The 60948-nt window shown below is 36.6% G+C and overlaps 1 protein-coding gene and 1 non-coding gene across 3 annotated transcripts; both read left to right on the top strand.

Moving 5' to 3' along the window:
- The first annotated feature begins 9188 nt into the window (after nucleotides 1–9188).
- Nucleotides 9189–11529, top strand: LOC113930986 (melanoma-associated antigen B10-like). 2 transcript variants are annotated; one of them, XM_027608682.1, is made up of 2 exons: nucleotides 9189–9294; nucleotides 9975–11529. In XM_027608682.1, exon 2 carries the CDS (start codon nucleotides 10036–10038, stop codon nucleotides 11077–11079), a length of 1044 nt encoding a protein of 347 aa, XP_027464483.1. In that variant the 5' UTR covers nucleotides 9189–9294; nucleotides 9975–10035; the 3' UTR covers nucleotides 11080–11529. The 2 variants fall into 2 exon arrangements, with proteins under 2 accessions (XP_027464483.1, XP_027464482.1); XM_027608681.1 differs by having other exon boundaries at nucleotides 9202–9307.
- A 47688-nt stretch (nucleotides 11530–59217) lies between these two features.
- Nucleotides 59218–59321, top strand: LOC113931687. Its single transcript, XR_003522838.1, has one exon. It is a non-coding gene; the product is annotated as a small nucleolar RNA U13 (small nucleolar RNA).
- Nucleotides 59322–60948: the final 1627 nt, after the last annotated feature.

Below are 60948 nucleotides of genomic sequence, written 5' to 3'. Positions count from 1 at the left end.
TCACAGCAATGGACAGATCATCTAAGCAGAAGATCAACAGGGAAACAAGGGCTTTGAATGACACACTGGAGCAGATGGACTTCACAAATATATACAGAACATTCCATCCTAAAGCAACTATAATACACATTCTTCTCGACCGCACATGGGACTTTCTCCAGAATAGATCACATACTGGGTCACAAAACTGCTACCAAAAGATTGGGATTATTCCCTGCATATTTTCAGACCACAAAGCTTTGAAACTTGAACTCAATAACAAGAGGAAATTTGGAAGGAATTCAAACACTTGGAGGTTAAAGAGCATCCTACTAAACAATGAATGGGCCACGGGCACCTGAGTGGCTCAGTCATTAAGTGTGTGCCTTCGGCTCAGGTCATGGTCCCAGGGAACTGGGATCAAGCCCCACATCAGGCATGCTGCTTGGCGGGAAGCCCGCTTCTTCCTCTCCCACTCCCCCTGCTTGTGTTCCCTCTCTCACTGTGCCTCTCTCTCTGTCAAATAAATAAATAAAATCTTTAAAAAAAATAATGAATGAGCCAATCAGGAAATTAAGGAAGAATTTTAAAAAAATCATGGAAACTAATGAAAATGAAAACACAACCGTCCTTTGGGATAAAGCAAAGGCGGTCCTAAGAGGGAAGTACACTGCAATACAAGTCTCTCTCAAAAAATTAGAAAAATCGCAAATACACAAGCTAACCTTACACCTAAAGGAGCTGGAGAAAACAGTAAATAAAGCCTAAGCCAAGAAGGAGAAGAGAACCAATAAAGGTTAGAGTAGAAAATCAACAAAATAGGAACCAGAAGAACACTAAAACAGATCAACAAAACCAGGAGCTCTTTCTTTGAAAGAATTAATAAGATCGATAAACCCCTAGCCAGACTTATCAAAAAGAAAAAGGACAAAAATTAATATAATCATGAATGAAAGAGGAGAGATCACAACCAGCACCAAGGAAATACAAAAAATTTTAAGAACATATTATGAGCAACTATATGCCAACAAATTAGGGAATCTGGAAGCAATGGATGCATTCCTAGAGACGTATAAACTACCAAAACTGAAACAGGAAGAAATAGAAAACCTGAACAGACCCATAACCAGTGAGGAAACTGAAGCAGTAATCAAAAACCTCCCCAAAACTAGAGTCCAGGTCCAGATGGCTTCCCAGGGGAATTCTACCAAATATTTAAAGAAGAAATAATACCCATTCTACTGAAGCTGTTTCAAAAAATAGAAATGGAAGGAAAACTTCCAAACTCATTTTATGAGGCCAGCATTACCCTGATCCCAAAACCAGGCAAGGACCCCATCAAAAAGGAGAACTACAGACCCAACATCCCTGATGAACATGGATGTCAAAATACTCACCAAGGTACTAGCCGATAGGATCCAACAGTACATTAAAAGGATTATTCACCACAACAAAGTGGGATTTATTCCAGGGATGCAAGCGTGGTTCAACATTCATGAATCAATCAATGTGACAGATCACATTAATAAAAGAAAAGAAAAGAACCATATGATCCTCTTAATTGATGCAGAAAAAGCATTTGACAAAATACAGCATCCTTTCTTAATTAAAACTCTCCACAGTGTAGGGATAGTGGGAACATACCTCAATATCATAAAAGCCATATACAAAAAGCCCACAGGGAATATCATTCTCAATGGGGAGAAACTGAGAGCTTTTCCCCTAAGGTCAGGAACATGACAGGGATGTCCACTATCACCACTGCTATTCAGCATAGTATTCAAATTGGCAAAGAAGAGAAACTCTCACTCTTTGCAGATGACATGATCCTTTATGTGGAAAACCCAAGACTCCACCCCAAAATCGCTCGAACTCATACAGCAATTCAGGAATGCGGTAGGATACAAAATCAATGCACAGAAATCAGTTGCATTTCTATACACTAACAATGAGACTGAAGAAAGACAAATTAAGGAACTGATCTCATTTACAATGCACCCAAAACCATAAGGTACCTAGGAATAAACCTAACCAAAGAGGTAAAGGATCTGTACTCTAAAAACTACAGAACACTCATGAAAGAAATTGAGGAAGACACAAAGAAATGGAAAAACATTTCATGCTCATTCCATGCATGGATTCAAAGAATAAATATTGTTAAAATGTTTATGCTTCCTAGAGTAATCTACACTTTCAGTGCAATCCCTATCAAAATACCATCGACATTTTTCACAGACCTGGAACAAATAATCTTAAAATTTGTATGGAACCAAAAAGATCCCCGAATAGCCAGAGGAATGTTGAAAAAGAAAACCAAAACTGGTGGCATCACAATGTGGGACTTCAAGCTCTATTACAAAGCTGTGAACATCAAGACAGTATGGTACTGGCAGAAAAACAGACACATAGATCAATGGAACAGAATAGAGAACCCAGAAATGGACACTCAACTCTATGGTCAACTAATCTTCAACAAAGCAAGAAAGAATATACAATGGAAAAAGAACAGTCTCTTCAATAAATGGTGCTGGGAAAATTGGATGGCTACATGCAGAAGAATGAACCTGGACCATTCTCTTACACCATACACAAAAATAGACTCAAAATGGATGAAAGACCTAAATGTGAGACAGGAATCCCTCAAAATCCTAGAGAAGAACACAGGCAGCAACCTCTTCAACCTTGGCTGCAGCAACTTCTTGCTAGACATGTCTATAAAGGCAACAGAAACAAAGGCAAAAATGAACTATTGGAACTTCATCAAGATTGAAAGCTTTTGCACAGCAAAGGAAACAGTCAACAAAACTAGAAGGAAACCTATGGAATAGGAGAAGATAATTGCAAATGACGTATCAGATAAAGGGCTAGTATCCAAGATCTATAAAGAACTTATCAAACTCAACATCCAAAAAACAAATAATCCAGACAAGAAATGGGCAGAAGACATGAACAGACATTTCTCCAAAGAAGACATACAAATAGCCAACAGACACATGAGAAAATGCTCAACATCACTCAGAATCAAGAAAATACAAATCAAAACCACAATGAGATGCCACTCACACCAGTTAAAAGGGCTAAAATTAACAAGACAGAAAACAAATGTTGGCGAGGATGTGGAGAAAGGGGAAACTTCTTACACTGTTGATGGGAATGCAATCTGGTACAGCCACTCTGGAAAACAGTATGGTGGTTCCTCTAGAAGTTAAAAATAGAGCTACCCTATGACCCAGCAATTGCACTACTGGGTATTTACCCCAAAGATCCAGATGTAGTGAAACAAAGGGGCACCTGCACCCCAATGGGTTATAGCAGCAATGTCCACAATAGCCAAACTGTGGAAGGAGCTGAAATGTCCTTCAACGGATGAATGGATAAAGAAGATATATAGATATATATATCTATATATCTATATATACACACAATTGAATATTACTCAGCCCTCAGAAAGGAAGAATACTTAATCATTTACATCAACATGGATGGAACTCGAGGGTATTATGCTAAGTGAAATACGTCAATTGGAGAAAGACAATTATCATATGGTTTCACTCATATGTGGAATATAAGAAACAGTGCAGAGGATCATAAAGGAAGGGAGGGAGAACTGAATGGGAAAAAATCCAGTCAGAGACAAACCACGAGAGACTCTTAACTCTGGGAAGCAAACTGGGGGCTGCTAAAGGGGAGGTGGGTGGGGGAATGGGGTGACTAGGTGATAGGCATTAAGGAAGGCACGTGATGTGATGAGCACTGGGTGTTATATGCAACTGATGAATTACTGAACACTACATTTGAAACTAATGCTGTACTATATGTTGGCTAATTGAATTTAAATTTTAAAAAGGAGGCAAGAGTATACAATGGAGAAAGGACAGTCTCTTCAATAAATGGTGTTGGAAAAAGCCACAAGCAAAAGAATGAAACTGGATCACTTCTTACACCATATACAAAAATAAACTTAAAGTGATGAAAAACTTGAATGGAAGTCCTAAAACCAAAAATCTCCTAGAAGAAAACTTAGGCAGTAAACTCTTTGACCATAGTCTTAGGGTTATTATTTTGGATCTTTTTCCCTAGACAAAATTAAACAAATGGGACAACATTGAACTAAAAAGTGTATGCCCAGCAAAATAAATAAATAAATTAATTAATTAATTAATAAAAAAAGACAACCTACTGAATGGGAGAAGTATATGCAAATGATCTATCTCATAAGGGGTTAACATCCAAAATATATAAAGAACATCTATAACTTGATAGCAAAAAAATAAACAATCCAATTAAAAAATGGGCAGAAGACCTGAATAGACATTTTTCCAAAGAAGACATGAAGATTGCCAAAAGGCATATGAGATGATACTCAATATCATTAATCATCAGGGGAATGCAAATCAAAACCATAATGAGATCATTTTACACCTGTCAGAATAACTAGAATCAAAAAGATAAGAAATAGTAAGTGTTGGTGAGAATGTGGAGAAAAGTGAATCCTCATGCACTGTTGGTGGGAAAATAAAATGGTGCAGCTACTATGAAAAATAGTATGGAGGTTTCTCAAAAAATTAAAAATAAAACTACCATATGATCCAGCAATTCCACTTGTAGGTATTTATCCAAAAAAGGAAAACACTAATTCAAAAAGACATACATTCCTATGTTCATCACAGCATCGTTTATAATAGCCAAGATATGGAAGAAACCTAAGTGTCCATCGGTAGATGACTGAATAAGCAAGATGTGGTGTGTATATATATATATATATGTATATATATATATATACACACACACAGTGGAATATTACTCAGCCATAAAAAGAATGGAATCTTACCATTTGTGACAACACAGATGGACTTAGTGGGTATTACCCTAAGTGAAATAAGTCAGAAAAAGACAAATGCCATGTGACTCTACTTATTTGTGAAATCTAAAAAAATAAAACAAACAAGTAAAAAAAAAAAATGAAACACAAATAGACTCATAGATACAGATAAACTGATGGTTGCCAGAGGGGAGAGGGGTAGATGGGATGGATGAAGTAGTTGAAGGGGATTAAGAGGTACAATCTTGCAGTTATAAAACAAATAATCCATGGGCATTTAATGTATGGTATAAGAAATATAGCCAATAATATTGTAACAACTGTGTCTGGTGACAGATGGTAACTAGACTTATTGTGGTGATCATTTTGTAATGTATATAAATACTAAATCACTTTGTTGTACACCTGAATGTAATACAATATTGTACGTCAATTATTATTTAAGAAAAACTAAATAAGTAGACAATAAAAAATAATAAGCATAAATGTAGAAATAAGTAAACAGAAAATAGTAAAGCCAAATAACTAAAGCCTGTTCTTCAAAAAATGTACGTAATACACAATTTGTATTAATATCATCAATTACAAAAAAAGCACTAGAAATAAGTAATGTTAAGTAAAATTGTCTAAAATATAGGTGCAGGAGAGATTTGATATAAGAACACCATATATATGTTTTAGCAATACTTCAAGGTAACCATATGGTGGACCAGGAAGGAAAGGTTCTTCCTGAAGAAGTTTTTCAGATGACAAACTCACAAGGAATGATAGTATTACAGAATTAACATCCCACAGCTTCTAATGGTTTAATGGATAAAGGTAATGATCATCAGTAAACATCACTAAAAAAAGAGACACAAACATGTTCCTAATAGAATTATACAATGTCACCTCTGAAGTGACCTTGCAAATAAAGCAACAAAAATCTGACAAATGCTAATATGATCAAACTTTTACCTCTAACTATTGATGATTGTTCATACTGTCAGGTATATTGAGTTCATTATACTCTTCTCTGTACTGTTGTATACCCTTAATAATTTCTCTAGTGAAAATGTTTATTACAAATATCATGTTCTTATACCACATTTTCTTTATCCATTCATCTGTTGATAAACATTTAGGTTGCTTTCACATTTTGGCTATCATGAATAATACTGTGATGAATATGGGGGTGCAAATATCTCTTCAAGATCCTGATTTCAATTCCTTTGCATAAATATCCAGAAGTGGGATTGCACACGCTAAAAATTTTGTTAAGAGAGTAGATCAAGTGTTATGTGTTTTTTTTTTTTACCACAATAAAGAAAACATACCATGTTTTTAAATTTTAAAGTCCAAGTTAAATGGACTGGTTCCTGGAGAAAGATAACGACTAAATTGTTCCAAATAGAAATAGAGAACTTCAGTCAAATAATACAAACTGAAACTCTAGTCTACGTTCTAGCCCCCCTCAAAATATTCTAAGACCAGTCAGATTTGGAATCTAGTTGCACCAAATGGTCAGGAAAGAACTAATGGCCACCTTACATAAACTTTTCCAAATCATACAAAAAGACAGAAAATTACTGAACTCATTTTAACAGGTGTGCTGACCTTGATACAAAGACCAGAAAAGGACATCCAAAGAAAAAAATCACTTTAGCCAAGCTCAGTCATGTAGAGGCATCTATACGAAATAAATTTATAGCATATCCAATATAGTAGTGAATAAACAGGCTGAGTTCAAGAAATGCAAAGATATTAAAATATTAGAAAAAAACTGCCAATTGGAATTTCTCTACATTAATAGATTAGAGGGCAAAATGTATTTGATCATGTCTAAGGGTGGATAAAAAGCCTTTGAAAAAATGTTTACCACCAATTCATGTAAAAAGTTTTAGCAAAATAGCATTTGAAGAGAATTTCTATTTCCTAAAATCTACAGCAAACTATATATATAAATGTGAAATGTTAGAAGCATTCCCATCAAAGACAGGACAAAGATGCAGATGTTATGATACTGTATCTATTGTTTAAAGGTGGACTGAAATACATAACAAGAGGAATAAGAGTAGCAAAATAAATAAGAAAAAGGAATATTGAAATGATTGAGATAATAAATGGTGACACTATGATCCTTAATTAGAAAATCCAAAGGAACCAGTGCACAAAATATTCAAATGAATAAGATGCTCCAAAGCAGTTATATAAAAGATTACCAAAATTGGGCACCTAGCCACACAAAATCAATAATTAATTAAGATAATTAATAGAAAATATCCCCAAAACAACAGCAGCAATATCCAAAATTTACCTAAAAAGAAATCTAACAAAAATGTACACAATATTTTTGGAAACAACTATAAGTACATACTGATATACTTAGAGAAAAAGTCCCAAATAAACAGTAGAACACACTATGTTTATTCACGGGAAAAAGAATATGGTAAAGATGTCAATTCTCCTTAAATTATTTACAGATTTAAATATGGACTGCTATGGACTGAATTGTGCCATTTCCCCCAACCTCCAATTCATATGTTGAAGCCTTAATCCCTGATGTGACTGTATTTGGAGATATTTTAGGAAGGTTAGTAAGGTTAAATAAGGTCATAAAGGTGAGTTCCTAATCTAATAGGGCTGATATTCTTGTAAGAAGAGGAAGAGACACCAGTGATCATTCTCTCTCTGTGCATTTTGAGGAAAGTCCATGTGAGGACATAGCAAGAAGGTGCCCAAATGTAAAACTAGGAAGAGAGCTTTCACCAGAAATTGAATCTGCCCTCACTCTATCTAGAACTACTTGCCTTTAGAACTTTGAGAAAATAAATTTTTTAAAGATTTTATTTATTTATTTGACATACAGAGAGAGTGAGTGAGAGGGAGAGGACAAGCAGGGGGAGTGGCAGAGGGAGAGGGAGAAGGGGAAGCAGGCTCCCCACTGAGCAGGGAGCCCGATGCGGGGCTCCATCCCAGGACCATGGGATCACGACCTGAGCTGAAGGCAGACGCTTAACCAACTAAGCCACCCAGGCACCCCAAGAAAATAAATTTTTGTTGTTAAGGCACCCAGTCTATGGTAATTCATTATGGCAGCTTGAGCATGCTAAGACACTGCCTCACATACAGCTTCCAAGATGATACCAGACTCAGGCTGCTGTTTCCTAAAATCAACCCTAGAGAAACTATAAAAGGGAGAATGAAAGAATAGTCTTAGCAACAGCAAAACAACATAGATGAGAAATTCCTGAGAGAGACTAAGTCTGTGTTGAACTAGAAACTGTATGTGGGCAGGCCCTGAAGTTGGAACTAGTCTGTAGCCACAAGACAGAATTGGTCAGAGGAAAGGTTTTAAGGTGACCCTTTGATTCTTCCAGGGTGCCCTGGGATAATGAATTTCTACTGCTTTAGTGAAGGGAGTTAAGGCTGTTCTTCCGAGGCTGAATGGCCAGGACCATGGGGTTAATATCAGGACAGCATCAACATTTGGGGTTGTTTGAAACAGTATGAGTCCAAAGGCTGTGCAGTAACCACTTGAAACCTCTTTAAAGGGTAAGGACTGACCTTTTAAAAAAATAATATTATAATCAAATATAAGTAATAGAAAGAATGAATCACACTTAACAAGGGTAGGTATTATTTCATGAAAAAAATACATACATATGCACACTTGTTAAAGATGTAAATATATTTCTTATTATGAATGAGGGTCAAAAATAAAAGTTACTGGACTGGACTGAGCAATGTTAGATAACATGGAAAGAACTGAGTCTCAAAAATCATGCAGCTCAGTCTCTTCCTTGGAAAACAGATCTTTTAGAGTAGGTTCCCAAGTCTAAGTCTGATTGGCAAACAAACACTATGAGCCAGTGTATTTTTCCTCTTACAGCATACCACCCATCCTAGGACGCTGCCTTACGCTGTAAACTTCCCCATCTCATATCTAGCCTGGGACTCATCAATTTTCTGCCAGGTTTGCAGGAGGGAAACAGCTTAGAGCTTTCAGAAATTTGGTATTCCCCAGGGAGCCTTTAAAGAACCAGCCAAGAGTTAGGACTCCCTGCCTCCACCCTGAGGACAGAAAGGACAACACACCCCAAGAACAGAGAAACCCGCACACAGCCCCACCCCTGCTTTCACTGCTGGGAAGCACAAAGCAGAGCTGTCAGCACGAGGTACTGACTGACTTCCACCTCCAGGGTCTCACGTCTGAGGAGGGCAGCCTCAGGTCTGCAGAAGAGAGAAATAATGCTGAGAGTCAAGGTGAGGATCCTTACTTAGAACTGTGGGAACATGACCCCCCAGAACATGCCCCCCGCAAAGGAAACCACGGAATTCTGCCCCGATCGGTCCCCGTGCTAAGAGGCCCGAGGCCTGGCTGTTAGGCCCAACGCCCTCTCAATTCCGTCTGAGGGCATCAGAGAATGAAGACTTTGATCTGAGGCTGGTGGACTCAGATCAACAAAGTGAAACATCCCAGGCTTTATTCGGAGTCATGGAGAGGACCCTGAGTGAGGACTGAGGGTATTCTCAACCCCGCACAACTCCCTACCCCTGCAGTCTACCCTGGGAGGCCCCGGGCAGGGCTGTCAAACTCTGGGAGGTGGGGGTCTTGGTCTAACCGGAGCGGGCACAGGAGTGAGCACTGAAACCCTAATCATCCAGGACCATGGGGATCCCATAAATCCTGCTCCTATGGTCAGCTCTGGAAGGCTGCTGCAGAAGTGGCCAACTAAGGCTCTTCCTCATTTGCTATGCAAGAACCTCAGGGTGGTAAAGTCATTGGTGTAAGGAGTTTAGCTTCGGAGCTCCGGGGCCGGGGGCCGGGGGTGGAGGGGTGGCCGGGGGTGGAGGGGTGGGCGGGGGCGGGCCTTGCCAACAGTTGACAGGCTGATGGTAAATGTGAACTGAGAGAATTCTCCACCTCAGAACAGAGGGAACCACACAGACCTGGTAACTTGCCCGGCCTTGCTCTCAGCCCCAAGTTGACACAGACAGGGCTGGAAGCTGGAGCCTAAGGCACACTCTAACTTCTTCTGCAAGGTGCTCAGGGGACAGACTGATTAAAAAGAAGCCCTGTGGGGTCCTAGAGCAGTGTTCTCATGGAAGCCCGTAAAAGCGGCTCTGGTTAAAGACAAGGTGGAATGTCCCTGCTGAAGGTGCACACACTATCTCATTCTCCCTCCTCCAGGTGCCCTCATTGCCTGCCCTCCTGCCCCCACTACTGCCTACTGTCTCTAACCAGTGTCACCATGCCTCGGGGGCAGAAGAGCAAGCTTCGTGCCCGTGAGAAACGCCGTCAGGCCCGGAGTGAGGCTCAGGGTGTCCGGGATGCTCAGGCCACTACAGCAGCTGAAGAACAGCCCCCTTCTCCCCCCCTTCCTCTTTTTGGTGGTAATGCCCAGAGCTCCTCAGCTGCTGGGTCAGATAGAAAATCCCAGAGGTCCTGTAGAGCCCCATCCACTACCACTACTTCTGCAGGGGTTTCACACACAAGATCTGATGAAGGTGCCAAGAGCCAAGATGAGGAAAGACCAAGCACCTCTCAGGCACAGCCCAGCACTGATCATTACCGCAGAACCCCTCTAGATGACAAGGCAATTCTATTGGTGCAATTCCTGCTGCGCAAGTATAACATGAGGGAGCCCATAACAAAGGAAGACATGATGAAGTATGTCATCAAAAAGCACAAGGAGCACTTCCATGAGATCCTGAGGAAAGCCTCTGAGCTAATGGTGCTGGCCTTTGGCATTGATCTGAAGGAAGTCGACCCTACCAGGCACTGCTATGCCCTTGTCAGCAAATTTCAGCGCACCTCTGATGACATGCTGAGAGGTGAAGAAATCATGCCCAAGACAGGCCTCTTGATGACTATCCTCTGTGTGATATTCATGAAGGGCAACCGTGCCACTGAAGAGGATATCTGGGAAGTACTTAATGTGATGGGGATATATGCTGAAAGGAAGCACTTCATCTATGGGGATCCCAAGAAGCTCATCACCCAAGATTTGGTGCAGGAAAGGTACTTGCAGTACCAGCAGGTGGCCAACAGTGATCCTCCACGCTATGAGTTCCTGTGGGGTCCGAGAGCCCACGCTGAGACCAGCAAGATGAAAGTCCTTCAGTTCTTGGCCAAGATCCACAATACGGTCCCCAGTGCCTTCCCATCCTGGTATGAAGAGGCTTTGCAAGATGAGGAAGAGCGAGCCCGAGCCAGATTTGCAGCTCTGCTTCGTACTGGTGCCCTGGCCAACGTGCACGCCAGGGCCAATTTTGGCAGCTTCTCCCACCTGTAGTGAAACCTGAAGCACTTTCCTCACTTTGTGTTTGAAATAGTGTGAGGCCTTAGGTGGTGCTAGAGGGAACATAGTGCATATCATATGTTCTACATGAATAACTTATAAATTTATCTTTTGTTGTTCAAAGTTTTCAAATGTTTCTTTTTAAAAAAGTTTAATTAGCTTCACAATGTAAGTGTATGAATATCAGTTACATATTTAATGCTATTTATGAGATTTAAGAGTAAGAGTTGTGCTATTTTATCAAACAAACTGGGTAACTTTCCATCTTATTTGGTGCTCTGGAACAAGAAAACATAGCATTGGAATAGCTATTTCCTTAGAAATGTGAAAGAAGTTAGCAACAAAATGCTGGGATCAAAAAATAGAGAAAAAAAGTAAAAGATAGTCAATTTTTGGTTTTTCCTTATTCCTTGTCTTCTGCTGTTCTGTAAAATAAAAGTTATATACCTGAACTTGCTTCATTTATTCAAGAATGTAGGAGAAAATAAATCATAAGTTGCTTACTGGCCCTTTTTTTTTATTATTCCTCAAACATTAATTGAGCATATTGTTTGGAAGGCTCCACGGTAGTATGGGGTATGGTAAGAAAAAGACCGAGGCACCACCCAAAAAAGGAAGATAGTGAGATTTACTCTAAGACAAAAAAAAAAAAAAAAAAGAGTGAAAAGAAGGATTAGGTGGGAGAGGAGGTAGAGGTCCAGATGAAGGCAGTCAAGTGTAAATGTCCTGAGGCAAGGCAATTTGGGGCCCTGGAAAACTTCAAATCCTTCTATGGGAGGTAACTTTAAGTTAAGATGGGTGGTGGGTCACAGGAGGGTATGAGGGTGGTGAACAAGGGCCAGACCCTTGGGTGGTGCATCACAGAGTTGAGAAACTAAGCCTCAGTGGAGAACTGCTTTTAGCAGCCACTTTGGGATCATGGATAAACCAGATGTTAATCTTTACCTGGGGAGGGATTGCAGGTGCCCCGTGCTCTCGTCCCAATGCAAATGAACGGAGGGGAAACAAACTAGGTATTTTATCCATATTATCACCACAGAGTTTCTGATAAATAAGGGTAATACTTCCTTGAGGCTAGATGCCAAAAAACTATTGTGCTTCACTCTTTGCTGTGGGCTGGGAGAAACAGAGCCTGCTCCATCCAAAGGGCATTTAACGAGCTTATCTTGGGTAAAATTTAGCAAATACAAGGGAGGGTTTGATTTTGGTAGGGGTTAAATGAATGAAAATAGGGGTGATTTGTATCAAAGGGCGACTGGGAAGGAGGGAAGGAGTTGGTTCTTGACACACATTTTAGGAGCTTTGAGTTGCATCCAGATGGGGAAGTTTCCCCAACATCCAAATTAAATAATACATGCTCTAAGTGGGATGAGTTACTAAGGTATTTTTTCTTGATAAGCACAATTTTTGGCTGACTTGGTGTACAGTATCCTACAGCACTGGATATTGTCAGACATCTCCTAGACTAAAACAACACAACAAAATAAAAACCAAAAATTTCAATGGAAGTTTGTTAGTATCTGGGGTCAAAAATGTCATAGCAATAATTGCCATTCTTTAAAGTTTCAATGCACACTACTCACTGTGCCATGTGCTTCACATACATTGTACACATTCCAACAGTCCTAGAAGACAGGGCTTGGTAATGTGTTGAGTTCACACAATGAATGACGGGGCTGGGACTGAAGCTATGGTCTTATTCCAATGGCCCACACTGTTTCACTCCTCACAGCCCGAGGCCAACCTCGTGTCTCTTAATTCCTTTCTCTTCTCACTATTCCATGATGGCTCTCAGGCAATGAAAGAAGGACCCTGTGGCTGAAGTACTAAAAGCAGGCCTAAAGAAGGAAGGTGCAAATGAAAATCAAGGACAAGTTGGGGATTGTCCATGGGGTTCATTTTCCTAGGATCCTCCCGCCCCTCGCCCCAGGGTCCCTTGAGAGCTGGCGCTGCCCTGGTCCCAGCACTTGTGTGCAGTCCTGGCACTTCCCTGCATGATAGCTCCCTCCCCTGGGACCTTCCCAGTAGCCCTCATGACCAAACTGGGACCTGGCCCGTTGGCCAGCTCTCCTGTGTGTCCTGCTCTGGAGGCTGCCCCTGCTCCTGGTGGCACACAGAGCCACTATCCCCCGCCCTCCCCTGACTTAGAGCATTGCAACTCTCAGCAGCTCTCATCCCTCCCCCTGGCCCCCCTCTGACAGCAATTGCCCTTCTGTGTAATTCTGACAGTGAGGTTTAGACACCTCCTCACCTCCCCTAGGTGCCTCCATAACATTCTCAAAGTATTTTCAAATCTGCTGGTGACTAGAGTCTGATTTGGCACAGAACCTAGTGTTTCTTGGGATATAACACTGAAGTTAGACAGGAGATTTTAGAAACCACCCTGATATTTGCAGTAGAGTTTTAATGGGCTGAATTATTTGAATTGGTCACTGACCACATTCAACAATAAGTGACTTTACCTTGTTGGTCAAAACCCAAGCTTCCTCCATTAAGTAGTAGATGAGAAAAAGTTCATGGAAATCACTTTGTAAGCAAACATGTACATAGACAGAATTCCTAAAAACCCAGGAGTCTTTCTAGTAGGTGGAAAATGGTTCCATGGCAGTTGGGCTATACTCGATAAGAAAAGAAAAGTCAACATTCTTCCACTTACTCTTGTCTCTGTATTCTCCTCTTAGGAAAATTTTGGCTTTAGGTAATAGTGCAATACTCCTATTGCCCCCAAATTCTAACTATATGGATAAATAACAATTCCTCTTCCTTACTACATCCCTCCAAAATTCATCCCTCTTTTCAGAAGTAACCACAATTAAAAATCCGTGTGTTATTTTAAAATTTATTCTAGACTTTTCCTTGTATAGATGTGCTATAAAATACACTGTGAATTTTAAACATACATGATACATAATAACATAATAATACATAATAATATATACATAATACATAATATATAATAACATAATATACATAATAACAGTGTATATATTGTTTTGCCTCTTGCCCTTGTCACTGATGAAAATGAATGCAGGATCTTTCCATGAGATCAGATATAGGTCCACCTCACTCTTTTAACTTCCTCTAAGTATTCTAAACCGCATATGTGCCATATTTAACTTAACCATTTTACTCCTGATGGACACATAAATTGTTTCCCATATATTGCTATGATTACTAGAAGTGATATTAAAGTCACTGAGCATTAATTCTTGGGCAAATATACATGCTTTCTTAAAGGAAAGACACAGCACAGTGTAAACTGGATTGAAGTGGGAAAATGTGATGATTATTAATTTTTATAAATATTGCTGAAATTCTGTTCTAATAAAGCTGTTTCTTTCTAATAAAGAAAATGATTCATTTTCTTACCTTTAATGCATGTAAATAATTTATACTCTCAGGCATTTATTTTATCAACTTTTTAAATTTTGGTCAAACTTTTTGGTAAAAATATATTGTCTCACAGTTATTTTAACTTCCCCGTTTTCTAAGTAGGTTGAGCAGGAAATTAACTTAATCTCTCATCCATAGAAAGCAGGATTTCTTCAGTGATGCCTTGAGGCCCAGAATTCCTTTGGGCATGCTTTAAAATTTTGAAATATCAATAAGCTTTTTCCCTTTACTTTGAGGAAGAAGGATTTGATCAGAATGATCAGGTGGCAGGGAATGGGTCCAGACAGAACACCCTCATCTAGTGAGGAACATCAGGAGGACTTGGGGAGAGTGCAATGACCAGAGTACATGAAAGGGACCATGAAGTCCAGAGAGCACAGATCCTTGAAGACAAGGATTCCATGATATAATCTGTATCTAAATTGTTATACAGTTGTTGTAAATATTTTAGACATAGGACCACTTATTCCAATTTAAGCCTTTCCCAGAAATCCGTTCCATGTTTTGAAGGCAGAAAAATGTGTGTGAAAAGGGGGCTGTAAGCCCACTTCCCACCCACCTAGCACCCCTTCATCCCTCTCAGGGCTCTGAAACTCAAATAACTCTGGGGATCACTAAGTACTGATAGGAAATCTGGGTGCTAGAAAACCCTTCTATGATTCTTTTGGGTCCTGCTTGTAAACTTTTTTAGTTAGGACCAAAGTAGCATTTAGCATTTGCCTCACTGCTGAGGCAAAACACTTCTGAGTACTCTATTGATGGCCTATGAATTCTGGGGTTTCCCACTCTGACTGCTGGGAACAGGAAATACTGCGAGTCCTGTGTGAGCTCTGGAACTTATGTGGCTCTCATCTCCCTGGTACTTTGTACTGTGGATTCTAGACGCTTTGGCCTCCCCTAATTCCAAACTCCACCTCTTCAACTCAGGGAAGTGGCAAGCTCTCCCTGAGTTTCCACAGCTTGCACTAAGGCCTGGAAATTCTCTTAAGGTGGTAAGCTGGGGCAATCATAGGGCTCATTTCTTGTGTTTCTCAGTGATCATTCTTCATTTTCATCTCTTTTGTTTTTGTTGTTCTTATTGTTGTTTCTGGCAGGAGGGTAAATAAAGTCCTTGCTACTATTTGTGACTGGAAGCAAATGTGACCCTTCAAAAATTTCATGTAAGTGGAACCATACAGTATGTTCTCTTTTGCATCTGACTCTTTTTACTTAGCATGTTTCTGAGTTTTGTCCATGCTGTAGCATGTAAAAGAGGCTTTTTTCTTTCCTTGTAAGTAATATTTCCTTATTGAGTAGCATAAGTGTAAGTATTCCACAATTTGTACGCAGATTTATGAAGAGAGAGTCATTTGGGTTGTTTTCAGTTTCATAATGGAATAGATATACTATGAACATTCATACACAAGTATTTTTTTGTAGATATGTTCACATTTCTCTTGGGTAAATTTTTAGAAGTAGAATTTCTGGGCCATAAGGGAATTGTATGTTTAATTTTTATGAAAGACTACTAGAACAATTTCCAAAGTGGTTGCAATATTTTGCACTCAAACCAACAACGAACATGTGTTTTTGGGTACCTCACATCCTCACTAACATTTTATGGCATCGATCCTTTTATTTTTAGCCATTCTAGTGGGTAGATGGTCTTTTCTTATTGTGGTTTTAATTTCAATGTTCCTGATGTGCTTCAATACTTTTTCAAGGGCTTATATTGGCCATTTAACTATCTTCCTTTGTTAAGTGCCTATACAAGTTTTTTGCCCATTTTTATTAGTTGTTTTTATTATTGAGTTGTTGAAGTTGTTTACATATTCTGGATATAAGTCCTTTGTCAGATATACATGTTGTCCATAACTTATGTAAGTTGCTGGCTTGCTTATGCATTAATTTTCTTAATGATATCTTTTGTTTAGCAGATTTTTTAATTTTGTTGAATACTTTTTATCATTTTTTTCTTTTATTGTTAGCATTTTCTGAGTTTTGTCTAAACATTCTTCAGCTACTTCCAGCTCATGAAGATATTCTTCTATGTTGTCTTCTAGAAACTTTAAAAAAAAAGTTTTAATTTTAATTCCAGTTAGTTAACATACAGTATTATATTAGTTTCAGGTGTACAATATGGTGATTTAACATTTCCATACATCATCCTGTGCTCATCAGAGTACACTACTTAATCCCCATCATCTATTTAACCCATCCTCCCACCCACCTCCCCTCTGGTAACTATCAGTTTATTCTCTATAATTAACAGTCTGTTTCTTGGTTTGCCTCTGTCTTTTTTTTTCCCCTTTGCTCTTTGTTTTGTTTCTTAAATTACACATATGAGTGAAATCATATGGTATTTGTCTTTCTCTGACTGACTTATTTCATAGAAACTTTAATTTTACCTATAAGTTTTAGGTTTATGATCCAACACAAATTAATTTTTTGTATTGAGTTAGGTAGTGCCATGGTTTGTGTTCACCCAGTTGTTCCAACACCATTTGTTGAAAAAATTTTCATTTCTCCATTAAATTTATTTGCTATTTTGGTTGAACACTAACTGATCATACAAATGTGATTCTAGTTCTGGATTTTCCATTGTTTCACTAATCTATTTGCCTGTCTTTAGGACAATCATAGACTTCCCTACTGGATCTTTATCATACATATTGAAGCCAAACAGTGTAAGTAAACTAACTTTGTTTTCCTTTTTCAAGATTTATTGGCTAACATATTTCCTTTCACTTTCCATATAAATTTTAGAATCAGCTTGTTGATTTTATAAAAATCAGCCTTAATTTTAATAAGAATTATTTTGAATCTATGGAATGATTTTGTTTCTTCTTTTAGTTTCAATTTCTCTGTTGAAATATTTAATTTTCCCTAAATATATTTGTGTTTTCCTTTAAATCCTTCGACACATTTACAATAGGTGTTTTAAAGTCCTGTCTGCTATTTTATTGATCTCTGATTTTTCTCCTGATTACAAGTTACATTTTCCCCATTATGGATCATATTTGCCTGCTTCCTCACATACCTAGTTTTTTATTGTATCTTGGGCATTATGAATGCTAAATTCTGAAGGCCTAGATTTTGTTATTTTCCTTAATAAAAAGTTCAGGCAAGAAGTAAATTCATTTATCCATCATATTGTTCTTTTTGAGGCCTATCTTCAAGTTTTGTTAGAATAGTCTATGGTAGCCATTATTCTTTCTTTTTTTTTTTTTTTTGCTAGTGATTTTTTATTATGTTATGTTAATCACCATACATTACATCATTAATTTTTGATGTAGTGTTCCATGATTCATTGTTTGCGTATAACACCCAGTGCTCCATGCAGAACGTGCCCTCCTTAATACCCATCACCAGGCTAACCCCATTCCCCCACCCCCCTCCCCTCTAGAACCCTCAGTTTGTTTCTCAGAGTCCATAGTCTCTCATGGTTCATCTCCCCCTCCGATTCCCCCCCTTCATTCTTCCCCTCCTGCTATCTTTGTCTTCTTCTTTTTTTTTTTTTAACATATAATGTATTATTTGTTTCAGAGGTACAGGTCTGTGATTCAACAGTCTTACACAATTCACAGTGCTCACCATAGCACATACCCTCCCCAGTGTCTATCACCCAGCCACCCCATCCCTCCCACCCCCCACCACTCCAGCAACCCTCAGTTTGTTTCCTGAGATTAAGAATTCCTCATATCAGTGAGGTCATATGATACATGTCTATGCTGAGTGAAATAAGTCAATCAGAGAAAGACATGTATCATATGGTAGCCATTATTCTTGAATTACATTAGCCCTACTTCTACAGCTTAGACTTGTCTAAGATTACTGAATTACTTTGGGTGTTCAAAGAGGACTCTCCCCTCTGACTATTCAATATTTAAAAGTCTTCCAGCCATGTTTGTCTTCCAATTAGTTGTTCAGCTCACGGTTCTCTAGTATTTTTTAAATTCCCCTGGTAGTTGTTCTTTGCCCAGCCTCACAGAGTCCTGCCCTTCATATGAGCAGCTTAGTGTTCAGTGAAAGACCCAAGGGGACTCTTCTATAGATTTCTGGAGCATTAACCCAGCTCTGTTCTCTCCAACAACTTGCCCTGAAAATTTCAGCAGACTTACTATGCTCAAACCCTGATTACTCTGTCCTCAGTTTAATTAAGCCACTGTGCTCTGTTTTGGCTTATCTTCTTGGCACCACAGTCTAGACATTGCCTCCGAGCAGAAATACAGGGTGATTCAGGGAACCTACCTCACTCATTTTCCTACTTTCAGGAATCATAATTTTGCACTGTTTTCCAGTCACTTTATATATTCTGCCCATTTTAAAAGTTGTTTACAGCAATACAAGTGGAAGTTCTCCTGAATTCTTTTTATAATGGCAATTAAAAAAAAAAAACGTTTCTTTTCAAACTACTTTTAGACTTATAGAAAAGCCACACACATAGTACAGAGAGTTTCAATACATCCCTTACCCAGCCTCCTCCAATGTTAACATCTTAGATAACCATCATACAACTGCCAGAACCAGAATTAGCATTGTCCTAATAGCATTAACTGAATGAACTACCTCATTCAAACTTCATCATTTTTTCTATTACTATCTTTTTAAGGATTCTAATCAGTGTCCCACATTGCCTCTAGTTGTTATTTCTCCCTAGAGTCTTACATTCTGCAACAGTTCCTCAGTCTTTCCTTGTTTTTCATGACACTGACAGCCCCAAAGAATACTGACCAGTTATTTTGCTGAACGTCCATCAGTTTGGGCCTATCTGATATCTTCTCATTATTAGACTAAGGCATTACTTCCTTGGAAAGAGAAATGGTAGAAATGGTGCCATGTCTCTCAGTACAATATATCACAGTATCACATATCACAACTATCTTAGTATCACATATCACAACCTATTTCAGTGTTACTGGTGACACTGACCTTGATCATCTGACCAAGGTGATATCTGATGGACATTTCCACTGTCAAATTACCATAATTTCTCCTGCAGTTAACAAGTATAGTGAGGAGATACTTTATACAAATATGCTCTCTCTACAAACCCACTGATTCTAGCAGCCGTTAGTAGATCAAGTTTGCAATAATCACTACTGTGGTACTTACCTAATAGTGTTTTATTTCCCTTCTTTACACGGTTATTAATGGCAATTCCAATACAAGGAGTAACTGTTATATCTCTCCTATCTATATATTTAATCAAGTATTTATTTATATCCTTACACACTCCTGAATATGCTTTTATTCTTTGGGTTATAACCCAATACTAGCATTATTTATTTTGTTGCTCAAAGCTTTGGCCATTAGGAGCTCCTCCTAATGTTGTATTCTTTCAGTAATTCTCCCCTCCCCATATCTTTTGAGAACTTTCTTTTTTTTTTCTGGTTCCACAAAATGTTCCAAACTCAGCTTGATTTTCCCTGTCCCAGCCCTAAACGATTCTTAGAGACATGGATCCCTGGTTCTTTTTATAGAAGAACGATGCTTAGAAACCAAGATGTTGGCACTAGGTATGCTAAATTCTACTGGAATGCCATTGCTTCCAGGCCCTCTCAGCAGACAGGGCTGGGAAATATTTGTATACTAACCCATGTATACACACATATCTATTTTTATCTGTGTGTATGTGTATATAATGAGTTTATACTGATACCTCAGATTCTAATTCCATACCACAGGAATCATGTTAATTTCCCCACTTTCTTTACTTGTAATTTCTTTCTCCAACAGTAATAAATCTTAGTTTTATTATTTATTACCTATTTACTTATTTGTTCAATTCCAGTATACACATAAATTAGTTTCAGAATGTCTTATCAATACCTCTATGAGAAACACATTTACTGACTATGTAACAGCATTTGTGCATAATTCTTTTGGTATTCGTCTTTTTGCACCCAGTCAAGTAATTGTTTTCTAAAGTTATTTAGGTTAGTTCTTTTCCCCTTATGTTCAGTATGGTCATGTTATTGATTTTACTAGCGTAGTTTCATTTGTTAGTGTTTGTATCCCATGTTGGGTTTCTTCCACATCCTGATTGTTTTGTTTTGTGTTTTTTTTCCTGATTGGTTTCTACTATTTGTTTTTTAATGGCAGCATTTCTTGAATATTTATTTCTATTTATTAATTCTTTACCAAGAGACATTATCATACAAACAGTATGATGTTGAGTAGGTAGCTTTGTAATATCAGCTGGCAGTGATCAGAAGGATGTGCCAAAATATACATATTCCAATATTTAAATGAGAAAAATCTGTGCCTGTCTTGTGCATTCCAGGGGTGCCTTGTTTATTCAAGTGAATGCCTCATATTTATTCACTTTTTTCTACATATTAATTCACATACAACAGCTAAAATGTTTCACTTTGCTGTACATGTCAGGGCTCAACTTGATCATATGCATTGGGTTTAATTCTTGAAAGCAAGGAATTTAATGTCTCCATATGGCCATTAAAACCAGCTGAGGTGCAACTATCTGTCATGATGTTGATGATGGGTCCTTTACTGCTTGTGTCTTTTTTTATTATTGTTGCCAAGTAACTGAGAAACTCATGCAGCATTGCTGAGGATAAGACCTTTCCCTATTAAGAAGAAAAAGATGACAGCCTGCTGTGTGAACAATAGGGAAACTACCCTTATCATTCCCGGCACAAACACTTCATCACTAGGGGTGCATCTTTACAAAAAAAAAAACTCTTTGAAATTTTTCTGTAAAATATTCTGTTCCTGTTCACTGACATAAAATTTTTAGAGCTTTTAAAGAAAAAGATAGTATGTTAACTGGCAGAAAAAATGGAGAAAAAATCCAGAAAATGTATTACACCTCTGTCTTTACCAAATAGTTGGTATCTAAAAACTCCACATTAGGAGAGATAGAAGCGATTATTACTATCACATGACATCTTGGCCTACTTAATTCCAGCAGAATAAGCCTCCTCCCACTATGTTGTAGAGAAGGATAGAGTCTCAAGTCAGATCAAAGGCCAAATTGTGATTATTGTGAAAAGAAGAGAGAGGATTGTATACTCTTTTTTTAGCTATCCATCCTCTCAAGATATAATGTCCCATTTGAAATATTTGTCCTATGCATGTCAAAAAAGTATCAGGTAGTAAAATAGTATCAGCTCAATTCCATGAAAAATAGCCTTAAAAAAATGGAAGCCCATGGAAGCACAGAAACTAAACTCTTTCAAAACATATCTTCTTAGCATACAACAGTGATTCCTCCAAGAATAAAATTACTGACTTTAGCTCTCATCTGACATTTAATCCCATTTTATAAGTAAGAATTTTTCATATAACATGGAAATACAGAAAATTCATGTTTTTAGATTTCTCTTCATGACTTGGACTCTGTTAACAGTTAGAGATAATCTTGCTCTATTGATGAATGAACTTTTTGATGCATATGTTTTACTTTACAGGTTAAGAATAATATAGGAATTTAAGATGTATACCAAAACTGATGTGTTCCTCTTTAAAGCACACATTTACCTTTAAATACTTCTATGTGTTAACAAATATTCACATCTTTATTCATATAGCCTTTCCCAGGAATAGCTAAATTCCTCCCTTCTCTATCCTCTCTAAAAAGGCAGTTAAATACAACATGCTGTTTTATTACCAAATACTTGAACAAATACATGATACAGTATATCCAAAAGTAACCTGAACTATTTGTTGTAGGTGCGATGAATGCAAATTAATTCTCCCTTCCCTCATGGTACTTAAGTGCACATTCTTTTACATAAATCACATATTAATATATACAAGATGAATATCTTTGAAAAGTTCTAACCTTGAATATGAAAAATAAAATAAATCCAGTATTAACACCAGGAACAAAACATATTCAACTCACATGATGAGGCACAGTAGAATGAATGAGCCTATACTCATCTGTGAGCACATTTAATTTCTCCAAGCCAATGTCTCAAACCAATAACTATTTTTTAAAACACTTTATTGTGGTATGATTGACATATAAAAAGCTGTGCATATTTAATGCTTACAACTCGATGAGTTTAGAGATATGTATACACCCATGAAATTATCACGACTTATGCCACAAACCTATCGAACACCTCCAAAAGTTTCCTACCACTCTTTAATTAACTAGTTAATTAATTAATTTGTGATAACACAACTTAAGATCTACCTTCATAGTGTTGTTAACTATGCGCTCTATGCTATGCAGCAGATCTCTAAGATCTATTTTCTAGCTTCTTTAGGCATAAGGTTAGGTTGCTTATTTCAGGTAGGCCTGTATTGCTATATACTTCCTCTTAGGACCACTTTTGCTGCATCCCAAAGGTTTTGAACTGTTGTGTTTTCATTTTCATTTGTTTCCATGTATTTTTTTTAATTGCTTTAATTTCCTGGTTAACCTATTCATTAAGGATGTTCCTTAACCTGTATGTATTTGTGGTCTTTCCAAAAATTTTTTTCCAAATTTTTTCTTGTGTTTGACTTCAAGTTTCATAGCGTTGTCAGAAAATAATGCATAGTACGATCTCACTCTTTTGTACTTGTTGAGGCCGGATTTGTGACCTAGTTTGTGATCTATTCTGGAGAATGGTCCATGTGCAATTTTTTTAAAAGATTTTATTTATTTATTTGAGAGAGAATGAGATAGAGCATGAGAGGGGGGAGGGTCAGAGGAAGAAGCAGACTCCCCACTAAGCAGGGACCCTGATGTGGGACTCGATCCTGGGACTCCAGGATCATGAACTGAGCGGAACGCAGTCACATAACCAACTGAACCACCCCCATGTGCCCCCATGTGCCCTTGAAAGGAATGTGTATTCTGCTGCTTTAGTATAAAATGTTCTGAATATATCTGAATATATCTGTTAAGTCCATCTGGTCCAGTGTGTCATTCAAAGCCATTGTTTTCTTGTTGATTTTCTGTTTAGATGATCTGTCCATTGATGTAAGTGAGGTGTTAAAGTTCCCTACTATTATTGTATTATTATCAATGAGTTCCTTTATGTTTCTTATTAGTTGTTTTAAATATTTGGGTGCTCCCATGTTGGGGGCATAAATATTTACAACTGTTTGATCTTCTTTTGGATAGTCACCTTTATTATTATATAGTGCCCTTCTGCATCTCTTGTTACAGTACTTGGTTTAAAATCTAGTCTGTCTGATGTAAGTATTGCTACTGTGGCTTTCTTTTGGTGTCCACTTGCATGGTAAATGTTTCTCCATCCCTTCACTTTCAATCTGCATGTGTCTTTAGATTTAAAATAAATCTCTTTTAGGCAGCATATAGATGGGTCTTGTTTTTTAATCCATTCTGACACTCTATGTCTTCTGATTGGAGCATTTAGTCCATTTACATTTAGTGCCATTTTATTACTTGTTTGTCTTTGTTTCTGGAGATTTTCTCTGTTCCTTTCCATTCTTTGTTGCTTTTGGTCTTTCTTTCCCACTCAAAGAGCTCCCTTTAATATTTCTTGCAGGGGTGGTTTAGTGGTCATGAACTCCTTTAGCTTTTGTTTGTCTGGGAAACTCTTTATCTCTCCTTTATTATGAATGATAGCATTGCTGGATATAGTATTCTTCACTGCAGATTTTTCCCATTCAGCATGTTGAATATATCATGTAACTCTCTTCTGCCCTGCTCTTTCTGTGGACAGATCTGCTGCTAACCTTATTGGTCATCCCTTGTAAGTTAGGTACTTCTTTTGTCTTGCTGCTTTTAGGATTTTTTTCTTTATCTCTATATTTTGCAATACAAAATAAATGGCAATTAACTACAGTATGTCTTGGTGTTGGCCTGCTTTTGTTGATTTTAATGGGAGTTCTCTGTGCCTCCTGGATTTGGATGTCTGCTTTCTTCCCCAGATTAGGGAAGACTTCAGCTATAATTTTCTCAAATAAACCTTCTGCTCCCCTTTCCCTTTCTTCTTCTGGGACTCCTATGATATGAATATTATTACACTGAATGGAGTCACAGAGTTCCCTAAGTCTAGTTTTGTGGTCCAAGATTTTTCTTTCCCTCTTGTTCAGTTTTATTATTTTCCATAATTCTATCTTCTACATCATTTATTTGTTCCTCTGCTTCATCCATCTTTGTGTTTATTAGATCCAGTTGGTTTTGAATCTTGGTTATTGCATTTTTCATTTTGGCCTGATTCATTTTTAGCTCTTTTGTCCCTAGAGAAGGGGGTTCATGCTTGCTGCTGTCAGGGAAGCCTTCCCAGAAGAGCAAATAATTTCCCCTCATGCATCCTAGGTGTTTCTCAGATCACTGCTTTCATGCTATCTGTGTCTGGATTGCTTGCCTGCCTGGAGGAGCACAGTGTACTTTGGGCTCTATTCCAGCCAGGCCAGCTGAATTGTAAAACTCCAAACTTCAGAAACCTGGTGTGGCAGGGACCTGTGCTGGTCTTCTGGGAGAGGGTCTCACTATGCTTGGACTGATGAATTTTTGACCCAGAAGGGTGGTTGCACCAGAGTACAGAAGTGTGCAATGTGGAACAAAGCAGGCCAAACAATCAGTGTCCAGGTTAGCTGTCCTCAGCAAGTGTCACTGTGCCTATGCTTAGGGGTGGGGGAGGGAAGGGAGGGAAATGTCCGGGCTCTTTTGTCCCTGGAGAGGCAATGCCACCTTTCTGAGATGTGCTCCAAGAAGAGGGAACAGCTTCTCCCAGTGTGTCTTAGGCGATCCTCAGATCATGCCATTTTCCCACAAGCTACCTGCCTGCCCTCTTCACAGGAGGACTGCAGGGCCCGCAGGGATCTATACCAGCCATGCTGGGGACCTCTAAAACTCCAGTCCTTGAGCCTCACTGGTTGCAAAAAATCATGCAAATCAGCCCCTCTTATTTTCCTAGTCAGTGGCTTTGGGGAAGTGTTCTCCTTGTGTGATCCCCTGTGCACTCCTGTCTCTCTCTCTCATCTTCCTTTGCAACCAGGGCTCCCTCCTCTCCACAACACCAGTGACCTGTTTCTGCCCCAAATCATATCTCTGCATCTCCTACCTTCCACAATGTGGTCCTTTCTTTCCCTCTAGCTGTGCAGTTTGTTCTGGCAGGCATCAAATAGATTCCTTGGGTATTCAGAATGATTTGATATTCATCTAGCTGTGTTTGAGGAAAAGGCAAGTCTAGGGTCCTCCTACTACTCTACCATCTTAGCTCCTCCTCTGTATGCCATGAACTTTAAAACAGATTCTCCCTCACTGAAGAATAGGGATATCTGTTAGACCTATTCAAAATTTAGTAAATCATGTGCATTAACACTAATTGTTTTCTTTTCTTAAATTGTATCTTGCTATTGAATAAGTGATAGTCTACTGAAGAGACTGCTGTTACTCAACCTGGGAATACACTATAGTTTATACAATTTTTTATGTATTGATGCATTGTACAGTTTTTCTCCATGGGAAAGGTTCAGTGCCTTTCATTATATTTTTAAAAAGAGTTAGTAATTCCAAGAGAATTGAGACATTTTTCCCTGGTATCTACCATCCTACTGGAATTTTACTGGAATTTTAAGTTAAATTCTAAGACTTATTAATTTTATTTTATTAATGGTCCTGCAAGCACAAGATGATTCATTTGCATGTGGTTAGGACAACTGGCAAAAAGGCAGAATGGATAAATTCAAGTGTAAAGAAACATTTGATTTTGGATATCAAAATGTGAAATGAAAGAGTGAAAATATTTTATTGAGTTAAAATTATTTCCCCCAAATTAATGTCAGATATAATTGTTACATAAGATAATAAATAGATATAGCATATAGGTCATTGTGTGGGGATTTTTAAAATATCTATTAGTATTTGAAATGCTTAAAATTATATATGTGTAAATAGAATTCATATAAGAATGAAGTATACATATAGTAAGGTTAAAAACCAGTATATATGTATATTTATATATGCATATTTATACACACACACACACACACACACACACACACACTTTATACATTGATTTAAAATGTTTTTGGCAGCCACTGGAAGAAAACACAACTTAAACTGTCCTAAAAAATAAAGAATTTTATTTCCCCATATAGCTGGCAGTGAAATTGTAAGTCAGGCTTCAGGATTGGCTTATGCCAATGACTTTTACTTTGTTTTCTTAAAATAATCTTGACATTAGTCAACCCTCTCTTTCTCCTCAGCTTAGTAGCAAGGTAGCTGCAGTTTTGGGCTCCACAACAGCATATAACAATTTGCGTAAGATAAGAAAAAACTCTTGTGTTTCAGCACTCCAAGTGACCTTTGTATCCCCGCTTCCCCCTGCAACTACACATTTATGTCACTTGTTCACTTCTGTCCAGTTTTATATGTGCTAATTAGCTTAAAACAATCAGGCTTTCACACCAACAAGATATGTGGGGTCAGATTCCTCTAAGGTAAATGGAATGAGAGTATTGAATGTTTGATGTAAATCAAGTTTCTGCTAGGATTCAGGGAGAGGGGAATGGATGTTGTGAGCATTTCAACAACACCCACTACAATTGTATAGTGCTTATATTTTAATCAATAGTATTTAACATTTTGGTGGACAAGTATCTATAATAACCTAAGTGATAAAATTATATTTTACATGCTGTTCTATCTTATGGCTATGGTGAATTTCTAAATACATCTCATTTTATTACTATTCCATATCTTTTAAAAATGAAAAATTCACTAAATAAAAAAAAGAAATATTTAATTAGAAATAAAATGGATTCTAAATCTTTCATGAGTGTATTATGTGCAGGGAATTCTTGATGATTTCCTGTATTATGAGAGATAATGTCAAGCTCAATTATTTCAAGTCAGGCTGAATCTTTCTACATTAAAAGTGCTGAGATGAAAGCTCTTCAATTTATGGGTATTTTACCTAGAGCATAGGCCTCAGTCTTTGAAATATTTTAAGTGAAGTTCATTTTTCATTATGCATTAAAGTTCTACAAAGTTTCTCATGTGGGGCTTCTAATTTGGTTTGTCTTTACAAGGTTGGAAAGTTTTAGAAAAAAATGTGTCAGCTGTTCCACTGTTTGTTCTCAAATACATTTCTCTCTTTTTTTCACTTTATACCACATCGGGGGTGACCCCAGGAGAAATATTTCTCCCAGATTCCTGGGTCAGCTGGCTTCAACTGTAGTCTGCTGATGGGAGACATCATCAGAAAGAGGGAGAATAAAGGGTATTTCTCACTCTCTGCCTGCTAATGGGGCATTTTCAACAGTAGCTGCTTCTCTGTGGCTCTAGTTCTTGCAAGAATTGATTCCAACTCCTCCAAGAGACCCTGGATTCCGGGCTTCAGTAACCCCATCTCCTCCCTATATCTCTTCAGCAAAGGCACTGCAGCAGTTTCTGAGATTGCTAATCTCTGAGTTGCCTCATGAACTCCTGTTTTGGTTTTGCAGCAACTCCATCACCTATGTAATCATTCCCAATATTAAATTCCCTCTGTCTTAAATATTCTGAAGGTTTTCTCTTACCACAATGGAATATAACTGGTTCACAATTAAACAGTTTTATTTAATTTACCTGTACTTAACCTGCTGTTAAATGTTCTCTGCTCCTATACTTCCACACTTGAAATTGCTCTGGCAACATTACTAGTGGCAATAAATATCGCTACATCCAATGGGCATATTTTACTGTATACTTCTGCTTTGTTTGACACTGCTGACTATTCACCTTCTTAAACTATTTATTTCCTTTATCTCTTCAGAGCTAATCTTTATTACTTCTACCTCTCTGATCATCTTGCTTTATCTCTTCCATGACTTTCCACCCCTTTGCAAAATTTTTTTTAAAAATGTTATTTCCTCTCATCTTATTTTTATGCTCTACTTGGATAAACCTTCTTAATCTTAGATTTAAAACACCATTTATATGCTGATGGTTCTCAAATCTATTTCTCCATCGCTAAACATGTAATTGAACTTCAGAAGCATATTATCTAGCATTTGCTGGATAATTTCCAAAATTGGACTTATTATCTTCTACTTTCTGGAAACACACACACACACACACACACACACACACACACACAGAGCAAACAAAAACCACAGTAACCCTACTCCTCTTCTATTGCTTACCATAATCCAACTAAACACCAATGACAAAAATGTAGGATTACTGACCACTCTGCCTACAATGAGTCTTGCTTCATGTTATTCATACCCATGTGTGGCCATCTCCTACCTATGTAACCAATAGAATATTGCACAAATGACTATTTGGCTTCAAAGCTAGATCATAAAAAGGTTTGAAGTTTATACCTTCTCCTATTTCTTAGATAACTGGTTGTAGGGAAACCCAGCTGCCATTTCATGGAGATACTCAAGTAACCCTATGGAGATGTTCATTGGCAAGGGAATTAGTTCTCTTGCCACAGCCAGCAAGGAGCAGGACTCCTGCAACAGCAATGTGAGTGAGCTACCTTGAAAACAGATCCTTCAACCACAGTCAGGCCAGCTAACATGCAGCACTAGCTGACATCATGACTGCAATCACATGGGAAGACCTGAGCCTAAATAACCTAGGTAAGCTGTTCCAGAATCCTGACCCACAGAAACTGTGTGAAATAATAAACGTATACTGTTGTTTCTAGTCACTAAGTTTTGGGGTAATTTGCTATGTGGCAATGAACAACCAATACAACCACTCTGTCTCTCTTACTCCTTACTAATCACCAAGTTCTGTCAATATCATTCCTCAAATATTTATGGAATCCACCCTTTCATCTTCATATGCTATTGTTCTAATTGGGTCCTCATCAACTCTGGCTTGGATGCAGTTCTTAAAATGATCTCTTCTTCTAGTTCGGTGATCTTCAGATCCATTTTCCATCCCATTTTCTAAATGATTTATTTAGAAATTAACCATTCCACTTTTATACTTTAAAAACTCCAATGTTTACTCTTCATTAATATAAAAGTAAAGTACTTGCCATGACATACAAAAGTCTTAGATAACCTGAAGTCTTTTATTTTCTTTTCCAGCTTTATTTCTTACTATTTCTCAGAACTCATTTCATACAATAGAAACACTATTTTTAGACCTTGACACCCAGAAACTGTATACCTCTGTGCCATTTCTCCCACATTTCGTCTTCTTACAAAACCTTCTGTGACCTTTTTCCTGACTGAGTCATTACCAACTTTTGAGGCCTAACTCAAGGATCACTTTCTCCAAGTACATTTCCATAACTTTTGGAGGTCCAATTAAGTACACTACTTGTTAACCTACATGACTATTTAAATACCTCTATTATAGTACTTACCATGTCCTAATAAAATTTTTAAACATCTGTTTCCCCACTACTGTGTGTGTGCAGTGGACTTAATGTGTGCATTCCCTTAAAATTCATGTGTTGAAATCCTAACCTCCAAAGTGATGGTATAAAGAGATAGAGCCTATGGTAGACAATGAGGTTATGAGGGTGGAACCCTCATGAATGGGTCTACTGCCGTTATAAAAGAGATCACAGTGAACTCTATAGCTCTTTTTCTAATGTGAAGATAAAATGAGAAGTCAGGATTCTACAACCCGGAAGAGGGCCCTCACCAGAGCCTGACCATGCTGGCACCTCAAACTCAGACTTCCCTTCTCTAGGACTGTGAGAAACAAATGGTTGTTGTTTAATACACTCAGTTTATGGTATTTTTATTAAAGGAGCCCAAACTGACTAAGACACTGTGGAAGAACAAATCGTTGCATGGGTTTTGAATAGAAATCTATTGGTTGAATTCTTTATTTACTTGTAGTTTGCAAGTCTGCAAATGGAACAAATAGACTCAGGGAATTGTGATTTTCTGAATAGCAGAATTTCAGAGATAGAATAAACAGAAATAGAAATAGTGTTGGATCAAATTAATTTTGATCTATCCACACTATCCATAATTTTATATGTTAAGTGATTGTTTACATTTCTATAAGAAATTCTTAATAATGCAACAAACCAGTAATATTTCTGTGGACAGTTACATTTATAAATCTTGCTTCATTTTACTACTTATTAATAAGCAAAAGGAGAAATTCTTAAAACTAAGAAAATAGATTATACATAGTTTGATCTTAAATAGATTTTTATCACACAGTCCTTTCTTCATACTATTCTGAGTTAAATGAACATATTATCGAAAATTTACTTCCTTATCTTTAAGGAGGTATGTAGTAAATTTTCAGCATTTTAAGTCAATATATAACTAATTTCCCATTTCTTTAATTATCAGTTTAAAATAAGCAAAGCTTATAATACTTTATGCCCAAAATGATACACATCTGAATTTCAGGAATTTTGTCATTATTTCTGTACATTCAGTATGTAGAAATTTCCCAGCCTATATTAGACACTCCATAAATACTGTTTGAACAAGAATGAATTGGATCAAAAAGGACAATGATATCACTAATATATTAATATATTAGATATGAGCTAACATGAGTAGATTATCATTCATTTAAGGTTTGAGTTCTGATCGAATTATCTGAAAAAAAATAAACATTAAAGACTAAAATATATTTTAATAAATGGGACACTAACTTAGCTAGATTTGCAACAAATTTTAATAATTTGATCAGGGTCCTAAACATGGTGATTAGTGACATCAATGTCCACCACATGAAAGAAAAAGTGTAACAATTCTATGAAATAGTTTTCTAGGGTGGGGAAAATATATATGTAGGGACAATGAGGCCATTCACTTAGAATGATGTCTAAAATATTAATTAGGATTGTTGGGCGCCTGGGTGGCTCAGTTGGTTAGGCGACTGCCTTCGGCTCAGGTCATGATCCTGGAGTCCCGGGATCGAGTCCCGCATCGGGCTCCCTGCTCAGCAGGGAGTCTGCTTCTCCCTCTGACCCTCTTCCCTCTCGTGCTCTCTCTCTATCTCATACTCTCTCTCAAATAAATAAATAAAATCTATAAAAAAAATAAAATATTAATTAGGATTGTTGATCTGTTTATTTTCTATCATACTTAGTATCTTTCTATAATAAGGACAACATTATAGGTGTAGATGAAAGAGAAATGAGAGAAGCTTCCAACTGAGAGTAACAGTTGGCAAGAATGGAGAAACCACAGATGTCAACAACTATGTCAAAAAAACATTACAATCAGGAGAATTTAGAGAGTAATTTAAACTCTGAAAAAAATTTTTTTTTGTTTTTTTTTTAAAGATTTTATCTAATTATTTGAGAGAGAGAGAATGAAAGATAGCACGAGAGGGAAGAGGGTCAGAGGGAGAAGCAGACCCCTGCTGAGCAGGGAGCCCGATGCGGGACTCGACCCCGGGACTCCAGGATCATGACCTGAGCCGAAGGCAGTCGCCTAACCAACTGAGCCACCCAGGCGCCTAAACTCTGAAAAATTTAATAATGTCAGGGAATAGTATTAATTTCTAGGACAATAAAATAAATCAATTTCATAATATTTTCTTTGGTCATCAATAAAAAGTAAAATTAGGATTAGAGTACTCTGTGTTTATAAAGTAATCAAGAGTGCAGTAAAAAGAACTTATTTCTAGAAAATGATGAAGATTTAATTATGCAATGAGTTCAAGAAATGGATTATTTTCCAATTACATGATGTCTAAAACAAATATATAAAACAGTTTAAAATAGATACACAATATACAATATATAAGACAAAGATAAAATATATTCACCTGTGTTTTAAGAATAACATTTAAATCTGTAAATCATATAACCATATATCAAGATAAATAATAACTAAAATCCACATTTTTTACTGAATAGTTGCCATATTTACTTTACATCTATTATTTTTAAAGATATGAAATATACACAACTAAAGTTTTACCTTTCATCTCATTCTCATTTCTACCTCCAAAAGTATCACTTATGCTGCAGTTGGTATTTACTGGTCCCAAGCAAGTTTTAGAATTTTTTATAAGCATGAACATATATATAACCATAAAAATCATAATAAAACTGACATTAATTAAGCATAAATCTGTAAGAAGCACTGTTCTATGTACTTTAAAGGCATTAATTTATTGAAAATGTATAAGTAACTCCTCTTGAGGTAAATTCTATTAATACTATTTTAAAGATGAGGAAATTAGGGTACAGACAAAATAAACTTACTTAAGAAGATCACAGGATATACACTCAGAATTTGAACCCAATGGTCTGTCTCTACAGCCTGGAAGTTTAACCATTAATTACATTAATTTTTAAATTAAAATATTTATTTTGAGATAATTCTAAGTTCACATGCAGCTAAGAAACAATACAGAGAGATCCTGTGTATCCTTTACCCAGTTTACCCTAATGGTAATATTTGTAAAACATTACTTACTATCTATTGAATAGGATATTGAAATTAATACAGTCAAAATACTGAATAATTTCATCACCACACGGATCCCTCACATCATCCTTTATAGTTACCACCCCCTTGTCCCTATCTCATGGAAAACACTAGTCTCATTTTCATTTTTATAATTTTGTCATTTAAAGGATGTTATATAAATTGAATAATATAGTTTGTAATCTTCGGGAGACTGGTTTTTGTCAATCGGCATAATTCCCTGGAGATCATACACCTGTTTTGCATATCAGTATTTAATTCTTTTTCATGCTGAATAATATTCTATGATGTGGATTACCAGTTTGTTTAGCCATTCACCCATTGAATGATAATCTAGTTTTGCTATTACAAATAAAGCGGTTATGAGCAGTCAATTAGTGTACAGGTTTTGGTGTAAATGTAAGTTTTCATTTCTCTGGGATATATTCCCAAGAGTTTAGTTGCTGGGTTGTATATTAATTGCATACTTAGTTTTATAAGAAACTGTCAAACTGTTTTCCAGAATGCCTGCAACATTTTACATTCACCCCAGTAATGTATGAGTGATCTAGTTTCTCCACATCCTTACCAGCATTTGGCATTATTATTTTTTATTTTAGCCATTCTACGAGTTACGTAGTGATATCTCATTGTGGTTTTAATTTTCATTCCCTTAATGGCTAATGAGGTTGAATATCTTTTATGTGATAATATGCTATCCAGATACACTCCTCAGTGAAATGTCACTTCATATGTTTTGCCCATTTTCTGATTGGATCAATTGTTTTTTACTGTTGAGTTTTGACAGTTCTTATATATTCTAGATACTAGTCCTTTGTTAGATAACTTATTTTTTCATTATTTATTTATTTATTTGGAGAAAGAGAGAGAGAGAAAGAGCACGACTGCATGAGCAGGGGGAGGGTCAGAGGGAGAAGCAGACTCCCCACTGAGCATGGAGCCTCAAGCAGGGCTCTATCCCAGGACTCTGGGACCATGACGTGAACTGAAGGCAGACACTTAACCAACTGAGCCACCCAGGTGCCCCTCTTTTCATTCTCTTAATAGGATCTTTCACAGGACAGATTTTAATTTGGATAATATCCAATTTATCACTCTTTCCTTTAATTGCTCATGGTTTTGGTCTAAAGTCTAAGAACTATTTGTCTAGCCCTAGAGTCCAAAGATTTTCTCCTAATTCTTTTTTTCTACAAAAAAAATTTATAGTTTTCATTAAACATTTAAGTATGTGGTGTTTTAAAGTTAATGTTTCTATAAGATGTGATGTTTAGATCAAGATTTTTTGTTTTGCCTAGGGATGTCCAGTTGTAGCACTATTTGTTGAAAAGGTTATGCTTTCTCCATTGAATTGCTTTTGCACTTTTGTAAAAATCAATTGGGCATATTATTTAGGCCTACTTCTGCATTTTCTATTCTTTTCCTCTGCTAATTCAACACTGTCTTGGTAACTATAGTTATGTAGTAGGCCTTAATATTAGGTAGAAAGATTTCTCTCACTTTATTCTTTTTCATTGTTTTAGCTATTCTAAGGAATCTTCCTTCTCACATAAATTTTAGAATAAGCCTTTCTATGTCTTAAAAAAAAAAAAAACCTTGCTGGGATTTTTATAGTCATTATATTAAACCTATAGATCAATTGGGGGAGAACTGACATCTTTACTATATTGAATCTTTCAGTCCATGAAAACAGTTTGTATTCCCATTTATTAGAGTCTTCTTTGGTTTATTTAATCAGTATTTTGTAAGGCAATGCAAGTATCTTGTGGAGACAATGATCATTGCTCCCCTCTGTCTCATCTGAACCACATCAGTGTCCTGTGTGGCTGGTCACTCTACCATCACCATGCTAAATAAAAACCATAGCGGCACCTACTATGACTGGCTATTGCTAAACCTTGAAAAGAAGACATGTTTCATAAGGTCACACACACACAAACACACACTACACTACACTAAAAAATATTTAAACACCTATTAAGGGGATCATGGCCATTACAAAACACAAATACTCTCCCATTCTCTCAGCTGGGTCTGCTAGATCTACATGAACACACTACATCTCAGTCCTTTAGGGCATGCACAGGAGAAACAGCGGGACACACACTCCCTTAGAACAGTTGAGAAAGGCAGGAAGAGCGGCAGAGGAAGTAAGGCTGTACTGGGAAGCCATGGACCAAGAAACCCAGATTGGAAGAGCATTATTTATCTGTTGCTCTTTTTGAAAAATGAAGTGTAGAAAATACTGGAGATTTGTGGACAACAGTCAAGACACTTGTCTAGCATGTTGAGCAACAAAAAAAAGGATGAAAAAGTGAGGCTCTTGAGCATCAGAAATCCCTTCAAATTCTAGGTAAATGCAAACATGAACCCTAGCCTGGACAGGGACTCACCCACCACGCCCCCCCCACCAAAGAGGAAAATGATAGAAAATAACTAAAAGAAAACCAGGAGAGGGGTGCCTGGGTGGCTCAGTCAGTAAGCGTCTGCCTTCGGCTCAGGCATGATCCCAGGATCCTGGGATCAAGCCCTGCATCAGGCTCCCTGCTCTGCAGGAAGCCTGCTTCTCCCTCTCCCAGTACCCCTGCTTGTGTTCCCTTTCTCACTGTGTCTCTCTCTGTCAAATAAATAAATAAATAAAGTAATTAATTAATTAATTAATTAATAAAAATAAAAGAAAACCAGGAGAGAGATTCAGGTGTTGGTAACATTTTCAGAAGGAAGAAGACACTGACAAGAAGAGATCACACAGAGGTGACAATGAAACTGGTATTTTGTCTGCCGACATCCTGAGACTACTGACCAGGATGGATGTAGATTTCTCACAGGAATTTTCAGCGTCCATGTTAGAATTATACATAAATATTTCATTTTCTTTGTAATTGTAAATGGTATTGTGTTTTTAATTTTGTTTTCCACATCTTCATGGTTAATATAAAGATATGCAATTGATTTTTATGTGTTAATTTTGTATCCTACAACATTGCTAATTTCCTTTATTAGTTCTAGGTTTTTATCTTGTTTTTTCTTTTAGATTCTTTGGTATTTTCTGTATAGACAAATATTTCATCTGCAAATAGTGACAACTTTATTTCTTCCATTCCAACCAATCTTATACCTTTTATTTTTCTTCTTCTTCTTCTTCTTCTTCTTCTTCTTCTTCTTCTTCTTCTTCTTCTTCTTCTTCTTCTTCATGGTTTATTTCAGTGACTAGAGTGCCAAATACTAAGTTGAATAAAAGTGGTGAGAGTGGGCATCCCTTGTCTTGTTCCTGATGTGAGGGGAAACATTGTCTTTCAATGATAAATATGATGTTAGCTGTAGGTTCTGTGTAGATGTTCTTTTTTTTTTAAAGATTTCATTTATTTATTTGACGGAGAGAGACACAGTGAGAGAGGGAACACAAGCAGGGGGAGTGGGAGAGGGAGAAGCAGGCTTCTTGCTGAGCACGGAGCCTGATGCAGGGCTTGATCTCAGGACCCTGGGATCATGACCTGAGCCGAAGGCAGACTCTTAATGACTGAGCTACCCAGGCGCCCTTGTCTAGATGTTCTTTATCAAATTGAAGAAGTTCCACTTTATTTTCAGGCTGCTGAGAGTTTTTGTCATGAAGAAATGTTGGATTTTGTCATATCTCTTTATGTGTCAAATGATATGATGTTATGATATTTATTCTTTAGCCTGTTCATATGGTGGGATACACTGATTTTCAAATGTTGAAGCGAAGTAGTTGCATCAATATGCATGTTCATTAAAGTTCTTAACCAATACTAGACCTTACGTATTTTATATTTTTGGGCCCTCAGAGGAGAGTGAAGTAGTATTTAGTTGTATTAATTTGCATTTTCTAAATTTCTAGCGAGAATATATTTTTATGTTAAATTCAAGTTTCTTGTTCTGTGAAATTCCTGCCCATATCTTACTTGTGTTAAGTTTTTATTAATGATTTATAGGAGTTATTTGCTTTGGTATACTTAACATATATATGATATGTTTTGAAGATAATATCTGTTGTATATGATATCATACTTTATGAATTCTGCTGTAACTGGTGATTATTTCAACAGTATATTTCTGAGATTCATCCATATTGGATCATGTGGCTTAATTTCACCTTTCACATTTTATGAAAAGAACACATTTTATGAAAAGAACACATTTTACATACCCATTATTTTGTTGATATTTACATTAAGACTGTTTTCATTCTGTCCATTTTTATACGTATTTTTCTGAATGTGTTTTTGGGCATTTTTGTCAGAGTTCCTCTAGGAGAAAAATTATTGACCTACAGGCTGTAGGCATTGTGATAGGCAGAATACTAAGATGTCTCCCCAAGATTCGCATTCCTCAGTATACACACACTTTCTCCCAGTTACTCTATAAAACAGTAATCTAGGTACTGCTGTGAAGAGATTTTGGATTTGTCGAATAGCCTGAAATCATTTGACCAAGCGTTCTCCTGGAAATCAGTCAACTGAGTGTGGTATAACTGACTGTAGTCCCTACAATTTCTACCTTGTGGGTAGTAATTCTAAATTTTCTGCCTCCTCATCTTTACTGTATCAACCATTCCAATTGTTGTATTAGCTTCTAATTTCTTCTTAATAGAAGGGTATTTTGTTTTTCTAATTATGACTGATACACATTTTCTTGCAGTATTTGTTTTCTAAATTTTCATATAGTGTCTCATTCTTGCTCTAGATATGATGTGGCTCTCTGTATTTCCATTATCACAGAAAAAATAATTTTCCATTTCCTTTATCTCTTTTTTGTACATTATATGTCATCTATTTTTAAATTGATAGCACACAAACAAAAAACAGCATATACTTTAGAGGTGTAGAAATAAAATGATTTTGAGAAGAACTCACTAGATAGCATTCATGTTGTTGCTAAAATGACATAGTGCCTAATGCCATGGGACATAACAGTTTTCCTCACTGTATACCCCTATATGTAGCCTTAATAATACTGGAAACTGAGAAAGAACTTGAATGACCTTCCAGGGATATTACATTTAAAGTATACACGATTCTTTATTTTTTAAGAAAGAAACAGCAAGGGGCGCCTGGGTGGCTCAGTCGTTAAGCATCTACCTTCGGCTCAGGTCATGATCCCAGGGTCCTGGGATCAAGCCCCGCATCAGGCTACCTGCTCCGCAGGAAGCCTGCTTCTCCTCCCACTCCCCCTGCTTGTGTTCCCTCTCTCACTGTGTCTCTCTCTGTCAAATAAATAAATAAAATCTTTAAAAAAAGAAAAAGAAAGAAAGAAAGAAAGAAAGAAAGAAAGAAAGAAAGAAAGAAAGAAAGAAAGAAAGAAAGAAAGAAAGAAAGAAAGAAAGAATCTTTCTTTCTTTCTTTCTTTCTTTCTCCTTTTTTGAGTTCTTTATCCGTTTGCTTCTCCTTCTCTTCTTGTTCTTCATCTTCACCTTCCCTTTCTTCTTATCTGTCTCATCTCAATTATACAAACATGAAGAAAGAAGGTACCTGTAACCTTGGGAGACATATATATCTGCAGTATAGTTAACCTAGCAAAGAAGGCTCTTCTCAATATTCTTTGGTTGCAGATCCTGTTTACTAGGGAGGAGATAAATAAATGTGCCTTAGAGCCAATGAGCTACGTAAGAGAAAAGAGTCAAAACTCTTGCAAAATTCCTTTTGAGGTCAAACGTTATGAGAAACTCAGTGATGTTCTGTGATGGTTCTATATAAGATCTGCTGGCAGGAAAGGCCACCAAGCACAAGGTCATAGGTGCCATGCAAAAAGGGATAAAGGAGCTGAAGATTTAGACTCTATATTAGTAGAAGGGCTGTTCAACTTGAAAAACAGAAATTAAGCTTCTATTGACATACATATTTGGGGACTTGATCATTTGATTTGATTTGAAGTTTAAGAAGCAGGACACACCTGCTCCATAAACTTTAAATAAAACACTGCATGTAAAGTACCTCTACAGTGGACACTCAGTGTCAGTTATTTATCTTACAATTCCTCCTTCATCCACAGTAGGGGAACAGAATAGAATTTGTGTTATTTGTTTGGTTGGAATTTGCAGATTTCTTTTGGGCTTCTAGTCACTGCAACGCACAAACTCCCAATTAACCCCCCTCCAACTCTGACAAGTCCTCTTATCATTATAATTACAGCTCTTCTATAAAACTGCTATAATTTAAGCAAATTTGTATTTTAGAGCTATTTTCTGTCCTCCAACATATGCAATGACTTCCTGAGCCTGATCAACATTTATTGATCCAAATATTTAGTGTCTTCTAAGAGCAGTAAAATAAAATTATTCTTAATTATATCAATCCCAGAATTTGGGGATTATATCCCAAAATAGATGTAGTTTATTGAATTTGAATAATTATCAAAATATATATTAGGATATCTAAATTCTTGTAACACTAATAAATGTTAATACTGTGGGAAATACTTCATTTTATGACAGTGTTTATTAACAGCCTCAGTCTGTGTGTGCATCACAGCAGTGTACTTAATTAAGCCAAACTTTTTTTTATCCAAATAAGTGGGGAAAATAATTAGGCCAACTCTTTTGCTCAGTAAATATCCACTCATTTCAAAAAATTCTTATACAGTCAATCAGAGAAAGACATGTATCACATCATCTCACTGATATGAGGAATTTTTAATCTCAGGAAACAAACTGAGGGTTGCTGGAGTGGTGGGGGGTGGGAGGGATGGGGTGGCTGGGTGATGGACACTGGGGAGGGTATGTGCTATGGTGAGTGCTGTGAATTGTGTAAGACTGTTGAATCAGACCTGTACCTCTGAAACAAATAATACATTATATGTTAAAAAAAAAAGAAGATAGCAGGAAGGGAAAAATGAAGGGGGGGAATCAGAGGGGGAGATGAACCATGAGAGACTATGGACTCTGAGAAACAAACTGAGGGTTCTAGAAGGGAGGGGGGTGGGGGGATGGGTTAGCCTGGTGATGGGTATTAAAGAGGGCACGTACTGAATGCAGCCCTGGTGTTATATGCAAACAATGAATCATGGAACCCTACATCAAAAACTAATGATGTAATGTATGGTGATTAACATAATATAAGAAGATAAAAATATTAAAAAAATTCTTATACATGAGGCCAACACTATCAATGAAAAAATTAGTACTATTTTTGAAATGGCAGTTATATAAACATTTTCCCACATTTTCTTAAAAATAGCTTACCCTTTAAAGAGTCAAGACATGTATATTATTTCAAATAGCATGTTTTACTACTGTAACAATTTGCTCTATAATGCACAGTTCCTTGCCTATTCCCTCAAAATTTAAATTCTTGATTTTATTTAAATTCCTCACATTTTTCACAATCTTTACCCCCAATCAGCATTCTTGGTCTTTGGGTCATTTTTTAAAAAAAATTGTATATACTTAAGGTATACAACATGTTGTTTTGATATAGATATACTGGTTCTTTGAGGAGAGAGGACAACTTATAAAAATTAATTTGAAGAACAGAAAATTAGTCATATTAAGAAAGTAAAAGAAGACTGTATGGCAATATTGTAATATTTTAAAATGGGTAATAATGAATGTAAATTATATCCAAGTAGAATGTCTATGTGCATTTTTATGCTGATTTCAGCTTCGTGGCTGAAGACATAAAGTATTTGGATGGATGGCTTTAGCCAGGCATGTATAATAGAGAAAGAGTCAAGCAATAATATTACAGGTAATTGCAAAGGAGTGACTTTAATGATGGATCAAGGAATTTTACCTGGGTAAAAGGTGAATAGAAACATCCACAGGCAATGGACAGTGGATAATCTGTAGATGAGAGGCCTCCATAAAGACAAATAGTTGCTGAATTAAGACTACTGGTATAAGTGATCTAGAAGGATAAGAAATGGTGGTCAGAATGTAGAATGCTTCAAATGGAGATTTTAAAATTAGTTCACTTATTTATTGATGATTAAGAAGTCACATTCATTGCATAATAAAGGACAAAAACATTTTCCTTATGAGATCTCCTGGGGAAAATTACTCTCGTTCTCACAGAAAAACTATGACTTCAGAGCAACACACTTGCTTTTGTTTGAAATGTGTGTTTTAGAGAGGGTTATACACATGCCAGAAACATGAAAGTTATTTCTGCTAAATGTGGTACAGATGATAATAAATCTCAGAGAGAGACCAAGAAATAACTTGCAGCTTATCTTACAGAGTATGGATCTGTGGAAATTAAAAGAGGCTAAAAGCGTGAGAGAGGACAGAAGGAAAGAGCAGGGTGTTACACAGATGGAGAGGGCACCATTTGGTGTCTTTACTATATTTGATCAGCAACAATTGGGTTATATAAATGCTAGACCCAGGATATAGGCTGCAATAGGAAACAGAAAAATCATCTATAGGTATAGTGAGGATAATTCACCTCAAATAATATGTTTCTTACCTGATTAAGAGGACAACACTTAGAAAGAGTCCAGGAAAGTCACACCATAGTGTGTCACAAATACAGAGAAGGGACAGATAAAAATGCTCCCTGAATAGATATGCTACAAACAGACCTTGCAGGTACTGTCTTCCCCATAGCTGCTGGATAAATGAATTACCAAGCTACTCTAGAGCTTAGTAAATCATAGGAACCTAGTAACAGCAATAAAGTGGGAAGCAAAAGGATGAAAGCAGCCCCGTTTACCACACTGGAGAAACAAATACCATACTTGTTTGTGATACCCACTGTTCAAATAAGCAGAAATCAAAAGACATGTAGAGCTTGTGAAATGTTCTATATGATAAAAATATAAGAAACACATGGGGAAGCAAATATTTGCAAAATATGCAAATAAAGAGTAACCAATATATTTTATGTCATCTCATCTAATTCATGAAAATATGGATTTTTGAGATAAGATTAGACCATGAGATAGTGAGAAAACAGTTACCCAGAAAGGTACTGAATAAAGTACAGAAGCAAAGATTAGGTAGCTATAGATTTGCTCCAAAAATGAACAGGGAAAGAATAAGAATATATAAATAAAGAGAAAATAATAAATGTATAAGAAAGAAAATGAAAATTCAATATACATAAAATTTGTGATCAAGTAAAGGAACTAATTGAATTAAAACAAATACTACAAAGATATGATAGTAAATCCAGTTCTGAATAAAGACACAGAACCACAGGTGTAAAGCCAGGAATCCTGGGTTGCAGACCAAGTTGTTAAAATGGGAGATACCTCTAGATATAGGCTTGAAATGTGCAGTTATTATCAACATGATGAAATTAAATATAACAATCCAGGCAAAAAGAGTGAAAAAACAATCACCTCACACCTATTAGGATGGTTATCATCAAAAAGATAAGAGATAAACACTAGAGAACAGGGAACCCTTGTGTACTTTTGGTGAAAATGTAAATTGATGCAATCACTATGGAAAACAGTATGGAGGTTCCTCAAAAAAAATAAAAATAGAACTACCAAATGATCTGGCAATCCCACTTCTAGAAGAAAGGAAATCTGAATCTCAAAGACATATTGGCTCTCCCATGTTCATTGCAACATGCTTACAATAGCCAACATATGGAAACAACCTATATGTCAACAGTCAAATGAATAAAGAAAATGTGGTACATAGCATGCACTGGAATATTATTCAGCCATAAATAAGAAGGAATCTTGTTATTTGCAACAACATGGTTGATCTAGAAGATTATACTAAGTAAAATAAGCTAGACACAGAAAGACAAATCCTGCAAAATCTCATTTATACATGATATCTAAAATCGTCAGACTCAATGAACCTGAGAGTAGAAAGGTGGTTGCCTGGAGCAAGACAGAGGAGGAAATAAGGAGATACTGGTCAAAGGGTATAAAGTTTCAGTTATGCAAGATAAATAAGTTCTGGATATCTGAGGTACAGCATGCAGCCTATAGTTAACAATACTGTGTCATACACTTGAAACTTGCTAAGAGGGTAGATGTTAAGTTTTCTAAACACAATGACACACATGTGAAGAGAAGGAAAATAGTAACTACTATTAATGACAAATAGTAACTACTAGATGAGATGACATAAAGTCGAATTTATTGAATGTTCACCATCTACCCGGCACATAACTCACGCCACCTTACAATGTCCCTACGACGACCCTGTGAAATAGCTTGACTGTTGTGATCATTTCACAGTGTATGCATGTATCAAGACACCATGTTTTATAACTTAGGTATATGTAATTTCTATTTGTCAATTACATATCTATAAAGCTGAATAAATTTTAAAATAAAGAAAGAAAAGCCTTACTGATTTGTCTACTGTTTTAAATTCAAGGGCAGAAATCAAAGAAACAATATGTATACTTTGGGATGAAAAAGAATCCTAAGCCTAGAAGAGGTTTTGTTTACATATGAAGTATCACATGTGCAGGATTTAAGATCAGTCAACCTTGAAGGAGTATTTGGAGATTAATCAAAAAAACCCTCAAGAAAAACGAAGATATGAACTAGCAGAAATTATTAAAACCAATTAATAAATTTTTAATTTTAATTAATTAGAAACATTATCACAAAGAGAAATCAAAAGTATCTTCAAGTCTCCAATCAGTGAGAAAAACAGAAACCAAAATAATGTTTAAAATTAAGATAAGATACTGAGTTTGAAACTCCAGATTATACCAACATCTAAAGAAAAGGTATCAATTTCTTTTCATATATAGGCATGGAAAATATCAGATGGTCTAGTTTAATTCTTAACATTGTCAAATAAGAAAATACTAACTCAATATTTGATGAAGTTTATATGTTACTACTAGTATATTTTTCTTAATTGAGGAATTACTTAAATTACAAAAGAAATCTTAATTTCTGTGGATTTTTACATATGTTCACATATGTAACCACCACCCATATCAAGTTATAGAACACTTCCAGGATCCCAGAAGTCTTTCTTTTGTCCCTGCCCAGCCAATAGTGTCCCCTCTACAATGATAAATACTATTCTGATCTCTATTGCCAGAGATTAATTTTGTTTTTTTAACTTCATATGAATGGAATCACATTCTGTGTACTCTATTATGTCTGACTTCTTTCTCTCAACATTATGTCTTTGCAATTAAGCCATGTTGTTGCACCTATTAGTGTTCTCCTTTTCATTGCCATGAAGTGTTCCATTGCATAAATATAGCACATTTTGTCTACCCATTCAACTTCTGATGAACATTTACATTGCTTCCAGCTATTATGATTAAAAGTTCTCTCTCTCAAATAAATAAATAAAATATTTAAAAAAAATAGTTCTATGATCATTCTCAGACAGGCCTTGTACATGGATAAGCACTTGTTTCTGCTGGGTATATACCCAGGAGTAAAATAAGTTGCTTAGGTTGCTGTGTAGCTGAAGTTAATACTTTCACATATTTCCCCAAAACAGCTGTACCAAGTTAAATCATCACAAGCAATGCAAGTGTTCTAAGATTCCATATCCTTGATAATGCTTGATAATGTCAAACATTTCAGTTATCCTATCTCCAAGAGAATTTTTAAAGAGTTTTGCCTTCTGACAAAGAAAAAGAAAAACGTGTAAAGTAACTTAGTTTAGAAAAGTAACAAAAAAGAGAAATAAAAATAACATAAACTAATAATCATAAAAATACTGAGCACAGCATTTATTTCAATTATTATAATACTTTGTTAAAACCTGTGTTGGGGCGCCTGGGTGGCTCAGTCAGTTAAGTGTCTGACTCTTGATTTTGGCTCAGGTCTGATATCAAGGTTTTGAGATCAAGCCCTCTGAGTCAAGCTCCACGCTCAGAGAGGAGTCTTGAGATTCCATCTCTCTTTCTCTCTCAAATAAATAAGTAAATCTTAAAAAAAAAAACCTGTGTGTTGAACACATCAGGCACCTCAACTCCTGTTTTAGAATGCCCCTACAGAATATGTATTGATGGCTCATCTACCTTTATAATTAACTACCAATTAGGCATGAACTTATTGTCTAAACCAAGAAACATACTTTTAATTGCCACACAAGTAAAGAAACAAACAAAAAATCAGCAAAAGGAGATTCTCTGAAAGTGGACTTTGGAGTATAGCATGAATACACAAACACAGGAGTGGTTAGGGAGACCAAACCCTGCTGCTGCGTGCAGCCAAAGTTAGAACAGCTGCTGCAATGAAACCATACAGTATCCACAGGGAATTCTGGAGCTCTTGATTCTAGTTGTTCTTTCTGCTTAGTGTCATCAACTGTAGCAACTGATCAATGTTATAGAAGATCACTCACTTTCTCCTCAGTTAGCAAACTGTTAAGTTACCATAAACTCAAGGCCTCTAATATTTGCATAGGTAGAGGTAAGATAATATAACAGTGTATTAGAAAAACCAGGTAGCTGCATGCTGGGGTTGTGAATAGGTGATTACAATTCCAAATCCAAATTTAAATGAAAACCAGTATTTCCCAGGTTCCTGTCCATTATTATGAATATTTGAACATTTATATCCAGTAATGCAAATAGTATTTCTGTATATCATTAGTTTCAAAGTTAAAAAATACTAAACTCAGATTTTAAAACATCATAGTAAAGTCATCTCAATTTATAGAACTTAGACAAAATTACATAAATCTCTATACCCTGCCAAAAACATAATATTTGTTTCTGCTTCTTTTAACACTAAAAATATTTTTAAGTATTTGTGCTTCCCATTCAGATTTTGTTTTTTTGGAAAAACAGGCCATGTACCCAACAATATGGCCACATGATTAAGCATATTTTTACAATGCTGGAGATGGTTCAGAAAGATATCATCTGCTTAGTTACTTCCCCTAATGCATTTAATATCAGTGATTACATGCTTGTTGTCTTTTTCTATAAAAAGAAACTTCTGAAACAGGAAAACACCTACCATTGCATGAATATGTAAGTCATGTTCAACACCAAAATCTTCATTACTTTGGATAATGCCATGAATTCGTGCTTCCTATTGTGGCATCTTATAAATAACTCAGCTAATTTTTAATCTATTCCTTCTGTATCTACAATGCATTACCTTTATTTAATCTTCAGCAGTAATATCTAATACACACGCAGTAAAACTAAATGTGATTTCCTCTTGTCACTGACAATAACAAATAGTTCTTGATAATTATGATCCATGTGCAGCTCCTTCTTTCATTAGAAGAGAAGCACATACAATGCCAGATCAACTGCTGGAGCAGTTCTGTGTCATCAGTCTCAAACCACTTGCCAATGTGGGGAACGCACATATCTCCACAGAGTAATATATCTGTGTCATCTCATTTTCATATATCCTGAATTGTTTAGAAAAGAAAACTAGAAAGGAAAAAACAAATATGAGCATTTTTCTGCTCTGTATGAAAAGTGAGATAAATGGACATTTACTGGGTCTGTATTTTCCTGTGTGTGTGTATTAGTGTGCATATAGGCACATGTTATGGGTGGGAGGGGAGGTATATTTACTAGTGTGTGCTTTTAATGTGTTTATTATATGCCATAATATTCTATCCATAATTTAACTACCAAGAACTGTATGGGGAAAAATAATGGAAAGCAGAATTTCTTTTTCTTCTTGCCTTAGTCAATGTTAAAAGAGCCACTTTCCCTGAAAATTAGCAAATGATTACAGTGACATTTTTTAAGATGTATAGTCAAGCTGATGTAATATAGGCATCACTACTATAGCTATGATCCTGAGATCTTACCATCACTGGAATCCTTTTTTTCCTAGTTAAATTCTGTCAGAGGGACTATTTGGGGTTCAAACCATCCTTTTTTGATGGACATACCAAATAACTGTGGAACATGTTGCAAAGCTATAGGCAACATCCCTATATTGTCTGAATGTAAGAGATTAATACCATTAAAAAACAGGGGATAAGCTAAAGAATTTCTAAAAATCTAAATATATCAAACCATACTTGTTTTCCTTTTGTCATCAGATTTATTATAATATGGATATTTCACATGAAAAACAAGAGTATATTTATTAACACTAGCAAAATAGTAGCAAGAAAAATCATTTATAGTCCACCTTTTTCTGAGCAGTTGAACAAAGTCACTTAAATTCTCTATGCCTCAGTTTCCTAAGTCAATTTTTATAAGGACTGAGAATCAAATGGCATAATATATTTGGAATCATCTTATGAAACTGTAATCAGTGATATATCTGTAATGTCATTGTTAGCTGCCTAGTTTTAAATCTTATCAGACATTCAAAACAGAGCAAGAATCCAAAGTGGCCAAGACTATTTTAAAACAAATGCTTGTAGAATTATATATCTTATAATATGTATTAAACAGGATAGACTAGTTAGGGTGTGTTACACACAACCTCCGATATCAGCAGCTTAACAAAACATGCAAATTTCCTTGTAGGCCTGGGCAACTTTTCAGGTCAGCAATATTCCATGTAGTGACATGCCAGTCCAGGCTGATAAAAGCTCTACCATCCTCTCCCTGGGCCATCCGGAATATGCAGTTGCCTACGTTAAGAAGGGAAGAAAAGCACTAGAGAGTCTTCCTGTAGGAAGTACCTACGTCAGTCTAGAAGTGGGCCAAGACCTAATTAACTTTCACTCACAATCCATCAGCAAGAACTAGTCACAACAGTCCCATATAACTGCAGCAGAGTAAGGGAGCATGGTCCTCTTGTGTTTCTTGGAGGAAGAGAATTGAATATAGGAGAGCACCAGAAGTCTACTACAAGCTTCATTAATTATGGTAAGGTTTCAAATAGCCCCTAAATTCAATTGCCTATTAGATGATTTGATATAACCATTGGTATCTTTTTATTTTGGACAGGTGATTCAATCAGAAAAAAACTTGAACCACTTGTAAAAATAAATATATTTGTAAGATAAGGATGACATATTAACTTATAAATATAATTCAAGGTTTGATATTTGTTCTGTACCAACTTATTCTATATCTCAGGCCAGGCATGGGAATCCTAGGTACCTCAGGTAATTTTATTGCCACAAGTATCAACACAAAACCTTTCCATTTCCCAAAGCTCCAAAACCAACCTGCATGCATACTCATACACACATGCACACAGTTTCAGACAAAATGCATATCCATTTTAATGGAATAATGTAAAACATCTTCTGTAGACACTAAGACACACCATTACAGAGAGAACTGAGAGGCTAGCAACAGTGGTAGAGAAATGTCCATGCTATAAAGTTAAAGCAACTTTCCAACATGTCTTTCCCAATATGGACAGGCAGAATACCAGAGGGATGTGAGGATGAAGTCATACCTTGGATGAGGAAGATTATTATCACTACTAAATAGCCTGAATGAAATATATATATATCTATAGCTATGTGTTGGCCTAGCAGGATCTACGAATAAGAACTAGCAGGGACAGTGTCAAAATTATATAAATAGATAATATTTCACAACACAGGAAATTAGATATGATTCATTTTTGATGTCTTGGTATAAAGGCATTAAATGTGTGGTCGTTGTAGATCCTTCATGTTAGCAATCAATATCTTAAGTTAATGTTAATCTTAAAACCACATAATTTTAGAGAGAAAATCTGAAGGAAGCCTTTCCTAATGGTCCAGGCAGAATTGAGGACCTTATTTGTTTCTGCTCCCCAGCAAATATTATGTATGGTGCCTCTAATACCTCCCTGACCATGTATTTTAATAGCTGACTTCCCCTAATACCAAACTGTATTGTTTTAAGTCTCAAATAATCCCCCAAATGTAGTGGATTCTCCTAAACATTTGTTGAATGACTGAATGTGCTGGGAAACTAAAGGTACATGACAGATCATAAGGAAAACAATAATTTAGGCTAAACCTCTTCCTCCCAGGTTTAACTTGAGCTCCACTCAATACTAATGGTTTTTGGATAGGACAAAGCTGATTTATGAAGGACTACCCATTTCCTTATAGTAAGGTATATAAATCATAAAAACAGGGGCTCTGGAGTCAGACTGCCTGGGTTCAAATCTTGTCACCACCAATTCATTCTTATGGGACACTAGGTAGGATACTTAAGTTTTTTTGTGTTTCAATTACCTCATCTTTTAAATGAGAATAATACTATCTACTGCAGAGATTTGTTGAGAATATAAATAGTTAAACTATGTAGAGTACTTAGAAAAGTGCATGGCAAACTGAAGCACTTATTAAGTGTTTGCTTTTATTGTTTTCTGCTCTCTTCCAAGGTGATTCCGCTGACCTACCTAGGGCATTCTTAATCCTCAGGCCTGGAATTGTCAAGAGATGACAGTGGGAACAACATTATTACTGGCAGACATGGTCTTTTCTATTGTTAAGAAGAGATTGGGAAGGGAGATCCCAATTTAATAGCAACTACCCACACTGCAATTTCAAAGGGTTAACTGTTCAGGGAACCATTTTTTCATTAAGCAGGCTCAGCCTCCTATTTCACATTAATTGTCCTCTCCCTCATAAAGGTGCCTACACTTTGGAAGAGGAAAGTTGAGGACCACAGTCTAGTGATCAAAAATTATAGCATCTCTACCAAAATTTTATAAATTTGTGAGGTAAAAAAATCTCTTGATAATTGGAGAATCAGCTTAGAACTTGATTTAAAGAACACTCTTGAAACTCCAGAAAGTAAAATAAGTACAAACTTATCTCCTCAATGAGTTGAAATTACCAAAGGTAGGTTGTGTCATCTTCCTTTGTTCTATCTCTGAAAGCTAAGTGTATCCACCTACTTAATATTAGACATGTTCAATCTAAACATACTGGCATATTTTATCTAAAAATGCCAAAAAATTTAATGTCCTTTTAATTATCAGCTAAGAACAACTGAAAATTCCTTAGCAGTATTTGCTGAACTGAACTAAATTCTAATTAACTTGGTCTACTGAATGAAGACCAACTAAAAATAAAATCATCAATCTGATGTGAATGATAACAAATAAGCCTTCCAGGAGATGCCTGGGTGGCTCAGTTGGTTAAGTGCCCAACTCTCATCTTTGGCTCAGGTCAAGATCTCAGGGTTGTTGAGACTGAGCCCTGCATCAGGCTCTGCACTGGGCGTGGAGTTTGCTTAAGATTCTCTCTCTCTGGGGTGCCCGGGTGGCTCAGTCGGTTAAGCGGCTGCCTTCGGCTTAGGTCATAATCCCAGAGTCCCGGGATCAAGCCCCACATCGGGCTCCCTGCTCAGCAGGGAGTCTGCTTCTCCCTCTGACCCTCCCCCTCTTCTGCTCTTTCTCTCTCTCAAACAAATGAATAAAATCTTTTTAAAAAGAAAAAGAAATTCTCTCTCCCTCTCCCTCTGCCCCTCCCCTCTGCTCACCCTCGCTTGTTCTCTCTAAAAACAAGTACATAAGTCTCCCATTTTTAAAGTACTGGGTGCCTGGGTGGCTCAGTCGATTAATCATCTGCCTTCATCTTAGGTCATGATCCCAGGGGCCTGGGATTGAGTCCTGAGTCAGGCTCCCTGCTCAGCAGAGAGACTGCTTCTCCCTTTCTCTCTCCCTCTGCCTCTCCCCCTGCTTGTGCTCATACACTCTTGCTCTCTCTCAAAAAATAAATAAAATCTTTTGAAAAATAAAGTACTAAGTAAATCTAGAGTTATTTATATAAGTATCTAACATGAAGTTTAAAATTAAAATCTATTTGTTTTCTCTCTGTATGAAAATTCACGGCAAAAAAATCACAACTAGGATCAGACTGAAACACCATTTTCATTTATAAAGAAGTGAAATGGTACAGAAACAGGCTTATTACTATTTGGCTTCTTGCAATATTTCTGGATTAGAAAAAGAGTTACCCAATTTCATGAGGTTTTTCAGAAAATTTTAAGATATACCCAAAGGAAATTACTTCCTCTGTACTATACCTCGTATCTAGTCTATATCTTTCATATCAGTAAGGATTTTTCACTGTCATCAGATATATTTATTAACCTGTTCCAGAGTTTAAATAAAATACTGTTTAGTTCAACATTTCTGTGCATCTAATTTTTTTCAAGGTAGAATATGGGAACTGACATATAGCTTAGTTATGAAAACTATCAACAATTTAGCCCTAAAAGTTGTATTTAGTCATATGAGAAAATTTGAAGACCAGTAGATCTCTCCCTATCTGAGCTTCCACCTACGCAGAGTGCTCAAACTGGAAACGAACTTAAGATAAGAAATAGGAAAATGCATACAGTAGGGCCAAATATTTACCAAGTATTCATTTATGCATTTTGCATGTGCCTGCTCATTTAATTGTTCCAAAAATCCTTAGACCTATGCAATTTTATCATAAACTAAGGTTGTGAGATTTGGTAAAATACCCAGTTGCCCAGTTAAATGTGAATTTAAGATAAACAACAAACCAGTGTTTCTATGTATGTTTTTAAACTAGACCCAAGCCTTAAAGGTTAGCTTTTAGATAGAAAATCCTGTGTGTGTATGTGTGTGCATGTGCATGCATGTGTGCATCACACATGGGTGTGCATGCACAGACACAGATGCTCTGAGATGGAGGGGGAAGGTGAGGAAGGCCAAATGCCTAAAATCATGTCACAGATGGACCTGCCTGCTCTCTGTTGATGCTGGCCTGGGTCAGCATTTAGAAAAGTTAATAGTCTTCCCTAAATTCTGAAGGAAATGTTCTCTATCTATAATCTGGTAGCCACTAAGCATGTGTAGCTATCAAGCACTTGATTGTGGCTAGAATGACTGGAGAACTGAACTTTGACCTTTACTTACTTTTAATTAATAGCCACGTGTGCCAAATGTTTACTGTGCTGGACAGTAAACATCTAGGTCAAAAGGTCAGTTAACAAATAAGCTGGAGATGCGGCCTTTAAAGATAGTTATGTTTACATATTTATAATATTTTCTTGAATACAAAGGATTCTAAGTGATTATAGATGATCAATGAAGAATCTTTATAAGCAAATCCAAAAATCTTACATATATTTTAGACTGATGATTCTTGAAATGTGGTCCCCAGAGCAGCAGCAGCAGCATCACCTAGAAACTTGTTAGAAATGTGAATTATCAAGCCTTGCCCCAAACTTAAATCACCAGAACAAAGGTTGGGGTCCAGAAATCTGCTTTTCATAAGCCCTCACCTCCACCCCCAGTGATTCTAATGCACTTTTGAAAACCTCTGTTGTAGAGCACTAACAGTGTACTAAATAATTGATAAAATAATTACTTAGCACCAGTTACTTTCTTTACTAAATAAGTAATCATGCAATACTTTTAAAAATTCTTTCAGATGTCAATGACGACACACATTTATTTTATGATTTTGTTAAAATAAAATGAAAAAGCCAAGGAGGCACATCCTCCTAGGCTGATGGATCACTTATTCTGTTGGCATATTTCCTGGACTTCTAATGGCTGTCCCAGTGAAAGGAGTTTTTGTCAGATATTTTGTCATACAAAACGCTGCAGCAGCTTTGAGACTCCTGCCAACAAGAGTTTTTTAAGGTGCATTGCTGCTTTGGGGATAGAAAAAAGGTCTCGAAGGAATCATGTGGTTTTAGGCCAAATGTGCCTAAGACAGTTCAGTATCAAAGCAACTATGTGAGAAGTGAAAACTTTCTATTAATCAACCATTTTGATGTCTAGCCCCTTACTTCTTTCTTTTCTCTTTCTTTCTTTCTTTCTTTCCTTCTTTCTTCCTTTCTTTCCTTCTTTCTTCCTTTCTTTCTTTCTCTCTTTTATTCTTTCTTTCCATTTTTAGTCTTTTTTTCCTCCTGTAAACTGACTGAAATGAGCCATGATTTAAAGATCAACAGCTTCTAATTTGTAAAGGGTTAGCATTTCATTACAAAGCAAAGTTCCAAATCCATTTTGCCACTAAGAATAATTCCATCTCGGGCGCCTGGGTGGCTCAGATGGTTAAGCGTCTGCCTTCGGCTCAGGTCATGATCCCAGGGTCCTGGGATCGAGTCCCGCATCGGGCTCCCTGCTCCTTGGGAGCCTGCTTCTCCCTCTGCTTCTCTCTCTCTCTCTCTCCCTCTCTCTCTCCTCCTCTGTCTCTCATGAATAAATAAATAAAATCCTTAAAAAAAAAAAAAAAAAAAAGAATAATTCCATCTCATTTTTCACTGAAAGTGGTCTTGGCTATTTCAATTTTCTTTATATTTTAATAAATCACCTTTCACTAAATGCCAGAGTAAGGTTAAGGTCTAAAAAATATAGGATTAAAATCAAGCTGATATGAGTGTGAAATCCAAGAAGCTTAACACCTGTGTCCTTAAGCAAGTCATTTAATTTCTCTGAGCCTCAGTTTCCTCATCTACAAAAATGGAAATAATATTTAACTCAGAGAATAATTATGTGAATTAAAATAAATAAATGGAAAAGTGCCTAGCTTATATTCATCAAAAAAGTTACCAAAGAAGATCCGAAAGAAAGGAAATATTCATATCACTAAAATGGATATTTCCTATTTAAAAAGCCAACATATTTTAATATTATTATTAGCTGGAATATTATTTTATTCTCTTGATACTTTTTTCATTAAAAAACAATTAAACTAATATATCCCACTTCTCTAACTGAAGATTTTTATTACTCTCAAACATTTCTTCTCAGATAATTACATTTCTAATGAAGATACTTAGTTTCAATTTCATTTGATCCTTAGTGCCTGCTTTAGAGCCTGATGGTTTATGAATCTATATTCTTTAAGCTTATGAATACTTGATAAGATACTTCCTTCTATTCTATTCTTTTAGTGTGTTTCATTTTTCTTCTATCTTTCAGCTTTACTGAGACATAACTGACAAATTGGAACTATATATATTTATGGTGTAGAACTTGATGTTTTGTATATATTGTGAAATGATCACCACAATCAAACTAATTAACATAACCATACCTCACATAGATTCCCTTTTCTTTCTTTTTTTTCTTTTTGTTTGTGGTGAGAAGACTAAAGATCTACTCTCTAAGCAAATTTCAAGTATACAATATATTATTGTTAACTATAGTTACTGTTCTGTACACTGGATCCCCAGAACTCAGTCATCTTGCATAACTGAAACTTTGTATTCTTTGACCAACATCTCCTTATTTCCCCCCTCCCTCCTGTCCCTAGCAACCACCATTCTACTCTGAGTCTTAATATGTTAGGTTCCACATATAAATGAGATCATGCAACATTTGTATGTCTATGTCTGGCTTATTTCACTTCACATAATGTCCTCCATGATTTCAAACTTAACGTTGCCAAAAAACCCCTCCTTACAGCCTTCCTAGATTCATTGTTTATATTTGCATTTTATCCCACTTGCTTTATTATTCTCTCCTTTCATACACCTACACACACACACACACACACACACACACACACACACACACACACACACACACACAATGGAATATTATGCAGCCATCAAAAGGAATGAGATCTTGCCATTTGCAATGACGTGGATGGAACTGGAGGTTATTATGCTGAGCAAAATAAATAAATCAGAGAAAGACATGTATCATATGATCTCACTGATATGAGGAATTCTTAATCTCAGGAAATAAACTGAGGGTTGCTGGAGTGATGGGGGGTGGGAGGGATGGGGTGGCTGGGTGATAGACATTGGGGAGGGTATGTGCTATGGTGAGTGCTGTGAATTGTGTAAGACTGTTGAATCACAGACCTATACCTCTAAAACAAATAATACATTATCTATTAAAAAAAAAAAAGAAGACAGTAGGAAGGGAAAAATGAATGGGGGGAAATCGGAGGGGCAGGCAAACCATGAGAGACTATGGACTCTGAGAAACCAACTGAGGGTTCTAGAGAGGAGGGGGGCGGGGGGATGGGTTAGTCTGGTGATGGGTATTAAAGAGAGCACGTACTGAATGGAGCACTGGGTGTTATACGCAAACAATGAATCATGGAACACTATATCAAAAACTAATGATGTAATGTATGGTGATTAACATAAAAAATTTTTAAAAATGTAAAAAAAAGATTACTGTATAAAAACTTCTAAAGCCATTTATATACCAAATGTCAATAAAGTACAGTAATTAAACAGGAGGACAATAGAGTCAGTCTGCATTGAAAATCCTCAACCAGTACTTGCTAACTGCAGACACTTGAGTAAATTTGTACTAACTCTGGATCTCAATTCCTTGTAAAATGAGGTTAATAATTATTGCTCACAGCATAGATTTAAGGATTAAATTAAATGATACATGTAAAACCATGCTACACCAAGTTCATGGCTGCCTGTCCATGACCAGGCTACAATGAGATAAGGAGCTTATGCCAAAGTGTAAATCAACTATATCACTAAGAACATGGTTTCATTTGGCTAACTTCTTGTTTTTCACGGTACAACTTTCTCAAAGAAGGAAGCAGTGTACTGAGTTTCATTCTAGCACAAGTCCTTATCTTATTGAAGACTGGCCTTTTGAGAAGCAAAGAATTGTATTCATTTGTTTTCCAGCATTATTGAGATATAATTGACATATTACATGGTGTTAAGTTTAAGATGTACAATGAGATGATTTGATACTTATCTTACGTACTTCAAAATGACTACCACAGTAAGGCTGGTTAAAACCTCCATCACAGAAACACCATTTCATTTTTTGGTGAACACATTTAAGATCTACTCTTGTAGCAACTTTCAACATAATACACTATTGTTAACTAAAGTCACCATGTTGTACATTAGATCCCCAGAACTTAATAATCTTATAACTGGAAGTTTGTATCCTTTGATCAACATCTCCCTACTTGCTCCATCCCCCAACCCTGGCAATGTCCATTCTACTCTGTTTCTTTGACTTCAGCTTTTTTAGAGTCCACATATAAGTGAGATCATTTATTATTTGTCTTTCTCTAACTTATTTAGCATAATGCCCTAAAGGTCCAACCATGTTGCTGCAAATAGCAGGATTTCCTTTTCTCATGGCTGAATAATATCCCATTGTGTGTGTGTAAATATACACACACATACACACTCCTTCTTTATCATTTCATCATAGACAAATAGGCCATTTCCATATCTTGGCTATTGTGAATAATGCTTAAATGGACATGGGGGTGCAGATATCTTTTTAAGGTCCTGATTTCATTTCCTTTGGATATAAACCAGAAGTGAGACTGCTGGGTCATATGGTAGTTCTATTTTTAATTTTTTGAGGAACTTCCATATTGTTTTTCATAGTGCCTGCCCCAATTTACATTCCCACCAACAATGCACAAGTGTTCTTTTTCCTTTATATCCTTCCAATACTTGTTATATTTTATATTTTTGATAATAGCCATCCTAGCAGATGTGAGGTGATAGCTCTTTGTGGTTTGGATTCGCACTTCCCTGATGATTAAATGATGTTGAGCACCTTTTCACCTATCTGTTGACTATTTGTATGTCTTCCTAGAAAAAAATCTATTCAAGTGCTTTGCCTTTTTTTATTAGAATGTTTATTTTGACTATTGAACTATATGAGTTCCTTATATATTTCGGATGGTAATCCCTTATTTGGTAGATGTTTTGGAAATACTTTCCTCCCATTCCAAAGGCTACTTTTATATCTTGTCAATTGTTTCTTTTGCTGTGCAGAAGCTTTTAGTTTAATGTAGTTCTACTTATTCATTTTGTTTTTTCTCGCTTGTGCTTTTGGCTCATATTCAAAAAATCATCGCCAAGACAGATGTCAAGGAGCTTTTCCTCTGTGTTTTCTTCTAGGAGTTTTACAGTTTCAGGTATTATGTTTAAGTCTTTAATCCAATTTGAGTTAATTTTTGTGAGAGGTGTAAAATGGAGCTTTTCCTCTGTGTTTTCTTGTAGGAGTTTTACAGTTTCAGGTATTATATTTAAGTCTTTAAACCAATTTGAGTTAATTTTTGTGAGAGGTGTAAAATAGAGGTCTAATTTCACTATTGTGCAGGTGATTGTCCAGTTTTCCCAGCACTGTTTATTAAACAAACTAACATTTCCCCATTGAGTATCCTTGGCTCCCTTGTCAAATATTTGTTATTCATAATTTATTTTGGGGCTCCCAATTCTGTTCCATTGGAATATGTGTCTTTTTTATGCCACTAGCATACTGTTTTAATTACTATATATTTGTAATATAGTTTGAAATCAGAAATTGTGATGTCTCCAGCTTTTTTCTTCTGCAGGATTGCTTTGGTTATTTGAAGTCTTTTGTTGTTCCCTATGAATTAAAAAAAAAACTCTACTTTGGAGAAAAATGCCATTGGAATCAATTTGTAAGAAAACCTTTCTACTTCTGTGAAAAATCACTGAAATTTTATTAGGAACTGCAACTGAATCTATAGATGGACATTTTAACAATATCAATTCTTCTGATCCATGAACACAGGCTATCTTCCCATTTACTTGTGTCTTCCTTAATTTTTTTCATCAAAGTGTTACTATCTATAAATCTTTCACTTTCTTGGTTAAATTTATTCCTAAGTATTTTATTGTTTTGGATGCTATTGTGAAAAGGATTGTTTTCTTTATTTCTTTTCCAGATATTTTGTTGTTAGTATATAAAAATAACAACTGATTTCTGCACATTGATTCTATATCCTGCAACTTTACTGAATTCACTGATTAGTTCTAACTCTTTTTGGTGAACTCTTCATGATTTTCTATATGTAAGGTCATACCATCGGCAAACAGAGATAATTTTACTTCTTCCTTTCTGATTTGGACACCTTTTATTTCTTTTTCTTGTCTAATGCTTCAGCTAGGACTTCCAGTAAGAGTGGTGAGATTAGGCACCCATGTCTTTTTCCTGATCATAACAGGAAAGTTTTCAGCCTTTCACCACTGAATATTATGTTAGTTGTGCGCTTGTTCACATATGGCCCTTATTATGTTGAAGTTTATTCCTTCTATACCCAATTTGTTGAGAGTTTTTTCATGAAAGGATATTGAATTTTGTCAAATGCTTTAATTTGTATTTATTAAAGTTATATGATTTTATCTTACATTCCATTAATGTGATGTATCACATTTATTGATTTATGTATGTTAAACCATCCTAGTGTGTTTGACAGAGACAATTAATTACCATTCAGCTCACTACCATTCAGCTTGAGTTTCTTAATATGTCAGCTGATAATGTTCTTGGGCAGGTAAAGCTTGCTATCAGGGTCTATTTTGGGGGTGAGGCCACTACTCAAACTCTGAAGTAAGGAGGTACCACTGGCTTAGAACAGCTGGATAGGACTGCTGGCTTGGTTCCCTGCCCAAGTGAGGCCATAGGATGGGCTCCATGGTTGCCTGGGTTCTCTGGTCAGGCTTCCTAAATAATAGGTCTGGGTACTATACTCAGATTTAGGTGGGGCTGTGAATTAGGTTCCTAGCTCTGACAGGGCAGGAAACCAGGCCCCCAAGGCCAGCACAGCTCACTAATGTGGGGACCTAAATCAGGCAAGGCTGTACACTGAATTCCTTGGCAAAACAGGGCCACTGGTTTTGCTCTGCTGATGGGGAAAGCACCAGCTGTGCTCTCTGTTCAAGTTCCACCATAAGCAGGGTTGTTGGATGGGATAGGCTGCTTCCTGTGTGTTCTGATGAGGTTCTCTGGTCATGCAGGCTAAAGGCTGTGTTCAGCAAAGTGCGGGGCTATGGATTAGTTTCCCTGTCTGGACAGTGGGAGAACAAGCTCCAAGGAGAGCAAGGTTGTTTGTTTGTGGTAATGACTCAAGCCAACCCAAGCCCCAAGTTCCCTGGCTGAACAAGGCCACTGGCTTTGCTCTATGGATAATCACTTCTGCCTGCCAGACTCTCTGTTCAAGTGTTGCTAGGCTACAGGGCTTCGAAGTGTTCTGGAGAGGCTTTCTCTTGGGGCAGGGCCAATGAACTACACTCAGTAGTAGATGTACTATGACCGAGCTCCTCTGCCTGGGTGCGGGGTGGGGATGGGAGTCCTGGGGACCAGGCTCCGGGGCTTTTAAGGTTCTTTTCTTGAGGACCAGAATCAGGCACACTTGTGCTCCACCAAATTCCCTGGTCAACTGTCTTGGCTCTGCGGGTGAGCAAAGAGACTGGTTGAGACTACTACTTGAGTGCTGCGGGTAGGAACTTGGTTGGCTCAGATTCAAGTGCTGGTTGTTTCAAGCCCCTCCCCTTTCTCTATCACAATCAAATTCCTAATGGTCAAGCCCCATGGATTTCCCCTTGATCCCATGAGGTGAGACCAGAGTAGGAACTCCCAAGTAGTGACCCACGATGATGGGGGAGCTAGATGTCCATTCCACAAGGTCTTTTTCCACTGCAGCAACTATCAGGGGAGATCTCTCAGTATAGTGTTGTGCCAGCCTGGGGGAGGGGCAATGTGTTTACTGAATAGCTGCTCTTCTTACCCTTCTAATTCAGTCTGTCTTGGTTTCTGTGGTACGGAGGTGTGCTTTGGACTCACCAAAGGATGTTTCTCAGTGTTGCCTTGTCTCTGAATAGTTATTAGTTGTTGTTCTTGTGAGGGGGAGCAAAATTGGGAACAACCCATGTCACTGCAAGAATTTCTTATTTAAAATTCATCTTATTGATCCTTTTGTAGTTCATAAGTGTGATGATTGGATGTTCATGCTGCTGCGTGACATGTGCCTCCCTCAAACCTTGTTACAACCTCGGCACATTACCCATCTGACATTAATGAATGAATGAATGAATGAATGAATAAAACTGACCTTAAGGCAGCCAAGTCTCAAAGCAATAAATTCCAATTTAGCTCTAAAATATATTGAAGACACAAAAGGTTTTGAAGAAAAGATCGTATCACTATCAGAGGCTAAAAATGTCTGAAAACTTGGCCCCATAACCTGGAGGAAATTTCTAGTAATTCATTGTGATGAAGTTGGAATCTCTGATCCCATTACTTGGAGGCTGATGCTGTTCTCTTCTACCACTAAACTGCTAAGAATAACACTTTTGGAAGCATTCTCAAATAGCCAACCCCAACATGCTTCATATTATTGTAATCCTTCATCACAGGCCAAAATAAAAGCTATTCCTGTTATCTGTCTGCTTCAAGACTTGTATGCCCATAATACATTGTGCTTTTTTTCAGTTTGATCTCCTTTGCACTTTCTCTGTACCTCCAAGGCTTTTTTTCAGAGCCCTTGGTTATTGAGATATGTCCCTAGATCATCACTCCCTTCACCGAATATGCCACCCACTTCACCCACACAAGTGAACTACTTCAAAATTCCAGCCATTCTTCACTAATCTTCTCATGGTGTACTACTTATGCTCCTCTACCTGGTTCATCTCAGAAAACAAAGTTTACTTTTTTGAAGACCACCTTATGTGTGTGCATATAACATTATATCTTGTGATATTTCTGGTTTATTCTATTTTGTATACTGGTGTCTAATTGTTAGGTAACTCCTCATTTTAAACAGTTCACCTGTGCTTATAAATCAAAATAAGTGAATAGTATAGTAAGAAATTATGGAGCCAATATATTTTATATAAGAATACTTGTCAGATGTTCATGAAAATTCTAGATCTACCTATCCAACTGTCCAAATGAAATACAAGTTTTAGTAATTAAATGAAATCCAAGCAATTAACCTATTTATAAAATTATATAAAAAATTAAAAGATCTAGCATTTAATATAATTGTTGCCTACAGCATATGCTGAAGTATAACCATTTAATATAATTGTTGCCTACAGCATATGCAGAAGTACAACCCTTGTGGCATTAAAAAATATTGTCAAAATAGTTTGAATAAACTATAAATTATAGCAAAGTTCACTATTACCAAAGTTCTAAATAAAATATCTCATAGGATTTAGATTAAAAAGCTATTGGGGTTAAATTCTTATTTCACTATAAAGTGGATATGTAAATTAAAAAGCTTATGCATTCCATTTTGACATCAGTTTCTTCACAGTACCTTATTGAAAATGATACAAAACTTACCAGGTTACTATGAAAACTGATACCAGATATGTATATGAGACACCTTGTAGGCTATCTGACCAAATATAGTAGAGCAAATTCAAGTAGAAAAACAGTGCAGCTGAGTTGAAATAAAAAAGGCAGAGTGGGACTTCTGAGATCTCTTTGAAATATGGAAGATGGCCCTTTTCATAATAACATATATCATTAAACACTTGCAGATGATTTTGTGACTAACTGTGGTGGACACTAAAGTGCTGCCCAAGTCCCCTTCAGAAATGACGGGCTGATTATTACTCCAGGTGCTGGAAGTACGGCTGCTGGTTGACAGCTCCCAACTGTCAAGCCTACTTCAGTAATTACCTCAGC

This window comes from Zalophus californianus, chromosome X, assembly GCF_009762305.2.
Source record: "Zalophus californianus isolate mZalCal1 chromosome X, mZalCal1.pri.v2, whole genome shotgun sequence".
Taxonomy (NCBI): Eukaryota; Metazoa; Chordata; class Mammalia; order Carnivora; family Otariidae; genus Zalophus; species Zalophus californianus.
This window is presented reverse-complemented; position numbering and strand designations above follow the sequence as displayed.

What these genes read in the sequence shown, in the direction of transcription:
- LOC113930986 (XM_027608682.1), top strand. Translation starts at nt 10,036, where the DNA reads ATGCCTCGGGGGCAGAAGAGCAAGCTTCGTGCCCGTGAGAAACGCCGT.